Here is a 72,089-nt window from a genome sequence, read left to right on the forward strand (position 1 = left end):
GATGGCTCGGGAGGCCAGCCAAGCAGCCTATGACGCAAGCTCGGCTCTTCAGAGCAACGTCCAGGTCAGTCGACTTTTGTTTTCCTGAAGATCTTTTGTATCTGTATCTGTACACCCACTGGGTGTGTCTGCTAATCCTTGGACGAGTGGGGGCACGCTAAGTGCACCCACTGGGTGTAGTCCCCGAGACTACGGTGGACTGCTGGCAGTCGACTGTAGTCTTTACATTGTGTTGCTGTGTCTGTATTTCTTCACTCGGTTTGGTCGGGCCAGGTCGAGTGGGACTGTATCTTGTCGACTGCGGGCAGTCGACTCTTTTTTTTGGTCGAACCAGTGGGGGCACGCTGAGTGCACCCACTGGGTGTAGTCCCCGAGACTACTGTCGAATGTTTTTGATTCGGCTGTGGTCTTAGAAACGTCACCATTGTCTCTTAGTTACTCGGAAGCAACTTGTCTTGAACGTCTGTCGACTGATTTTCTTTTTACAGAAATCTTGCGAAGTTGTGGCTCGTTATACTGAGTTGGAGAAGCAGAAAATTCAACTGAACCTTGATCTGGAGTTGGCCAGAACAGAGCTGCAGAAGGTCAGGGACGGTGCCGCAGGTAGGACGGCTTTGTCGACTGGTTTGTTTTTGGGCTTGAGAGCTCTTCTGCTGTTTCCGAATCAATCATCGTTTCTTTCGCAGAGACACTGAGCGAAGCTCTGGCGAAGAAGGATCAGGACTTGGCAGCTGCCCGCAAGGAGGCCAACGACAAGATCGCTCTGGATGACCAGAAGCTGGCTTCGGTCGACCAATTAGAAAAAGAGAATACCAGGTTGCAGACCGCTCTGACTGAAGCCAACAGGCTGACAGCAAATTGGAAGAAGGAGAACCTCCTCTTGGGCGAGAAGATGGAAGGCATCGCTCGTAGGAGGGACGACCTGGAGAGCTACTTGAGGAGCCTTGCCAAGAAGTTGTACATCAAGCTCGAAGGTGCCCATTCAGTTCCGACTTTTTTTTGTGTCGACTCAGTCTTATGAAAATTGACTTATCCTTGGATCATGTATGTAGAGCTTTGCCAGAACTTTGAAGAGGAGACTGGGCAGATTGAAACAGGTTTGGATCCGATCAACTCTCCCGTGAAAGATGAAGCTGCCATGAATCTGCTCCGACTAGAATCCCGCATTGACGGCGCCGTGGATTACTTGGCTCGACTGAAGGCTGCCATGTCGCGGATCGACCCGGCTCTTTGGCCAGAGTCTACGCTCCAGAACGATCTCGAGTCTCTGATGACTCGACTCAACGGAATCCCTGACCGAGTGCAGGAGTGGAAGAAGTCTTCTGCTCGGTGCGGCGTTGATGTGGCTCTGTCCCTGGTTCGCGTCCATTGCAAGGAGGCACGGGAGGAGAATCTGGCCACCATCCAAGTTGCTAACACGAGGAAGCACAATTTCCAGGACTTCATGGAGACCTTCATCGCTGCTGCCACCCGTATCGCAGACAGGATTGATCTGGACGAATTCGTCGCCCCTTCCAGTCCTCCTCCTCCTGAGGAATGAAAAAACTTCTATGCTTCACTTTGAATTTGCCTCGGAATGCCAAGTGTATTTTGTAATCTGTTAAACTCTGCCTTAAATTTGCCTCGGAATGCCAAGTGGAAGTGTAACAGTTAAACTCTGCCGAGCCGAGGGCTCGAATACTTTGATCTGAGGTCTGGGACCTTTTAGGCTTTATCTGAACTTGATTTTTGTTGAACATCTTCGTGGATGATTCGTCGAGTGGAACTTGGTCTCCGCTCGAAGGAAAAGGTGACGGCCGACCCACACCCTGTTACTGTAGAGTGGGACGGAGCACACATTGTATTTGTAGCGAAGCTCTCCAAGAGAAGGTGGCGGTCGACCCACACCCTGTCACTGCAGAGTGGGACGGAGCGCACATTGTATTTGTGGCAAAGCTCTCCAGGAGAAGATGGCAGTCGATCTGCCCCTCGTCGTTCTTAAGGAATGAGATGTGTTTCATACTTAGGCGAGCACTGGGCTGCAGCTAAGCCCCCGAGTGGGAGGTTTGCTCTCACTCAGTGGGATTTTGTTAACACTTAGGCGAGCACTGGGCTGCAGCTAAGCCCTCGAGTGGGAGGTTTGCTCTCCACTCGGTAGGATTTTACAAACTTAGGCGAGTATCGGACTGCAGCTAAGTCTCTTCGTGAGAGAACTTAGGCGAGTGCTGAACTGCGGCTAAGCCCCCGAGTGGGAGGTTTGCTCTCCACTCGGTAGGATTTTTTAAACTTAGGCGAGTGTCTGACTGCAGCTAAGTCTCTTCATGGGAGAACTTAGGCGAGTGCTGGACTGCAGCTAAGCCCCCGAGTGGGAGGTTTGCTCTCCACTCGGTAGGATTTTTCAAACTTAGGTGAGTGTCTGACTGCAGCTAGGTCTCTTCGTGAGAGAACTTAGGCGAGTGCTGAACTGCAGCTAAGCCCCCGAGTGGGAGGTTTGCTCTCCACTCGGTAGGATTTTTTAAACTTAGGCGAGTGTCTGACTGCAGCTAAGTCTCTTCATGGGAGAACTTAGGCGAGTGCTGGACTGCAGCTAAGCCCCCGAGTGAGAGGTTTGCTCTCCACTCGGTAGGATTTTTTAAACTTAGGCGAGTGTCTGACTGCAGCTAAGTCTCTTCGTGGGAGAACTTAGGCGAGTGCTGAACTACAACTAAGCCCCCGAGTGGGAGGTTTGCTCTCCACTCGGCAGGATTTTTGAACTCTTAGGCAAGCACTGGGCTGCAGCTAAGCCCCCGAGTGGGAGTCTGGCTCTCCACTCGGTAGGATTTTCCAAACTTAGGCGAGACGGATTCGCAGCTAAGTCACCCACTGGGGGATTTCGGATGTAAACAAAAGTGGCAGTAATTATTGGAACACTCTTATTTCTGATAAAAATGAACTTCAGGAGTTTTTCTTATTACATGTGGTCTAAAGGAGCACTCAAGTGTAAAAGGGGCGGAGCAGTTCCGCATTCCAAGCTCGTGGCTCGTCGATCCGGCGATCAACATTGTAAAGGTGATATGCTCCATTGTGGAGGACTCTGGTGACGATGAAGGGGCCTTCCCAAGTAGGAGCAAGCTTGTGAGGTTTTTGTTGATCCACTCGGAGGACCAAATCTCCTTCTTGGAAGGCTCCACTCTTCACGTTCCGGGCATGGAATCGACGCAAGTCTTGCTGATATATGGTCGATCTGATCATGGCCATCTCTCTTTCTTCTTCCAGGAGGTCGACTGCATCTTGCCGAGCCTGTTCTGCTTCATCTTCGGTGTAAAGCTTGACTCGGGGCGCATTGTGAAGGAGATCACTTGGCAGAACTGCTTCAGCTCCATAAACCAGAAAGAATGGGGTTCTTCCAGTCGACCGGTTAGGGGTGGTCCTTAATCCCCACAGAACTGACGGAAGCTCATCGACCCAAGCACCTGCCGCGTGCTTGAGATCACGCATCAGTCGAGGCTTTAGTCCTTTGAGGATCAGACCATTTGCTCTTTCGGCTTGTCCATTCGACTGGGGATGGGCGACTGATGCATAGTCGACTCGAGTGCCTTGAGAGGCGCAAAAAGCTCTGAACTTGTCTGAATCGAAGTTTGACCCATTGTCAGTGATGATGCTATGCGGGACTCCATATCTGAATGTTAGCCCTTTGACGAAACTGATGGCGGTGCGAGCATCGAGATCTTTGATGGGCTTAGCTTCAATCCATTTGGTAAACTTGTCGACTGCCACAAGCACATGAGTGAAACCACTCCTGCCCGTTCTCAGTGGACCAACCATGTCCAGGCCCCAGACAGCAAAGGGCCAGACGAGTGGAATGGTCTTCAGGGCTGATGCAGGCTTGTGTGACATGTTGGAGTAGAACTGGCACCCTCCACACTTGTCGACTATCTCTTTTGCCATCTCATTTGCTCTTGGACAGTAAAAACCCGCTCGGTATGCTTTAGCCACAATGGTCCGAGAGGACGCATGGTGACCACAGGTCCCCGAGTGGATATCATCAAGGATTATCTGACCCTCTTCTGGAGTTATGCACTTCTGCCCGATTCCAGTCGCGCTTTCTCTATACAACTATCCCTTTATGACTGTGAAGGCCTTGGATCGGCGGACGATCTGTCGAGCTTCTTCCTCGTCCTCTGGGAGTTCTTTCCTTAGGATATACGCGATGTACGGTACCGTCCAGTCGGGAGTGATCGCCAAGACTTCCGTGATTAGGTCGACCACCGCAGGAACTTCAACTTCAGTCGGATCTGTGGCGCTTTTCGGCTGCGGGGCTTCTTCTGTGAAAGGATCTTCTTGGACTGATGGCGAGTGAATGTGTTCCAGAAACACGTTGCTGGGAATGGCTTCTCTCTTGGAGCCTATCTTTGCCAAATTGTCAGCTGCCTGATTTTTCAGTCGGGGGATGTGATGAAGCTCCAACCCCTCGAATTTCTTTTCTAACTTTCGCACTGCATTGCAATAACCAGTCATTGCCGGACTTCTGATGTCCCACTCCTTCATCACTTGATTAACCACCAAATCTGAGTCGCCATAGACCATGAGGCGACGGACGCCGAGTGAAATGGCCATGCGCAACCCATACAAAAGTGCTTCATATTCTGCTTCATTATTGGAGGAATCGAAGTGAATCTGGAGAACATATCTGAGCTTATCTCCTCGGGGGGAGACTAGGACTACCCCAGCGCCGGAACCATTAAGCATTTTAGACCCATCGAAGAACATGGTCCAGTGCTCTGAGTGAAGTTGAGTCAGAAGTTCCTGTTCAATCCACTCGGCGATGAAATCTGCGATTGCTTGGGACTTGATAACCTTCTTTGCCTCAAACTTGATATCTAAGAGAAGGAGTTCAATCGCCCACTTGGCCACTCGACCAGTTGCATCTCTGTTGTGCAGAATCTCTGACAGTGGGGCGTCGCTGATGGCTGTAATGGAGTGGTCAGAGAAGTAATGTGCAACCTTCTTTGTGGTCATGTAAATCCCATATACAAGCTTCTGGTAATGGGGGTATCTTTGTTTTGAAGGGGTTAAAACTTCAGACACGTAATAGACTGGGCGTTGAACTCTGAAGGCCTTTCCTTCCTCTTCCCGCTCGACCGTAAGTACTGTGCTGACAACTTGTCCCGTGGCTGCAATGTAAAGCAGCAAAGGCTCTTTGCTGATTGGGGCAGCAAGCACCGGCTGGGTGGAGAGCAGAGCTTTGAGCTCTGCAAACGCTGCGTCAGCTTATGGAGTCCACTCGAACTTGTCAGACTTCTTCATCAGTCGGTAAAGAGGCAACGCCTTTTCACCGAGGCGAGAAATGAATCGACTTAAAGCGGCCAAGCAGCCTGTAAGCTTTTGGACATCGTGCACGCGTACAGGACGCTTCATCCGGAGTATGGTGCCAATTTTCTCAGGATTGGCGTCGATCCCTCGTTCGGAAATGAGAAAACCGAGTAACTTTCCACCTGGAACTCCGAATGTGCATTTTGATGGATTGAGCTTGATATCATACCTCCTCAGGTTGGCAAAGGTTTCAACAAGGTCAGCCCGCAGGTCGGAACCTTTCCGGGACTTGACCACAATATCATCCATGTATGCCTCCACATTCCGACTGATTTGAGTGAGTAAACACTTCTGAATCATTCTCATGAACGTGGCTCCGGCGTTCTTGAGGCCGAACGGCATGGTGACGTAACAAAAGCATCCGAATGGAGTGATGAAAGCTGTTTTGATCTCGTCGGGCCCATACAGACGGATCTGATGGTACCCGGAATAGGCGTCTAGGAAAGACAGTCTCTCGCACCCCGCAGTCGAATCAACTATTTGGTCGATGCGAGGGAGAGGAAAATGATCTTTTGGGCAGGCCCGATTGACATGCTTGAAGTCAATGCACATGCGGAGTGACTTGTCCTTTTTGGGGACCATGACGACATTGGCGAGCCACTCGGAGTGGTAAATCTCTCGGATGAACTCTGCTGCTAAGAGCCGAGCCACTTCCTCGCCAATGGCTTGCTTCTTCTGGACGGCGGACCGTCGAAGATGTTCCTTCACAGGCTTGAATTTTGGGTCGACTCATAGACGGTGCTCAGCCAGCTCTCTGGGAACTCCAGGCATGTCAGAGGGTTTCCATGCGAAGATATCCCAGTTCTCACGGAGGAGATGGATGAGCGCTTCTTCCTATTTGGAGTCGAGCGTCGTCGAGATGTGAGTTGGAGCAGCGTCGGGGTCGGTCGGGTGAATGTGGACTGTCTTTGTTTCACCGGCCGACTGGAAAGCCGATTCTGAAGTAGGCTTCTTGGCTCACAGCAATTCACTCGGATCGGCAGTCTTTTGATACTCTTTCAGCTCGACCACTGCCATCTGAGCGTCAGCGATCTTTGAGCCTTTCTGAAAGCATTCTTCCGCTTTCTTTCGGTTGCCAGTAACAGTGATCACACCTTTGGGGCCAGGCATCTTCAGTTTGAGATACACGTAACATGGTCGAGCCATGAAGCGTGCGTAAGCTGGCCTGCCCAAAATGGCATGATAAGCACTCTGGAAATCCACAACCTCGAATGTCAACCTTCCCTTGCGGTAATTCTTTGAATCACCGAAAACCACATCAAGAGCAATCTGGCCGAGTGACTCGGCTTTCTTCCCAGGAATGACTCCATGGAAGCTCATGTTGCTGGTACTGAGTCTGGACATCGGAATGCCCATTCCTTTCAAAGTCTCAGCGTACAGTATGTTCAGGCCACTGCCGCCGTCCATCAATACCTTAGTCAGTCGAGTGCCTTCGACAACTGGGTCGACCACCAAAGCTTGCCTCCCAGGGGTGGCAATGTGCGTCGGGTGATCAGACTGGTCGAATGTGATGGCAGTCTGCGACCACTTCAGGTAATTGGGTGTTGCCGGGGCAACCATGTTCACCTCACGGTTAATGACTTTCAGTCGACTCTTGCTTTCAACATCGGCAAAAATCATCAGGGTGGAATTGACTTGAGGGTACCCACCGTCACTGTCTTCCTTGTCCTCAATCCTGTCAGGCTCTTTTTCCTTATCTTTGGGCTGCTTGCCCTGGAACTGCTGGATCAGGAGCCGGCACTGTCGAGTGGTATGCTTTGGGTAAATAAAATTACCCTCTTCATCTTTCTTGGTGTGGATGTGACATGGTAAGTCCAAAACATCATTCCCATCTTGATCTTTGACTTTCTTGGGCTTCCAAGTGCCCTTGGGTTTCCCCTTGAAGTTTCCCTGGGCAACGGCCAGGGCCTCCCCAGGAGCGACGGGCTCGGCCTTCCGCTTCTGCTTCCGAGTGGAGTTTCCTCCGGCTTCTTGGGCGACTGCCTTGAGCTTGCCGCTTCGGAGTCGGTCTTCGTCTTCACCATTAGCGTACTTTGTGGCGATCTCCATCATCCGATTCAGAGACATCTCTCCAGTTCGACCGAACTTCAGATTCAACTCTCTGTATTTAACGCCTTCTTTGAAAGCGCAAACTGCTTGATGGTCTGGCACATTCTCAACTGTGTGGTGCAGCGTGATCCATCTCTGGATGTAATCCCTCAGTGTTTCATTCGGCTTCTGCACGCACGACCGCAACTCTGTGAGGCCTGCAGGTCATTTGCATGTTCCTTCAAAGGTCGTGACAAACACTCGGGAGAGGTCTTCCCAGGTGTAAATGCTGCTGGGTGCCAACTGATTCAGCCACGCCCTGGCTGAGCCCTCCAACATGAGAGGCAAATGCTTCATGGCTACCTCATCATTGCCACCGCCAATCTGTACAGCCACTCGGTAATCTTCGAGCCAAGTGTCGGGCTTGGACTCACCGATGAACTTGCTGACTCCAGTCGCCAGCCTGAAATTGGGAGGAATCACTGCGGCCCTGATGGCTCGACTGAAACATTCTGGTCCTGAAGCATGTACTCTGCTGCTGGCGGGCGCATCTCCGTTGTGGCCTCCTCTATGAGCCCTGTTCCTGTCAACCAAACCTTGAACGAGGATAGATCTCGCATCAAAGCCTGGGTCTCTGGGGTCGACTGGAAACCTCTGCCCAACACTATGAGGGCGTCTATCATCTTGTCGTCGAGGCGCATACGACCCACTCCTCGGGGGAGGGGTTGGCACTCGACGTCAATCATCTCGATCGAACCGGTGGTCATACTGTTCATTTCTCCTATACTGATCACGTGGATCGTCACGTCCCTCACGCCTCGGGGGCGATCTCGGGCTGTGAGCCGACTGGACCGTTTCTGATGCAACGGATCGACTGTGGATCCTGTTCCACGACTGTGAGACGGCGGAATTCTGATTTCCCGCCGCCCGGAGCAACGCTCTGATCTGCAACAAGCCTCTGCCAGCTTCTGACTGGGAGGGCTGAATTGATTCCGCTATACGAGCCGCAGCAGCCAAATTCTGAACTGGGGTTCGGTATACCTGCGGTGGCGGGAAGAGCTGGCGTCGACTGGACTCGGGAGCTTGCTGACGCCGACTGGACTCGGGAGCCCGCTGACGCGCTTTCTCGTCGAGTATTCGCGGGAGATTCTCCAGTCGAGTGCGCTCGGCCAGGTTAGCCAAGCGCGCGTCCTCCAAGGCCCGGGCCTCAGGGGTTTCCCCAACAATAGGAGTGTGGAGCGCATCCATGTTCCAGTGGCGAAGCTCCTCTCGCTGCAATGACGTGAGGGGTTCGGGACGGTACTCATCATGGGGATGCGACGGGTCGCCTCCACCCGCGCCTCCGTCAGCGCGAGGGAATCCGGGAGGACTGTGTGTCCCCTCGACCGCCAGGACCTCAGCCGCTGGGTCGCTGCTGTCGCACTCGGATGCTGTCTCCGCGGAGCCAGTCGACAGGTCGAACAGGCCGTAGAGAGATTCGTCGGGCTCGATTGCCGCGACTTGCGGGGCTGCCGACTGGCGGGCCACGGCATGCCTCACCCACCGCTGAAGCCTCGACCGACCTGAGCGCTTGCGCTGGTGGGAGGCGAGGCGGGGAGATGAAACAGGAGCCGATTGGTACTGAGTCGACGGCTGCCGCAGGAGGACGCCATGAACACATGCGCGAAAGTGCGTCGCGCCGCGGACGGGGAGCGCGTCGACGTCGAGCGGCGCCTCCTGAAGCCAGGCGGAGTCGTCGGCGATGAAGGTGAGCGCGCCGAGACGGATCTCGCAGCCCTCTACCAAACCTCCGCAGGAAAACATGATCAAATGGATCGGAAAAAATGCAACTTCACCAATTTAGGCGCTAAGACTCCTGCCCCAAGGTGGGCGCCAACTGTCATGGTTCTAAGTCTGACAGTAATGTAGGGGGGGGTGTATGAAGAGGCTAGATCTTAGCTATTGGGAAGTTGTAAGCACACAAGGTTTACGAGTTCAGGCCCTTCTCGGAGGAAGTAATAGCCCTACGTCTCGGTGCCCGGAGGCGGTCGATTGGATTATGAGTGTGCAGATAACAGGGGTGTGAACCCTTCATACTGAGGAGGGGGGTGGCTTATATAGAGTTCGCCGGCCCCCTCCTGCCCTCAGTAATACAGGGTTTAAGGTACATTTAAGGTGGGCGTTATTGGTAACACCCCTAATAAAGTGCTATAATGACCATAAAGACTGCTAAATAGCCGACCGTTTGCCTGCGGAGTGACTTTAGGTCTTCTGGCAGTCGAGTGATAGCTTCTTGATAGCTTCTTGGTCGAGTGATAGCTTCTTGGTCGATTGTCTTGAATCCGTCGAGTGGGATACCTTCAAGTCGATTGAAAGGTGACCTCTTCTAGGGACGTCCTCGGGTAGGGCTTCTTGGACAGGTCCGTGCCCCTACCCTAGGTACGTAGATTCATCAACCACCCATGGCGAGTGGTAGCGTTGACGGGGGGAGGGCTGCAGGCGAAGCAGATACTGAACCGCAAGCTTCTGAACAATCTATTGGACAGATTGATCCGAAGACACCAGGCTGGACTCACGTAACTTACATGCCATTGTTGATTGCAGTGCAGGCTCGTGGATTGATTTTTGTGTGTGTTGTAGATGGTATATAAGTTATGCTTAATTTTCAGATATTTGTGGGGAGAGGTTGTCCTTGAAAAATGAAATGTAGTGCTAGAATTGTTGTTGCATCAATTGGTAGCAGCGCTTTTTGGTAAGAACAAATGAAAAGAACCATTTGCTTGTGGGAGATGTCTTTTGTGCATACTGGAATATGAAGGTATGGATAAATAGATATGAGAATTCACCTAAAAAAATAATGTAGTGGAAATAATTCATCGATTACGGATGTATGGATATAAGATACAAATAGGCACACAGAAGATGTAAAATGTAATGAATTAATTCCTAGGACAGATGAACTTGCATACTTGACTTCTGTAAATGGTTGGGGTGCTGCTGCACTGGCTGTAGATGTCTGTGCATTGCATTATCTTTGCTGATGTTTAGGGTGATAGTCCATGCTGAAAACATGTAACCGTTCTGATGGGAATTAGAGAAAAAGAAGACAAAGGTTTAGTTATAAATGGGGGTTGTTCTGAGATAATCTTTGCTGATGTTTAGCCGTTTAGGGTGATAGTCCATGCTGAAAACATGTATAACCGTTCCGATGGGAATTAGAGAAAGAGAAGACAAAGGTTTTGTTGGGGAATGTAGTAATTTCAAAAAAATTCCTACGCACACGCAAGATCATGGTGATGCATAGCAACGAGAGGGGAGAGTGTTGTCTACGTACCCTCATAGACCGAAGCGGAAGCATTGACGCAACATAGAGGAAGTAGTCGTACGTATTCCCGACCCGACCGATTCAAGCGCCGTTACTCCGGCACCTCCGAGTTCTTAGCACACGTACAGCTCGATGACGCTCCCCGGGCTCAGATCCAGCAAAGCTTCGGGGATGAGTTCCGTCAGCACAACGGCCTGGTGACGATGATGATGTACTACCGACGCAGGGCTTCGCCTAAGCACTACAACGATATGACCGAGGTGGAATATGGTGGAAGGGGGCACCGCACACGGCTAAGGAACGATCACGTTGATCAATTGTGTGTACTAGGGTTCCCCCTTGCCTCCTTATATAAAGTATCCAAGGGGGGGTTCGGCCGGCCCTATGGAGGCATGCAGGAGGAGTCCTACTCCTACCGGGAGTAGGACTCCCCCCTTTTCCTTGTCCAAGTAGGATTGGTGGGAGAAGAGAGGGAAAGAGGGGGGCGCCGCCCCTCCCTCCTTGTCCAATTTGGACTAGGGGGAGAGGGGGCGCGCGGCCTGCCCTGGCTGCCCCTTCCTCTTCTCCACTTTAGGCCCATGAGGCCCGTTAACCCCCCGGGGGGTTCCGGCAACCCCCCGGTGATTCGGTTTTATCCGAAAATTCTCCGGAACGCTTCTGGTGTTCGAATATAGTCATCCAATATATCAATCTTTATGTCTCGACCATTTCGAGACTCCTCGTCATGTCCGTGATCACATCCGGGACTCCGAACTAACTTCGGTACATCAAAATGTATAAACTCATAATAACTGTCATCGTAACGTTAAGCGTGCGGACCCTACGGTTCCAGAACAATGTAGACATGACCGAGACACGTCTCCGGTCAATAACCAATAGCGGGACCTGGATGCCCATATTGGCTCCTACATATTCTACGAAGATCTTTATCGGTCAGACCGCATAACAACATACGTTGTTCCCTTTGTCATCGGTATGTTACTTGTCCGAGATTCGATCGTCGGTATCCAATACCTAGTTCAATCTCGTTACCGGCAAGTCTCTTTACTCGTTCCGTAATACATCATCTCTCAACTAACTCATTAGTTATAATGCTTGCAAGGCTTATGTGATGTGCATTACCGAGAGGGCCCAGAGATACCTCTCCGACAATTGGAGTGACAAATCCTAATCTCGAAATACGCCAACCCAACATCTACCTTTGGAGACACCTGTAGAGCACCTTTATAATCACCCATTTACGTTGTGACGTTTGGTAGCACACAAAGTGTTCCTCCGGCAAACTGGAGTTGCATAATCTCATAGTCATAGGAACATGTATAAGTCATGAAGAAAGCAATAGCAACATACTAAACGATCGGGTGCTAAGCTAATGGAATGGGTCATGTCAATCAGATCATTCACCTAATGATGTGATCCCATTAATCAAATAACAACTCTTTGTTCATGGTTAGGAAACATAACCATCTTTGATTAACGAGCTAGTCAAGTAGAGGCATACTAGTGACACTCTGTTTGTCTATGTATTCACACATGTATTATGTTTCCGGTTAATACAATTCTAGCATGAATAATAAACATTTATCATGATATAAGGAAATAAATAATAACTTTATTATTGCCTCTAGGGCATATTTCCTTCAAGTCTCCCACTTGCACTAGAGTCAATAATCTAGATTACACAGTAATGATTCTAACACCCATGGAGCCTTGGTGCTGATCATGTTTTGCTCATGGAAGAGGCTTAGTCAACGGGTCTGCAACATTCAGATCCGTATGTATCTTGCAAATCTCTATGTCTCCCACATGGACTAGATCCCGGATGGAATTGAAGCGTCTCTTGATGTGCTTGGTACTCTTGTGAAATCTGGATTCCTTTGGCAAGGCAATTGCACCAGTATTGTCACAAAAGATTTTCATTGGACCCGATGCACTAGGTATGACACCTAGATCGGATATGAACTCCTTCATCCAGACTCCTTCGTTCGCTGCTTCTGAAGCAGCTATGTACTCCGCTTCACATGTAGATCCCGCCACAACGCTTTGTTTAGAACTGCACCAACTGACAGCTCCACCGTTTAATGTAAACACGTATCCGGTTTGCGATTTAGAATCGTCCGGATCAGTGTCAAAGCTTGCATCAACGCAACCGTTTACGATGAGCTCTTTGTCACCTCCATATACGAGAAACATATCCTTAGTCCTTTTCAGGTACTTCAGGATGTTCTTGACCGATGTCCAGTGATCCACTCCTGGATTACTTTGGTACCTCCCTGCTAGACTTATAGCAAGGCACACATCAGGTCTGGTACACAGCATTGCATACATGATAGAGCCTATGGCTGAAGCATAGGGAACATCTTTCATTTTCTCTCTATCTTCTGCAGTGGTCGGGCATTGAGTCTGACTCAACTTCACACCTTGTAACACAGGCAAGAACCCTTTCTTTGCTTGATCCATTTTGAACTTCTTCAAAATCTTGTCAAGGTATGTGCTTTGTGAAAGTCCAATTAAGCGTCTTGATCTATCTCTATAGATCTTTATGCCTAATATGTAAGCAGCTTCACCGAGGTCTTTCATTGAAAAACTCTTATTCAAGTATCCCTTTATGCTATCCAGAAATTCTATATCATTTCCAATCAGTAATATGTCATCCACATATAATATCAGAAATGCTACAGAGCTCCCACTCACTTTCTTGTAAATATAGGCTTCTCCGAAAGTCTGTATAAAACCAAATGCTTTGATCACACTATCAAAGCGTTTATTCCAACTCCGAGAGGCTTGCACCAGTCCATAAATGGATTGCTGGAGCTTGCACACTTTGTTAGCTCCCTTTGGATCGACAAAACCTTCTGGTTGCATCATATACAACTCTTCTTCCAGAAATCCATTCAGAAATGCAGTTTTGACATCCATCTGCCAAATTTCATAATCATAAAATGCGACAATTGCTAACATTATTCGGACAGACTTAAGCATTGCTACGGGTGAGAAGGTCTCATCGTAGTCAACCCCTTGAACTTGTCGAAAACCTTTTGCGACAAGTCGAGCTTTGTAGACAGTAACATTACCATCAGCGTCAGTCTTCTTCTCGAAGATCCATTTATTCTCAATTGCTTGCCGATCATCGGGCAAGTCAACCAAAGTCCATACTTTGTTCTCATACATGGATCCCATCTCAGATTTCATGGCTTCAAGCCATTTTGCGGAATCTGGGCTCACCATTGCTTCTTCATAGTTCGTAGGTTCATCATGATCGAGTAGCATGATTTCCAGAACAGGATTACCGTACCACTCTAGCGCGGATCTCACTCTGGTTGATCTACGAGGTTCAGTAGTATCTTGTCCTGAAGTTTCATGATCATTATCATTAGCTTCCTCACTTATTGGTGTAGGTCTCATAGAAACAGTTTTCTGTGATGTACTACTTTCCAATAAGGGAGCAGGTACAGTTACCTCGTCAAGTTCTACTTTCCTCACACTCACTTCTTTCGAGAGAAACTCCTTCTCTAGAAAGGATCCATTCTTAGCAACGAATGTCTTGCCTTCGGATCTGTGATAGAAGGTGTACCCAACAGTTTCCTTTGGGTATCCTATGAAGACACATTTCTCCGATTTGGGTTCGAGCTTATCAGGTTGAAGCTTTTTCACATAAGCATCGCAGCCCCAAACTTTAAGAAACGACAACTTTGGTTTCTTGCCAAACCATAGTTCATAAGGCGTCGTCTCAACGGATTTTGATGGTGCCCTATTTAACGTGAATGCGGACGTCTCTAAAGCATAACCCCAAAACGATAGCGGTAAATCAGTAAGAGACATCATAGATCGCACCATATCTAGTAAAGTACGATTACGACGTTCGGACACACCATTACGCTGTGGTGTTTTGGGTGGCGTGAGTTGCGAAACTATTCCGCATTGTTTCAAATGTACACCAAACTCGTAACTCAAATATTCTCCTCCACGATCAGATCGTAGAAACTTTATTTTCTTGTTACGATGATTTTCAACTTCACTCTGAAATTCTTTGAACTTTTCAAATGTTTTAGACTTGTGTTTCATTAAGTAGATATACCCATATCTGCTTAAATCATCTTTGAAGGTGAGAAAATAACGATATCCGCCACGAGCCTCAATATTCATCGGACCACATACATCGGTATGTATGATTTCCAACAAATCTGTTGCTCTCTCCATAGTACCGGAGAACGGTGTTTTAGTCATCTTGCCCATGAGGCACGGTTCGCAAGTACCAAGTGATTCATAATCAAGTGGTTCCAAAAGTCCATCAGTATGGAGTTTCTTCATGCGCTTTATACCGATATGACCTAAACGGCAATGCCACAAATAAGTTGCGCTATCATTATCAACTCTGCATCTTTTGGCTTCAACATTATGAATATGTGTATCACCACTATTGAGATTCATCATAAATAGACCACTCTTCAAGGGTGCATGACCATAAAAGATATTACTCATATAAATAGAACAACCATTATTCTCTGATTTAAATGAATAACCGTCTCGCATCAAACAAGATCCAGATATAATGTTCATGCTCAACGCTGGCACCAAATAACAATTATTTAGGTCTAATACTAATCCCGAAGGTAGATGTAGAGGTAGCGTGCCGACCGCGATCACATCGACTTTGGAACCATTTCCCACGCGCATCGTCACCTCGTCCTTCGCCAGTGTTCGCTTAATCCGTAGTCCCTGTTTCGAGTTGCAAATATTAGCAACAGAACCAGTATCAAATACCCAGGTGCTACTGCGAGCTCTAGTAAGGTACACATCAATAACATGTATATCACATATACCTTTGTTCACCTTGCCATCCTTTTTATCCGCCAAATACTTGGGGCAGTTCCGCTCCCAGTGACCAGTCTGCTTGCAGTAGAAGCACTCAGTTTCAGGCTTAGGTCCAGACTTGGGTTTCTTCTCCTGAGCAGCAACTTGCTTGCCATTCTTCTTGAAGTTTCCCTTCTTCTTCCCTTTGCCCTTTTTCTTGAAACTAGTAGTCTTGTTGACCATCAACACTTGATGCTCCTTCTTGATTTCTACCTCCGCAGCTTTCAGCATTGCGAAGAGCTCGGGAATAGTCTTATTCATCCCTTGCATATTATAGTTCATCACGAAGCTCTTGTAGCTTGGTGGCAGTGATTGGAGAATTCTGTCAATGACGCAATCATCTGGAAGATTAACTCCCATCTGAATCAAGTGATTATTATACCCAGACATTTTGAGTATATGCTCACTGACAGAACTGTTCTCCTCCATCTTGCAGCTATAGAACTTATTGGAGACTTCATATCTCTCAATCCGAGCATTTGCTTGAAATATTAACTTCAACTCCTGGAACATCTCATATGCTCCATGACGTTCAAAACGTCGTTGAAGTCCCGATTCTAAGCCGTAAAGCATGGCACACTGAACTATCGAGTAGTCATCAGCTTTGCTCTGCCAGACGTTCATAACATCTGGTGTTGCTCCAGCAGCAGGCCTGGCACCCAGCGGTGCTTCCAGGACGTAATTCTTCTGAGCAGCAATGAGGATAATCCTCAAGTTACGGACCCAGTCCGTGTAATTGCTACCATCATCTTTCAACTTTGCTTTCTCAGGAACGCATTAAAATTCAACGGAACAACAGCCAGCCATCTATCTACAATCACATAAACAAGCAAGATACTATCAGGTACTAAGTTCATGATAAGTTTAAGTTCAATTAATCAATTACTTAAGAACTCCCACTTAGATAGACATCCCTCTAATCTTCTAAGTGATCACGTGATCCAAATCAACTAAACCATAACCGATCATCACGTGAGATGGAGTAGTTTTCAATGGTGAACATTGTTATGTTGATCATATCTACTATATGATTCACGCTCGATCTTTCGATCTCAGGTGTTCCGAGGCCATATCTGCATATGCTAGGCTCGTCAAGTTTAACCTGAGTATTCTGCGTGTGCAAAACTGGCTTGCACCCGTTGTAGATGAACGTAGAGCTTATCACACCCGATCATCATGTGGTGTCTGGGCACGACGAACTTTGGCAACGGTGCATACTCAGGGGGAACACTTCTTGATAATTTAGTGAGAGATCATCTTATAATGCTACCGTCAATCAAAGCAAGATAAGATGCATAAAAGATAAACATCACATGCAATCAATATAAGTGATATGACATGGCCATCATCATCTTGTGCTTGTGATCTCCATCTCCGAAGCACCGTCATGATCACCATCGTCACCGGCGCGACACCTTGATCTCCATCGTAGCATCGTTGTCGTCTCGCCAATCTTATACTTCCACGACTATCGCTACCGCTTAGTGATAAAGTAAAGCATTACAGTGCGATTGTATTGCATACAATAAAGCGACAACCATATGGCTCCTGCCAGTTGCCGATAACTTGGTTACAAAACATGATCATCTCATACAATAAAATTTAGCATCATGTCTTGACAATATCACATCACAACATGCCCTGCAAAAACAAGTTAGACGTCCTCTACTTTGTTGTTGCATGTTTTACGTGGCTGCTACGGGCTTAAGCAAGAACCAATCTTACTTACGCATCAAAACCACAACGATAGTTTGTCAAGTTGATGCCGTTTTAACCTTCGCAAGGACCAGGCGTAGCCACACTCGGTTTAACTAAAGTTGGAGAAACAGACACCCGCAAGCCACCTTTGTGCAAAGCACGTCGGGAGAACCGGTCTCACGTAAGCGTACGCGTAATGTCGGTCCGGGCCGCTTCATCCAACAATACCGCCGAACCAAAGTATGACATGCTGGTAGGCAGTATGACTTATATCGCCCACAACTCACTTGTGTTCTACTCGTGCAAATAACATCAAACCATAAAACCTAGGCTCTGATACCACTGTTGGGGAGCGTAGTAATTTCAAAAAATTGCCTACGCACACGCAAGATCATGGTGATGCATAGCAACGAGAGGGGAGAGTGTTGTCTACGTACCCTCATAGACCGAAGCGGAAGCATTGACGCAACATAGAGGAAGTAGTCGTACGTATTCCCGACCCGACCGATCCAAGCGCCGTTACTCCGGCACCTCCGAGTTCTTAGCACACGTATAGCTCGATGACGCTCCCCGGGCTCAGATCCAGCAAAGCTTCGGGGATGAGTTCCGTCAGCACAACGGCGTGGTGACGATGATGATGTACTACCGACGCAGGGCTTCGCCTAAGCACTACAACGATATGACCGAGGTGGAATATGGTGGAAGGGGGCACCGCACACGGCTAAGGAACGATCACGTTGATCAATTGTGTGTACTAGGGTTCCCCCTTGCCTCCGTATATAAAGGATCCAAGGGGGGGGGGGGTTCGGCCGGCCCTATGGAGGCGTGCAGGAGGAGTCCTACTCCTACCGGGAGTAGGACTCCCCCCTTTTCCTTGTCCAAGTAGGATTGGTGGGAGAAGAGAGGGAAAGAGGGGGGCGCCGCCCCTCCCTCCTTGTCCAATTTGGACTAGGGGGAGAGGGGGCGCGCGGCCTGCCCTGGCAGCCCCTTCCTCTTCTCCACTTTAGGCCCATGAGGCCCGTTAACCCCCCGGGGGGTTCCGGCAACCCCCCGGTGATTCGGTTTTATCCGAAAATTCTCCGGAACGCTTCTGGTGTTCGAATATAGTCATCCAATATATCAATCTTTATGTCTCGACCATTTCGAGACTCCTCGTCATGTCCGTGATCACATCCGGGACTCCGAACTAACTTCGGTACATCAAAATGTATAAACTCATAATAACTGTCATCGTAACGTTAAGCGTGCGGACCCTACGGTTCCAGAACAATGTAGACATGACCGGCAAGTCTCTTTACTCGTTCCGTAATACATCATATCTCAACTAACTCATTAGTTATAATGCTTGCAAGGCTTATGTGATGTGCATTACCGAGAGGGCCCAGAGATACCTCTCCGACAATCGGAGTGACAAATCCTAATCTCGAAATACGCCAACCCAACATCTACCTTTGGAGACACCTGTAGAGCACCTTTATAATCACCCATTTACGTTGTGACATTTGGTAGCACACAAAGTGTTCCTCCGGCAAACGGGAGTTGCATAATCTCATAGTCATAGGAACATGTATAAGTCATGAAGAAAGCAATAGCAACATACTAAACGATCGGGTGCTAAGCTAATGGAATGGGTCATGTCAATCAGATCATTCACCTAATGATGTGATCCCATTAATCAAATAACAACTCTTTGTTCATGGTTAGGAAACATAACCATCTTTGATTAACGAGCTAGTCAAGTAGAGGCATACTAGTGACACTCTGTTTGTCTATGTATTCACACATGTATTATGTTTCCGGTTAATACAATTCTAGCATGAATAATAAACATTTATCATGATATAAGGAAATAAATAATAACTTTATTATTGCCTCTAGGGCATATTTCCTTCAGGTTTCAGGTGTTCATTAGTTATAAAGGGTGGTTGTTCTGGAATAATCAAAATGAAGGAACAGAGAATTCAGTCTTGGAGTTTCTGCTTTAGAGCTGCAATTTGAAATAGAAACACATGGGTAGTGCCATGCGACTGATCTTAACTAGCTGAGTTTGAGAATACTGGTTTTGTATCAATGCAGCCATATGTAAGGAATCTGGGATGTATTGAATTAGTATGAAACCGTGCACTCACGCATTAGTTTTTAGAAAATGACATTAGTGAAATATGTTCAGAAAAATGCTTATAAGTTTCTGAAAGACATCAGGTTGCATTTTGTAATTTGTAGGAAAGCTACAAACTGTTGAAATAGAAATGCCAGGGCTCAAGTTGCAGCATTGCTTGTATGATGTATGCTCCTTCCATGTCAGAACTGAAGTAGCAATAACCTTCAGAAAGAAGTGCTATGTGATTTGGTGATTACCAAAAACCAAATGTAGTGGTACTGTACATTGATTAAGGTATTTAGGAAACGTTAGGTGCATTGAGTACATTTATTTTTTGAAGTACACTGACTCGTTCGTGCGCTTGAAGCTGGACTTGAAACATCAATGTGGAAGCTATATGGTGTGATCTTATTAAACTGGGGTGTAATTTATGAGCAGGATCAGGATGTGCATTGGATCAGCAGGACCATCTAGGGGTACTAGCTCTTGAAAAGGAAATTAGGGGATTCGCTGAGAACTCATCTGAGAGTGTGATCATGCCTAAATCAGGAAAAAGTGCTGGCTCATTGAGGGGAGGCCTACGATTTTTACAACCTTTATTCTTGGGAGAAAGGTTTTTGTATTAGGTATGGCCAGATCAGGTTGAATGTAGAAATGACGAGATGTATGCAGCAGATAGTATTTGGTCGCGAAGTGAGTACCCATTTAACTGAATTCTTTTATTTCTTTTTGACTTGATTGTTACATTCTTATGCCAGGAGCTTATGTATTAAGATTGTGTTTTGCTGTTGATACAGGGAAAAGCAGGAATCGAGAACACGAGGTCATTTCCAGAGTGTGGTTTTAGCCGGGGTCCTTGTCCGCGATGAAACAGTTCAAAGTTTCAACTGCGTATTCTCTGAGTTCCTTTATTTCATGGGAGGGGTTGCGCCTAAAACATACTAAGCAATGGATGTGCTTCTTCATTTTCAGGCCAAAACTAAGAAATGGATGTCGTGATCCAGAGTGTGATGCCAAGCACTGGTTGTGTAAATGGCATGTGTTGAAGAAGTTGTAGGAGACGTTTGGACCACTATACACGAAGAAGAATAAATTCCATGCAGAGTTCCCACAAGGTAGTCAACCATATGTTAACTATCGATGAGTTTGAAGAAGGTGCCAGTGGCATTTTTTGCTTTTGTTGTTTGAAAACTGCCAAGCGTTTGAATTTTCAGTTGTGTATTGGCCTAACAAGACCTGCACTTTGTTGTTAATTACAGGTGCTTGACTCATCCGTGTGAATGAAATTCTAGCGAAGCATCTAGTGAAGCGGTGGACGAAATATGCTACATCCTGCCAGCAAACCATTCCCATTATCAGAGGAATAACATGGATCATAAACTCTTTCTCTTATAGACACTTCAACATGTATATGCATGCAATGGAGTTGGTTCGACTCAGCAACACTGGTATTATTGCTTACAATTGGCCCATCGCCTTATTCAAATAATATGGCAGAAATTGCAACCATATGCCGAGAGGGGAGATGTGCTAGGACTGGAAGATCGTCTCGCAGAAAATGGAGCAATGGTGCAGGTGGATTGAGAAGTAGTACAACGCTGGACTAAAGATTAACCAGCAGCTGCAGTTAGTAGAGACAACACTGGTATTATTGTTCACAAAGCATTGATATCTAATATGATTTGTGTTGTTGTGCAGATCAGAACCGCGCGATGGAGGTTGCCATACAAAATGTTATGCCTCAGAGAGTGCATCGATGGTGCAAGTGGCACGTAAAAGCAATCGCACGGTTCATTGTACACCAAGAGCGAGTTTAGGGCGGAGTTCCACAAGGTAGTGAAAACATGCTTACAATCGATGTATTTGAGGATGCTTGGAAGATATTCGTGGAGAAATATAACTTGAAGACTCATGCATACATGACGCAACTGTATGAAATAAGGCACAGGCGGGTGAAGCCATATTTCAGAGGTGGGTGGCACCAAAGAAGCAGAAAGAGATGGGGCGCCCAACAACTACCAGGTGAAGGCACCGTACGAGGGGCTCAACAAAAAGTGGTTCTGCACGATATGTCGTCAGCAGGGACACAAGAGAACAACCTGCCCGGACCGGGGTGATATTCTGAAGCCTATTTGCAAACCAGCAAGGTGCAAAAACTGTGGCATTGAAGGGCACATGCGAAACAATTGCCATGGAGTGGGTGATCTACGGATGAACGCCCTCTGAGCAGTGAATGCAAATCTATCTGTTTGTTTATTGTTTTTCTAAAGACTATAATTCTGTGGAACAAAATATGTGGCAGTTATTCAGTTGGTAGAACTTTTCTTGTTTCATGCATACTTGAATGTACCGCCTGATGTTAGGTGTGGCAATAGCAATATGGCTTGTTTCAAAATAAAAAAGAAACCCCTCTGCATGTATATTTGAACTGATTTCAAGTTAGTATGTATGATGTATGTCTACCCGCAGAATGTTGTATTGTTTTCTGAATTTTTTAACAATACGGTCATGCATTCTGAATTTTTCGACAGTACGCTCGTCCAGTATGAATTTTCCGGTTGTATGGTAAAGCATTCTGAATTTTTTTTACAGAATCAACATGCCTATAGACTGGTGTACATATTGTTGGCTGGATTGCGTTAGAGAATCTGAGAACTGCATTTTGCCCATTGCAAACATGGTTTCTGTTGACTGATGTAAATTTGAGGTAACCTGACTATGTTTGCCTCTTGGGTGGGCCATACAATGGAATGCTGGACAAGTAGCAGTGTACAGTGTTAACAAGTGAATGCCTTTGTCAGGCCGCCTGCCCAGTGCTCTGTTGTTCCCATTCGAATTTCAAACTACATGAGCGGTAAAAACAGGGGAGCAATTACATAAGCAGATCCCTCCGCCTATGCATTCACCAGTTGAGCCATTCGTCCATTTGGTAAAAAGAAGTCCGAATCTTCAGGGCAGTTCTCTCCATGGCTCATATAGTTCTATCTCTGTCAAAATAGACACGACATCACATTTGATCGTTACTACCACATGTCACCGCATTGCTTAATTATCCAAATAGTGCTTGATTTAACACACGGACATCACATTACAAGCAAGGCACAACCGACAACACTCTTGATCTTTACTACGACGGGACACCACATGACTTAACTATACACACGGACATGTGATTTGACCAGCCAAATCACTGCTAACGCTAAAACAGTCATACAAACTGAGAGACCAACTCATCAACGTGACGGGCTGAGCTTCTAGCCGAAGATACGCACGAGGATTAGCAATTTAGCAGCAGCATCCCCAGCCCGATCAGCTGCGAGTAGATTGGCCCCCGCTAGGAAAACAGCTATCCGCTGCATCTTCGAGCAGCAAGGAGACTAGGAGAGTGATTAGCAGGCGACGCCGGCATGAGTTGATTCTTCTGCATCTGGGATGGAGCGCTAGCCTCGCCGCCTCCAACAGTGACCTCGTCGGCTACTTTCTGTGTCCAAGCCCTGTTGCAAATCTGTGCTGGATGGCGACGAGCAGCTGGAACTAGATACTGCTGGGCCCTGAGATGAGTCCTGCAGCAGAATATGCAGATCTGGGGCTAGTGAGTCCGATTGGACCATGAACCTGTATAATTGCTCTTGCATGTTTCTTGATGCACTTGTAGAAGCGGTCCCCGACGTTCTCGCCGCCGCGAGCAATCCAGGTGATAATCTCCCAGCCGAAGTCAGGGCAAGGGATGAGCGGCAGCATGTCATCGTCGACGCCATTGGACGGGAAGTCGACATCCCGCAAGGTTCACTAGACTCGCTGGCGACGAGAGGCCGAGGTCGGTGAAGAAAAAAATTAGCGAGGAGGAAGGAGGAAGAGTGAATCGTGGTGGGCACCGGCGACCGTGGGCAGCAATAATTGAGGCAGATGCCGGCGTTGGCTCAGAATCCACGCCAGAACGGCCCACTCAGTTGTCGCCGCCCCGAGCCGGAGCCCAGGTAGCTGACGACGTACCACACGCCATTTAACAGAAGTGGGCCAGCGGAACTGTTCATTAAATCATACACTGGAGTAATACCTGGGCCTATACGCTTCAGATTGTGCATCCCGATGACCACAGGCGGGAGGGATACCGTGATCACCTATGCTCGCGCTCAGAAGAGCACATTCGATATAGATAAGGAAATGAATTTCATGCACATCTCATCCAATTAGAGACTTTGTGGAGTTTCCCTTATATATTGGGTCAAAGAAGGAAAGCATTCCCAAGAAACTACATGAAGTTAATATGCATGCTCAAGACTTTCAAGAACCGATACCAAATGACAAAGAAATACCAAGTGAAGAAAGGATGCCAAAAGAATAAATCATCACTTGGAGGATATCAATAAAAGATACATCAAGAAATGAGATATCCATTGATACCCACTAAATAAAGGATATCAAACCCCCAAAAGAGAGGATGGTTCCAAACAAACCAAGCTCTCTACAAAGTTTCATGATGGCAAAAAGTACCCAAAAGAAACGACTTGTCTTCCACCGACACACACTTGATAAGGATCACAAGATGAGTGTTTTATAGAAAATAGGATAGCTCCCCCAAGACTAGTGCATTATAGAGAATTTGCATTTGAATACAAAATGCACAAGGTGGGATCACCACTTTCACTATATCTAGAAAACACTAAACAAGATCAAGAAATAAACAAGATCCACAAGTGGTATGGAAGACAAAGGGAGATGATACAATCCTTGGCAAGATAAAAGGCAAATAAAGGCACAAGCCAATGTAAAGATGATCAATAAATTCTACCACACAAGTGAGTACCAATTGTCAAAAGACAAGAAGTAAATGGAAATAATTCCCGGTGGTAGATAGCAAGGATATCCAACATCATCTTTACACCAAACACAACCAAATTGCAACTTGTAGAGCCAACATGCCACCTAGGAACAAGATAATTTACAATATCAATTCTAGGTGACAATATCTCAAATGTACACATTTTCTAGGCTTGTAATATGCACGTAGCATATTATTCCCCCATAATGTGATACCAATAAAAACTTAACAAGAGGCAATAAGAGTATCCAACAAGAGATAATTAATGGACTATTTAGAATTTGAATTTCTCATGAGAAGATCTACCACATAGCGACTAGATAATCTTGTAATATCAATACTAGATGGTATTACTCATGTAAAAACATTTATAGGATTGTGAGGTGCACAAAGCACATCACTCCCCCATAATGGGATATTCCATTAATCTCTCACAAGAGCCAACTAAGAAATAAACAAGATGCAAAAGGCTCAACGCAAGACACACACGTACATGATGTGCAAACCAACACACACATACTTGATTGCTCAAGATAATCAAGTTGGAAGCACAACATATACAAACACATGCAAGGTACGAAACAAAACATGCAAAGGGGCAAGTAACTATCAATGTAGACACTTTAAGCACGAGTTACCGCAAGGAGGAACATTGGATATAAGATAGAAACTTGATAATCTGAATGACTTGGCTTGAGACAATGAGAATGATGAAGTCCCCTTAATTCTTCATAATGTAGCCAAGTCTCCAATGACCTCCATTATCACCTATTGATCAAGTTTGAGCTTGTTGGTCCCCAACCAAGTTGGGTCCTAAGAGGTTAGTCACAATAGGCTTGGCTACCCAAATGGTTCTTTTCTTGACACCACTTTGAGCACCAACAAATTTGGCAAACACATTGCCAACATTATCCTTCCCAAGAGAATAGATATCATCAATAACAATTGGGTTGGATAAGTTACCACTAGTGCATGAAGAGGCGAGGTGACCTTTCTCGCGACATAGGTAGCAACGTCTACTCTTCACTTTCTTCTCACTTGATTTCTCAACTTGAGAAGCATAAGCTTGAGTCTTCTTGGGAAGAGGCTTTTCTTCAACTTGAGGTTGAGCATGAGAATGTACTTGTGGCCGCTTCCCTTGTTGCTTGTCACCAATGGGTTTCTTCTTCAATGGGCAAGATCTAACATGATGCCCTTCAATTTTGCACTTGAAGCAAATAATCTTGGTCGAATTCTTGACTTGTTCTTGGCCCTTCTTCTTGATCATCTTGGGCCTATTCTTCTTATTGGAGTTGAATCCAAGTCCACCTTTGTCATTGGGGGATTTTTGCACACTCAAGATATTGTTGAGTGTGCATTTCCCTTCATGACTCTTTTCCAAGTCTTTCTCCAAAGAAGTGACTTGGGCCTTGAGCTCTTTGATTTCCTCTACATGGTTAGTCTCAACACAAGTACTATAGGAAGTATAAGCTTCATTGTTAGAGCAACAAGGCAAGGAAAGCAATTCATCACAAGATGTACCAACATTGTGAGTAGATGAATTACAAGGACTAGCACATGGCAATGTAGCATTTTGACTAGAATTAGTGCTAGTATCCACATGAGGCTCACTAGATGTAACCTTAGAAATCATGGCCTCATGTGATATCTTTAGCTCATTATGGGATACTAGAATATCATCATGAGAGCTTGAGAGCTTTTCATGGTTTTCTTCCAATTTCCCATAATTGCTAGATAGCAACTCAAGTTGAGCCCGAAGCTCAACATTCTCCTTCAAAATGGATGCTTCACAAGTAATAGAGTTAGTATCCGAAGCATCATCATTAACAACAATTGGAGAGGACACCTTGGCAAGCTCTTTTAAGTAAGAAGCTTCAAGTTGAGCATGAGACTCGGTGAGTTTGATGAGCTCACCCTTGATGACCCTTGAGCCATTTTCGAGGTGCTCAAAATCCTCAAGGAGCCTAGCATGAGCAACTTCAAGCTTAGCATTTTTAGTTTTGAAATCATTGGCCACCTCGAGTGCTCTATCGTGAGATTCCTTTATTCTAGATAATTCCATAGCAAAGGTCTCCTCAAGAGATTCGGATGAGGATTGTTCATGTTCAAGAGCTTGAGATAGCTCCGTGATCTCATTTGTGTAATCACGCTCATGAGCTTCCATTTTCTCAATGGTGACCTCATGCTCCTCTAGATGAGATTCCAACTCCTTAATGTATTTCTTGCCTTCAATGGCAATAGACATGATTTCCATGAAGTTGGAACGAGCAAGTTTATTTTTGTGAAGAGCTTTAAAAATCATTTCCACCTTAGTTTTTAAGGAGGCAACATTATCATTCTCTTCATCATAATCAACATCATCATCACTCTTGCCATCATCACAAGATATATTGGGATTCAAAGTGGGAGATACCTTTGAAGCCTTGGCCATAAGGAAAAATGCAATAGATGATGATGTAGGATCCATTGAAGCACCATTCAAGACCACATCTTGTTCCATGGGATGTTGGGTTTCCGCTACATTGTTAGCACAACAATTCGAGGACATATATGCATTTTTATCATGGCAACAAGACATAGTAAACATATCATCATGAGATTTAGTCAAGCAATTTCTACATGATATGCAAGGACTATCAACACAAGCATGTGAAACATTTGGAGTGCTCGAAGTGTTAAAGCCCAAAGAAGGAGCATTGCAATAAGATAGTGATGAAGGATCATCCACAATAAACATACTATCATCATTGCAATGACCAACACTACTCACCATATCATTACCTTGTGGCAAACCACATGTAGGTGAAGTAGAGGAAGTTGAGAAGACTATACGGCCGGATGTGGAGGGAGAACAATAATCCCCACAAAACTTGGACACGCCATATTTATCTTGAAGCTTTGTCCACAACTCATGAGCATCCCGGAACGGCATGAGTTGAAATATAACTACATTGCTCAAAGCATCGAAAAGCACATTAGAAGCTTGAGCATTGAGATAAGAGTTTTGCTCATCCTCTAAAGATAATCTTTCGGGATCCTTTGGAGGAGAAAAACCCATATCTACAATTCGCTCTAAATTTGGGTCCATGGCCCTAAAGAGATTAAGCATGCGAATTACCCAAACATCAAAATTTGTGCCCTCGAAACTAAGAGTGTCAGAGAATCCTAATCCCCTAGTCGACATCTTTACTCTCTAGGCGGTAAAGCCTAATAAAGAGAGACGAGGCTCTGATACCAATTGAAAGATCGAGGATTTCGCCTAGAGGGGGGGTGAATAGGCGTTTTAAAATAATTACGATTTAGGCTTGAACAAATGCGGAATAAACCTAGCGGTTAATTTGTCAAGCACAAAACCTAAAACAACTAGGCTCACCTGTGTGTACCAACAACTTATGCTAAGAAAGATAAGCAACTAAGTGATAGCAAGACATATGACAAGAAACAATATGGCTATCACAAAGTAAAGTGCATGAGTAAAGGGGCTCGGGTAAGAGATAACCGAGGCACGCAGAGATGACGATGTATCCCGAAGTTCACACCCTTGCGGATGCTAATCTCCGTTTGGAGCGGTGTGGAGGCACAATGCTCCCCAAGAAGCCACTAGGGCCACCATAATCTCCTCGCGCCCTCGCACAATGCAAGATGTCGTGATTCCACTAAGGGACCCTTGAGGGCAGTCACCGAACCCGTACAAATGGCAACCCTTGGGGGCGGTCACCGAGCCCGTACACTTTGGCAACCCTTGGGGGCGGTCACCGGTACCCGTCAAATTGCTCGGGGCGATCTCCACAACCTAATTGGAGACCCCGACGCTTGCCCGGAGCTTTACACCACAATGATTGAGCTTCGAACACCACCAACCGTCTAGGGCACCCAAGAGGAACAAGCTCAAGGGTACCAAGCACCCAAGAGTAATAAGCTCCCAACTTGTAACTTCCACGTATCACCGTGAAGAACTCAAACCGATGCACAAATGCAGTGGCAGGGCACACGGAGTGCCCAAGTCCTTCCCTCCCAAATCCCACCAAAGCAACTAATGCTAGGGAGGAAAATGAGAGGAAGAACAAGAAGGAGAACTCCAAGATCTAGATCCAAGGGGTTCCCCTCACATGGAGGAGAAAGTGATTGGTGGAAATGTGGATCTAGATCTCCTCTCTCTTTTCCCTCAAAAACTAGCAAGAATCCATGGAGGGATTGAGAGTTAGCAAGCTCAAAGAAGGTCAACAATGGGGGCAAAAACGAGCTCAAGAGTTAGGGAACCATTGGGGAAGAAGACCCCCTCAAATAGGTCCCCACGAATCTGCCCGTTATGTACAGAACAACATAGGAGCGGTACAACCTCTATGAGCACCGGTACAACTAGTAACAGGCAATAAGCGGTACAACCGACCCACAACCGCCCAACAACCGCACCACAACAGAGACCAGTCCGGTGGTAGAGCGGTACATGACCGGTACAACCTCCGAACCAATTCTGGAGCGGTACAACCGCTCCAAACACCGGTTGTATCGGTCAAGTGGTACAACCTCTCCATGGGGCAGTGCAACCTCTCTATGTAAAACAGGCAATATCAAAATAGCCACAACTTTCGCATACGAGCTCCGAATTCAACGAAACCAAGTTTGTTGGAAAGCTAACGACAAGGGCTAACACAATATTGAGAGAAATATCAATAAGAAGAAAATGAGAAAAGGACCATAATAAAATGGTGATAACCCTTCCTCAGATAAGATCGGTAAAACCTCCAACACCGAAAACATCATAGAAGATGCATGCGAACTCCGTTTTCGATGAACTCAAGCTTGTCATCAAGATGACCATAAGCTCTAAGACTCACAAATGGAACCAAACAAGAACTAAGAAAGATTATGCAAGGATGCAATGGTTTGAGCTCTCGACGAATGATATGATCAAGCTACTCCCTAGAGAGCCCCCTTGATAGTACGGTAATCGATCCTACAACCCGGTCTCCCAACTACCACTATGAGACCGGTAAAATAGAAAACCTATGAAGGGAAAATCTTTGTCTTGCACATAGTCCACTTGAGATAGATGATGACGATCTTGACTTTCTCAAGTTGGACCACCTTTCTTGATTGTGTTGGCTCGATGAAGACTAGTTGATTGCTCCCCCATACTCCAGTATGGGTGAGCCACTCTTTGGCACATCTTCACAATTACATTGACACCACAATGGATGGAAAGCTTCAAGCTTGATTGCTCCCCCATACTTCATTATGGGTGAGTCACTCTTCGAGTTGCTCCACTTGAACTTGCACACTGCAAACTTGATGACGATCACCACTTGATGTCATCCTCCATGGGTTGTATGAGATCTTCCTCTTGACGCAAGACCATGGAAACATACCTAACCCCATAAAGAACTCTCACGTAGACCATGGGTAGTACACAAAGCGTAATGGACAATGCTTACCATACCATGGGATCACTTGATCCCTCTCGGTACTTCTTCTACGCTTTGTGAGTTGATCAACTTGATTCACTCTTGACTTAGTCTTGATCAACATTGAATCTTTCCAACTCTCTTCATTTGGATGATGTCTTGAAGGTAAACATGAATGATCACACAATCTTCTTCTTCAAGACATGCTTGCAATAAGCTCAACTCACACATGACCAATCTTTGGATAATTCCTTGGAAAGCACTTTGGCCATCTCAACTCACACATGACCAATCTTTGGATAATTCCTTGAAAAGCACTTTGGCAATCTCATAAACTCCTTGAAACCAACACATGGACTTCAAGACAATCCTATGGACAAATCATTCAAATATAACTCAAGGCAACCGTTAGTCCATAGAGATTGTCATCAATTACCAAAACCACACATGGGGGCACCGCATGTCCTTTCACTGCGGCTATGGTCGGCACATCAGTTTATATAGCAATGGTGGGCGGCAGAGGGACGGACGGGTGGCGCCGTAGTAGCCTCCTCGGCAACCGTGTATCATTAATGTGGGCGGCAGACGGACGGACGGACGACACTTGTGTTATTTGAACGCGGAGCAATCGCCTGCACCGGCAAGCAGCGCTGGCGACGCTGACCGTTTCGGGCAGGAAGCGCGCGCCGGTGAGGGAGGAGGTCTGTGTGGGCCAGGGCGGTCAGGCTCGTGCTTGGCAGTGGTCCAGGCGTCTAGCAGCCGGACATGCTAGCTCGCGAGCAAGCTCGCCGAGATGAGCGACGGCAATCAGATGATGGACGTGACTTCCGACCAGGAGTCGGCGGCACTGCCCAAGCCGGTTCATGCCGTGTTCACTATAGAGCAGGTGTGGCCGCACTTCGACGCCCTAATGACGGAAGAGCTACCAGCGCAGGAGGACCTGTGCTGCAACCTCCGTCTCCTCAGCAAGCACCGACTCGCGGAAGGACGAATCGCCGGTGAACAAGCGAACGACAATGCCGTCTCGGACATGTGGCCCTATGATCCTGGCTTCCTGAATGAGCAGCAGGCCCTGTATCAGACCATCTGTAGGGCCCGTGAGTCCCTCTCCGTCGTCCTTCGAGTTGTTGTGCTCGCCGTGGCACCGCTGTCTCGCGTTGTTAACATTGTCAACGAACAAGAAATCAGAAGATGACTTTAATTGGAGAGGATGACAGTGGATCTCACCAGGGCCATAGCCGCACGTACGCAAGTGCCTCCTTATTATATACAACTATAAATCTTTTTCTTCCTCCTGGTTTCCTGGCATCATGGTCCCACACCATTGTCAACCTATATAGTCAATAGACGAGAGAATCGCACAAGGAGCGGCCGACAGCTGGGGCCCAGCAGCTCGAGCAGTATTTGTGTTTTTGAGGTGTGAGCAGAGTTTTTCTTGAGTGATGTTTTTGTTGTTGTTCAGAGGAGAAGGTTATGAACTGGGCGGGCTGTGGCCCAGGCTACTATTTTATATCGACCAAATATCCGGCCCAGATATTACTATTTAAATGTGAAAATGGCTAGCCTAGCTATTTTTTTGCGGAATACCCAACCCAGATCAACTTGTTATTCTCCGGGCCGCATTAGACATGCCAATAAAATGGACTTTAAAAATAATAAATGGGTTGTAATTAAAAAATTGGTTGTAAATATAAAAAACGCACCTTACAGGTACATTTTTTAATTCTTATAAAAAAGTTACATTTTTTTATTTCATTACTTGTTGCGCTTGCATAATTTCGTTGGATTTTTACATAATACAAATTTATTTTGAAATTATATTTAATCTGACTCTATATTTCGGGTTAAAAAATATTATGGATCCCATCAAAATGTTGGAAATTTTGTTGAATTTTTTTTAGCAGTTGGCTGAAATTATTAACAGAGTCCTGGCTAGAAAATGGGCTGTAATTTTAACAAACACTAAATGGGCTGAGTAAATTCAATTAGAATTGAAAAATGGGTTGTACATAATAAATCACAAATGGGCCATATGTTCTCTGCCACAGATGTGATGGACAATGTTGGGGAACATAGCATGCAATTTGAAAAAAATTCCTACGATCACGCAAGATCCATCTAGGAGATGCATAGCAGCGAGAGGGGAAAGTGTGTCCACATACCCTAGTAGACCGAAAGCGGAGGCGTTAGCTTAACGCGGTTGATGTAGTCGAACGTCTTCACGACCCAATCGATCAAGCACCGAATGTACGGCATCTCCGAGTTCCGCACACATTCAGCTCAATGACATCCCTCGAACTCTTGATCCAGCAGAGGATCGAGGGAGAGTTTTGTCAGCACGACGGCATGGTGACGGTGATGGTGATGTGTTCCGCGCAGGGCTTCGCCTAAGCACTACAATGCTATGACCGGAGGAGTAAACTGTGGAGAGGGGCAACACACACAGCTAAGAACAATTGATGTGCTCTGAGGTGCCCCCCTGCCCCCGTATATAAAGGAGAAGGGGAGGAGGTGGCCACCAGGTGCACGCCAAGAGAGGGGAGTCCTACTAGGACTCCCAGTCCTAGTAGGATTCCCCCCACCCCTTTCCTTCTCATGGAGGGGGGAAGGGGAAAGGAGAGGGGGGGCAGGAGAGGAAAGGGGGGCGCCGCCCCCTCCCCTAGTCAAATTCAGAATCCCATGGGGGGGTGGCCACCCCTTGTGGGCTGTCCCCTCTCTCTTCCATGGCCCATGAGGCCCATTACCTTTCTCGGGGGGTTCCGGTAACCTCCCGGTACTCCGAAAAATACCTGAAACGATACGGAACTATTCCAGTGTTCGAATACCATCGTCCAATATATCAATCTTTACCTCTCGACCATTTCGAGACTCCTTGTCATGTCCGCCATCTCATCCGGGACTCCAAACAATCTTCGGTCACCAAAAACACATAACTCATAATACAAATCGTCATCGAACGTTAAGCGTGCGGACCATGCGTGTTGGGGATATTACTACTGGACATAAACCAGCCAGGAGTGGCCAGGTTAACTCTATGATGATTACTATTTGAAGCCTAGGAAGACAAAGGATGATGGCGCTTCATGAAGGCCTAAGGCCCTAAGGTGGGTTAAGGCCTGTAGACATAAACCGACATTATCATGTAACTTGTATTGTAAGATAGGAGGAATAGGGACCGAGTTCGGCATGTTGATGATCCGGCATCGGGACTCTATAAACCGACGGGCGTCGACCTATGTATATAAAGGGACGACCCGACGGCGGTTTAGGGACAACAGGCAACAACTCGAAAGCCAAGCAAAGCGGATTCGCTCCCTGGTCATCGAAACCCTACCAATACCATCACAACTGGAGTAGGCTTTTACCTTCATCGTAAGGGGCCGAACCAGTATAAACTCTTGCGTCCTTCGTCCGCTTTAACCCCTTTAAGCTAACCCGTAGCGATGGCTCCACGACTAAGTCCTTTCACGAGGACATCTGTCGTGACAAAACCATGACAGTTGGCGCCCACCGTGGGGCTATCGCACGATGGTTTTGAGTTTTTGAAGGGCAGCTTTGAAGGACTCAAGGGATACGTTGTGGGCCGGATGACTAAAAGTTGTCGCGACAAGCTCTACATCGACGATGCATGATGGGGTCCCCAGGCCGGTTCAGTTGAATACGGGTACCGGGTCCCCTTTGGTAGAATTCACGTCTTCATCGGCAAGACCGGCGAACCGGGCCCTGAGCCAGACATCTGCACCGACATCATCGAGACGGCTCAGCGTGCAAGCTCTGCCCAGGTTTAGCCCATCATAAAGCATGTCTTCGTAGGTGTCATCCATGGAGCGGAATATGAGGATAGATCGGCATCTGGTGGTGAAACCATTGTCTACTCTGATGACGAGTGTTCAACCGGAGAGACCGAATCGCTGTACCAGCTGCAGGACGGCCGGATTAGTGGAGGTTCCGATGGCAACAGTATTACGGACCCCCTCGATCTGCCAAACCGGGTCGCAATCTTCATGGCCGATACACAATCAGCGCAGCACTCTTCTACCGCCGCGGCAATCATCTCTGGTTCAGCAACAGCAACACCAGCGGGAGCAGGGGGCTCTGCGCCGCCTCCGACTTAGGTTTTGTTCGACCTATTCGACGCTTTAGCGACGTTACTGGCAGCGAAAGTGGACGCGGCAAACCGGGATCAGCACAACGCAGAGATTGCAAAGGTGAAGGATCAGATAACTCAGGCTAAAGCGGACCTAGCAGCAGAAAACGCCAGGATGGCTACAGAGCGGGCTGGATTGGAGGCTCAGGCGTACCGGCTTATGCTGGATCAGAGTGCGTTAGATGACGTCATGAGGAGAAGATACCAGTCACACCTTATGTCGGTCTTGGAGGCGAGGAATCTCTTTAACACGCCAGCGGCGGGCACCAGCAACCAACATGTGGTAAACCGGGCGGAGGCACCTGGGACCGAGGCACTGGTTCAGCCTCGTGCAACAGATCCGCCGCCTCCACCTCGTCAGAATGATATTCCATCACAACATGTCCCAACACCTTCGGGTCATTACCCTAACCCGTTGGATAACATCATTGCTGCCGCTTCACGATTGGCAGCTCTCCCGATTGAGGGCGAGTCCCCAGTAGCGGTTGAGACACGGAGGGCTAGGGAGCTTCTTTAGACGGCCTTGGCTCAGCAGCAGGCCTATTCATATAGCCGCAAAAGGATTCATTCTACTCCCCGCCCAAGCCGGAGCTACAGCAGGCATATCGATGAACCGGACGTATCAAGCAGTGCGAGGAATCATTTGTCCAGTCACCAGATCATGGGACGAGTAGCTTGTAGGCATAGCTTCTAGCCGGATGATGCTCGACACATTCTGCAGATTCCCTTGTGAGAAGGAGATGATGACTTCGTGGTGTGGCATTTTGATAGGAAAGGGAACCATGCGGTGAAAGAGTGTTTATAAGTTGTATGTACGGCTCGAGAAGCAAACAAATAATGGGCCTCCTGAAAGTAGCACAATGACAGCGGGCAACCTTGATAAGTGGGAGGACCAACCATGGCAGCATATCTGGAAATTGCCATGCCCACGCAAAATTCAGATGTTTGCTTGGCGGGTTAAACATGAGTCTATGGCTTTGCGCACCAACTTGGTCAAAAGAGGCGTCAAACTTAAAAGTACCATGGTAATAACCCGACGGGTGGCGGAGGCAATGCCCAGGATGTAGTGGATCGCGCTAGGGCACGTCGAGAAGCCGAATTAGCGGCGCAGCACGAAGCTCCGGTTCGTCAGCTCACGCCGGTTCGTCCAACAACATCGGTGGAACCAGGGGTTACCTCCAGTTCTTTGGGAGTGCCATGTCTTGTCCCAGCACTGCGCAATGTACGGTTACCCAAGGATTTCAAGGGCCTGCGCAAGGTGCCGATTTATCCCCTGAGTCATGGGTGGAGAGTTATGAGATGGCAATGGAGATGCTGGATGTGGATGAAGCGGCGTGTGCCAAATACTTCACCATGATGTTGGAGGGGACAGCTCGCACGTGGTTGAAAAATCTGCCAGCCAACTCTGTTGGATCATGGGCCGAGTTAAGGGCCCGGTTTATCTAGAACTTTAAGGATGCGTGCAAACAGCTCATGTCAATCGTGGATTTAGCTGCTTGTGTCCAGGAGGAAGGAGAATCAACAACCCACTGGGTGCGCCGAGTTTCGGAGATTTTGCATTCGTCAGACTGCATCAACGCTGACACAGCCGTTTTAACATTGGAAGGCAATTGCCGGTTTGCACCTTTGAAGCTGAAATTGGGATGGCTCAAACGCCATTGTAATGACATGGGAATTCTTATGGCGGCTCTGGTAAAATATGTCGACTCTGATAGTACCAAGGACCCCGAGTCTGATGATGACAAGACAGGGAAGGGAAAGAAGAGCGGCAACGCCAAAGGGCAGCAGCATAATCCGGCAGGTCATGGGAACAATGGTAAACGCAAGGCAGATAACAGCTTGGACTTTATGACTAACACCAACGCTCAGGACAACGGTCAGCGGCGTAAGGGTAAACCGCCCCATCGGGGGGGGAGGTTCAGGCCCCAATCTGGAGTGCCTGTTAAACCAGCCCTGCCCTAAGCACGGATCAAAGGAGATGCCAGCTACGCATCTTTGGAAGGATTGCTTCATCATGCGGGAATTCAAAAATTCAAATCTCTTTCAATATGACAATGGACCGCCTGGCGGTTCAGGAGGCGGTTTCCATGGGCCGGGTTATGGTGGAGGCAATTCCGGCTCAGGATTCCAGGGCAACCAAATCGGACATGGCAATCAGAATAGCTAGGGCAATCAGGGAGGTTACAACCATCAGGGGAATCAACAGCAGCAGCAGTCAGGTTATCAGAGCAATCCAAAGCAGTTGAATAGTGGGCAGTATCATGTTTTCACCACTAACTTGTGTAAGCGCAATCAGAAGTTTCATAAAAGAGTTGTGAACTCTGTTGAACCGGCGGTACCTCATTATCTACGCACGGACTAGTGCCATACCGCAGCACATACCTCGCTGGATTCTGCTGGAGGTCGGATGTGCAAAGCTGAACATGGATGCGACGGTGTCACGCCGTGGTTTCGGGACGATTGGAGTTATCTACAGGGACCAACAAGGTGGCTATATGGGCGCTTCTGCCATTGTTTTCAGATATATTTCGGACCCAACAATGCTTGAAGCATTGGCAGTTAGAGAAGCTATGGATCTAGCCGATGATCTCTATGCCCAAAGAATTCATGTGGCATCGGACTGCAAGGTGGTGGTTGACGACATTCAGAAGAAAAACTTGTCGAGTTATGGGACTATAGTTCAAGAGATTATAAGCCATTCTCTTTCCTTTACTTTATGTAATATAGTTCATGAACGTAGGAGCTCAAACTTTGAAGCTCATAATTTAGTGAAGCATGCACTTACCCTGGGAGCTGGCCGCCATGTTTGGCTGGGGCATCCAGGGAATCCTATGTCTGTCCCTGTAAACATTGTGATGAATTAATAAAACTTCATGGAATTGTCTCAAAAAAATAGACGCTCGAACCGGTATGAGTTATTTCACTTGACGGTGGCACAACAATGTAAATTCTGTTAACTCCAGCTTCTCAGAGAAACAGAAGCGCGGAAAACCCAGCTCCACAAATCCTCCTTTTTTGTACTATGTTGCGCGCCAGCTTCTCGCCTTAAACTCCTGGAGTTGGAGCGTTCAGCCCAACTCCGTAAGTGGAGCTGGGGCAGCGAGGAGCTGGAGGGCTCCCGAACACGCCCACGCCCTTAATGAGTTGCAAGCTACAAAAAAGAAAAACCAGTCTACGCTGCATGTGGATTTATTAAGTCTCTGATTTTTCCAAAAAGATATTTCAAAAGAAGCACAATAAAGTTCCAAATATTAGGGTCGAGACCTCGGCTGCATCCCAGATGAGGTTCAGACAAGGAGGGAACCTGGTCCAACCACATTTACGTTGCAGCAGGGCACATACGGAAAATATGGGCAGAATCCTCCAAATGGGTACCTTGGAGGACCAAGCTGGTGGTTGATTCTTTTTATATATATAAATTTTATTAATTCAAAATCATTACAAACACTTAACAATGGGTCGAGTTTAGTCAGGAAGTAGAGATAATTTGGGGGCTAAACCTTGTGCGTCAATCAAGATGCAGATGGCCCTTCATTATTTTTCTCCGTCAATGTATGTAATTCTCTTATAAAGTTTATTATCAATGCGATGATGCCAAAATCTCCCTTAGTTGAGTGATGTATCTAATCTAATCGATGCTAAAGTTTATTAGTATTGCAATGATGAAACATCGATTTATACTGCATGGTTTTTTCACGACTTGAATTTATTTATTTTATGGGAAAACTTACAATCTATTCATCTTCAATCATGGCAGTACAACAAACACCAGAAATAAAAATTACATTCAGATTCATAAACCACCTAGCAACGATTACAAGCACCGAAGCAAGCTGAAGGCGCGCCGCCGTCATCGCCCCTCCATCGCGCCGCCGTCATCGCCCCTCCATCGCTAGAGCCAGACACAACTTGTTGTAGTAGACAGTCGGGAAGTCGTCGTGCTAAGGCCCCATAGGACCAGCATCCCAGAACAGCAACCGCCGCCGATGAAAAATAACATAGATCGAAAAGATCCAAACCGAAGACACAAGAACGTAGACGAACAACGACGAGATCCGAGCAAATCCACCAAAGATAGATCTGCCGGAGACACGCCTCCACACGCCCACCAACGATACTAGATGCAACGTCAGAACGGGGGCTAGACGGGGAGACCTTTATTGTTTGAATTAGAAAAACAATTAGCATTGGAATTACATATGGCCTCTTTAACCCTGTGGGATATCACTAGGATTACAAAACCACCGAAATTTGGATTTGACAGCACAGGAAAACAATTGATTTGTAAAGAGATTTGGGTGGGTGGCAATTTTCTTTTGAAATAAAGTGCAAATCCTAGGAATTCATGGAGCCAGATCCTCTAAAAAAACCTGTAAATTTCTTGGAACTGAGCCCTATGAAGAAGTGAACAAGAATCATATTCATGTGAAAAAAACTTCAAAAATCATACGAAATTGCTATGGGTCGAGCGTCGGAATAAGGGAACATGAAAAGAAAAGAAAAAATAGATAACTACTGGACTAATTTAGTCAACTCAAAACCCTCAATATACAGTTCCTCGAGTTTAATCCAAGACCTGAACTTGGCGACAATGACAGAATACAACCACAACTAAAAACATACAGCAGAAACGATATATAGGCCATATAGAAGAAGACGGTGATGATCTACTGCGACTCGACGGACGGCGTCGTGTTGGCGGCTGAGCCGTGGTCCTTGGCGCCTCCGCCGAAGATTGGCTCGGCGAACATGGAGCTGACCTTGTTCTTGATGCACTCCCAGTGCTCGCTCGCCTGCGCCTCCGTGAACTGCCTGTACTGGTCCTTGGCCCGCTCCATCAGCGACGCCCCCTCCCCCACCGTCCGCTTGAAGCACGTCGACGCCGGCGCCGCCGCTCCCGCTGCTGCTCCCTGGTTCTCCATCAAGCCCGAAAACTGAGATTGAAAACTTGTCTACGTCGATCGAGAGAATAAGACGATGTCGCCGGTTGTGGTTGTGGTTGTGTTGCTTTGGTGGCCATGGGGCTGCGGGGGCGTGGCTACTTATGCAGGGGGTGTCGGGGCGTCTTGAGGAGGAAGCCGGGTCCGTCACGGGCTTGGAGTTAGAACACAAGTTGGCCACACGAGAAACTACGTACTGAGTCCGGATCATCATCATGGAAGAAAACAAGTAAACACGGATTCTCACAAGTGCAAACGGGAACGGGAACTACTCCTTCTCCCTGTTCCCCTAATCCCCTTCTTTAATAATGTGCCAAGTGTAGTCTAGGAAGTAGAGATAGATTTGGGGGGTAAAAGGCCAGATGGCCCTTTATTCTTTTTCTCCAGTCAGTTCAGTGATGTATGTAATCACCTTGATAAAGCTTATCGATGCAATGATGCCGAAATCTCCCTTAGCAACTCCGGCGATCCCCTGCACCCCCCACCCCTAGGATAGATGGTGGGGCTAGTTCTTCTCCGGCGAGGTCCGGCCAAGAGGGGAGGAAGAGGAAAAAGGAAGGAAGAAGAAAAAATGTGACTGACGCGAGGAAGCGCCAAATCCGTAAGTTTTGTGGTTTCTTTGTGCTTTTCATTTAGTTCATCATGTATTCACAAATTAAGGTTGACCCGGTCTCTTACATTTTCAGCTGCTATCATTAAACATACTCCCTCCAATCCAAAATAAGTTTTGTGGTGTTAGTTCAAATTTGGACTAAAACCATGTCACTTGTTTTGGATCGGAGGGAGTAGTTGAATATGTAAACTTGGTCGTGCATTGTAATTTGTCAACGCACTTTTAAATACCATTTTTGTCTTACTATTTCTGGTTCTTTTGACTCAAAACATGATGCACTAATCTGATCCTAATATTCATGCAAGTCTCTACATGATCTACTTTGTCTATTTGTTATGGGCAGTAGTGCCTTCTATACAATAACAATACACCTTCAGTGGTGATTAGTAATTGAAGTAGTTAGCTTATTTTGAAATAAGAGTTCTAAAACTGGGGAAAACCACTGTCAAATGAGTCTGACCTTTTTCTTTGAATACGGCTGGTTCAAGGGTTAGTTGACTTACTGGTACTTTTTTTTTCAATTTGATGTAAAATTTCCTTTCTTTGAGTTGACTTATTATGAGATTTTATATGTTATTTCACTGTTTCACATCTTATTTATGTGGCAGTGTCTAATGTTATTTATAGGTTTTCAAGCTCCTCTTTTGCACCATCTACTACATGTTGGGGAAATGTATCCAATAACACAGCGGCATATACAGCTCCTGCAGATACATCTTCTGCTGTAAGTATTCCTATAGAAGATTATTCTTTCATGATGCATTTCATTCATAGGAGTTGGTATGTGTTCTCATTGATTAACTGTTCTGATGGAAGCAGCAAGGCCATATGTTTAGCTGAAATTTGTTCCCTTCAAAATCTACTCAGTCTGGAGGAAGTTTACTCAGCTCTTCGGTCGCCCATTCAGCACCAGCTCCATCGCCAAACGGTCATTCCACTACTGTAGGTGTCACTGAATGACTATATTTCCTGGATTTTTGTTTCTTTTTCTGATTTATTATTGTCGTCCTTTCAAGATAAGTATTGGTTAAGCTGAGAAAACTGTGGAGTTGGTGATACAGGCAGTCCTGCTACAGAGGTATGGCAATAAATCTCCATAGCCCAGAATTGTGTTGCAGGTAAAATGAAATCTTGTGGACCTCTTCATTTTTCAAGCCATATATGCTCACACGTTTGGGTTCATGAATATTCAGATAAAAATGCTCCCAGTTGCTTTTTGTTGCATCCAAAAAAGTTGAATCTGTCCATTTTGATTACCCCATAAATGAAATCCGCATGTCATTTTGCATAGGGTCATCATAATGTTGAAGCTTCAGTAACACCAGTGTCTTTCTGTATCTATCCTGGAGAGAACCAAGAGCTAACTATCCGATCAGTGGAACAGCATGAGGGGAAACCATCTAGTTCAACAGGTAGATACTCCAGAAACTATCAGTGGTATTGTATCAGTTTCTTAGCTTCTGGTACTAGTTTGTTCTGTAGACTTCTGATAGGTTGATGCTACATTATTATTTTTGAGACTTTTGATACAGCAATGTTTTCGTAGCAGTAATTTTCATTGTATGGCTCGGATTTTCTTGAGACTTTTGATAAGCTTGATGTGTTTTTGCCTTTTCTGTTTCACATTGCATCACAAACTTAAGTAGATGCAGGTTCAAGCAGAGTGAACAATATTTTGTTTTCCACATTAACTAGATACTCCCTCCGTCCGGAAATACTTGTCGAAGAAATGGATGTACCTAGATGTATTTTAGAGCATAATTGGTTTGATGCCAAAAGTTGGCATGCCAATATTTGGCAAATGCCAAATGTTGGCTAGTGATTTGTTGGCTACCAATTTTTTTGTTGGCTACCAAAATTTGGCAACTTTTGATTTTGTCAAATGTTGGCCTGCTAAATATTGGCAATGCCAAATGTTGGCATCAAACCAGTTATACTCTTAGTTCTAGATACATCCATTTTTATCCATTTTAGCGACAAGTAATTCCGGACGAAGGGAGTACATTTCTTTAAAATGGATCCACTGTCATGTTCTACTTGGCTTCTGTTATCCCATGGGAAAACTTATTGAAATAAGCTTTTGTTGCTTCATGCTAATAATTTGAGTAAGCAAAAGAATTTACTAGCATCGTTACAGTGAAGATTCCTAGGAGTATTGTATTCAAATAAGCTTTTACTGTTTCATTCTAGCAAGTACTTTATTCAAGCAATTCACCACTGGCCCAAGTTCTCCATTAGCACTTGTGGAGCCCAAATGTCAAAATATTTGATACTCCCTCTGTCCCATAATATAAGAACGTTTTTGACACTACACTGATATACAAAACGCTCTTATATTTTGGGACGGAGGGAGTATCTTAGAACCGAAGCCACTTCATGCTATGTGTTGAGTTACTGACATCTTGTTCTGCTGGGGAACAAAAAGGGTATATCAATGGTGCAGTCCTGGCTAGGAGGAATCCATTTTGATCCTGTGATAACTCCATTTGGTGGTGCCCCTGTGAGTGAGTGTACAACTTGCAGAGCTTGCTGCAGGAGAAAGCAACAAGCCAGATTGCTCACATGTGAAGGACTTCAGGGTCGGCAGGCATGGCTACGGCAGCGTCAAGTTTGATATCGGCCAAAGTGGGAGCTGTTCAAGAGTTAGGGGGCATATCTTTAGCTCGAGCAGCATCCGCTCCCGAAAATGTGAGTTAAGCTTTAAAAAAAGGGGAAACCGATGTGAGGAAGCTCGACATCGCATCCATCGTGGAGTTCAAGCACCGTCAGATCCATGGGAGCAAGAGACCACCTGTGGCGCAAGCCTGCAGAGCTCACTCCTGATAAGAAGACCGGGTTGCAGTTATAAGGAGATTAGGTTCAATATTAAGATTCCAGTCGCAAGGCTATGTAAAAAAATACTCGTTCCTGAATGACACATCTTTATTTCCTTGAGTTGAGACAAGCTAACTCAGAGATAAGACGCATCGCCAGCCAGCCTCACCACTCTGGCACTGGCCGTCGCCAGCCGCCGCCGTGGATGCAATGACGACGTCGAGATCATCTTGGTTCGTTTCCTTTGCCATTCACGGCCTCTATGTATACGAAGAAAAAGGCTATATTACAGACGAATCCAGAAGTGGCCACACAAAGAGCAAAAGCAACGGAAAACATAAGTACAGCAGATGCAAGCAATAGCACAGAATTATAGAAATATAGCTAACATATAATAGAACCAACAATAACGAACTGTTCCACGAGTACCACAAACAGCTAGCCGCGCTTAATGTTTGGCCAGCCAAAAGACAAAACCGATACAGCTAAACGTGCCAAAACCATCCAACGTCGACACTAAAGATAAAAACAACTAGGCGGTGCAGGGCATGAACATCCGACGACAGGCAGACTTGGCGCTTAGTCGACCTCCTCCATCTTGCTCTCACCAGCGTCGTCCTCCAGGGGCGGCATGTCGGTGTCGTTCTCAGGCGCCTCATCGTCCTCGTCAATGCTCAGGCCAAGCTTGAGCATGCGGTGGATCCTGGTGCCGAAGGTGTTGGGGTCCTCCAGGCTGAAGCCGGAGGTGAGCAGGGAGGTCTCGAAGAGCAGCATCACCAGGTCCTTGACTGACTTGTCATTCTTGTCGGCGTCGGCGCGCTTGCGGAGCTCGTCCATGATGGCGTTCTCAGGGTTGATCTCCATGGTCTTCTTGCTTGACATGTAGCCAGCCATGCTCGAGTCCCTCAAGGCCTGGGCCTTCATGATCCTCTCCATGTTGGCGGTCCACCCATACTCGCCAGTCACCAGACAGCAAGGGGAGTCCACAACACGGTCAGAGACGATGACCTTCTCCACCTTGTCGCCCAGCACCTCCTTGATGACCTTGCACAGCCCCTCGAACTTCTCCTTGAGCTCCTCCTGCTTCTTCTTCTCGTCCTCGCTCTCATCGAGCTTCAGACCCTCCTTGGTGGCAGAGACAAGCTTCTTGCCCTCAAACTCCTTGAGCTGACCAATGGCATACTCATCAATGGCGTCAACCATGTAGATGACCTCATAGCCCTTCTTCTTCAGCTTCTCAAGGAAGGGAGAGTTCTCCACAGCCTTCTTGCTCTCACCGGTGATGTAGTAGATCTCGTTCTGTCCCTCCTTCATCCTGGTCACATAGTCCTTGAGGCTCGTCAGCTCATCACCACTCTTGGTGGAGTGGTACCTCAGAAGCTCAGCAATCTTGGTCCTGTTCTGGGAGTCCTCATGGATGCCAAGCTTGAGGTTCTTGGAGAAGGCCTCGTAGAACTTGTTGTAGTCCTCCTTGTTCTCAGCAATCTCAAAGAAGAGCTCAATGCACTTCTTGACAAGGTTCTTCCTGATGACCTTGAGGATCTTGTTCTGCTGGAGGGTCTCACGGGAGATGTTCAGGGGAAGGTCCTCTGAATCAACAATGCCCTTGACAAAGCTCAGGTACTCAGGGATCAACTCCTCACAGTTGTCCATGATGAAGACACGGCGCACATACAGCTTGATGTTGTTGGCCTTCTTCTTGTTGTCGAAGAGGTCAAAGGGGGCCCTCTTGGGCACAAACAGGACAGCCTTGAACTCAAGCTGGCCCTCAACAGAGAAGTGCTTGACAGCCAAATGCTCCTCCCAGTCATTGGTCAAGCTCTTGTAGAAAGCAGCATACTCTTCCTTGTTGATCTCCTCTGGCTTCCTCATCCAGATAGGCTTCTGCTTGTTGACCAAGTTCCACTCATGAGAGACTTCCTTGATCTTCTTTTTCTTCTTTTCCTTCTCTTCCTTCTCCTCATCAACATCCTCAACCTTGCCCTCCTCAGTATCCTTCTTCTCCTCCTCATCTTCATCGTCAGAAATTTCCTTCTCAGTGGTCTTCTCGGTCCACAGGGAGATGGGGTAGCTGATAAACTCAGAGTGCTTCTTAACTAGATCCTTGATGCGGCGCTCCTCAAGGTATTCCATCTGCAAGCAAATTGTAACAAATCAGATAATGAACAGTAAGCATGTGCAAACAAAGACTGTACACAAAAAAGATTTGAAGAACAGCCAAACATACAGCAATACAGAATCAAAAATAAACTACTAGAATACAGGTAGAAATTCCATGCAGATATGTAATTCCATAATAGAGTATTACAATTCAAACTGACATAATGTTTTATTGCAGGAATACTAAAGATGGAACACAGAATATCCAAAGCAGTAATTAAAAGAAGGTCAATCAATAAAGTTAATCCATGCATTGCTTACATATGAGAGCATTAGAATGCAGTTAACAAAGCTCACCATCAATATAATGATTTCACAGTCAAATTTATAAAGTAATAATATTACCAATCATGGTTAAAATGGTTGGGACGTCACTCATATTTATACTAGGCAGGCTACATATACTACAACAGCACAGATCTTAAACAAGCTGAGACAGGAATGATAAAATTATTGGTATCAAATCAACACAGAACTATCCCAATTCTAACAGCAAGCTGGTTAAGCAGTGAAGCCTCCCACATAAACATACAACTAATCACATTACCATCAATAATAGACAAATCAAACATGCTGATTGGCAACAGAGTTTATCTCATGCAGTGCAGAACTATGGACACAAAAACATACAGTTTAGATCAAGATAAGCCTATCTACCACACCGTTTGAAGCACAAAACATCAACACATGGACAGTAAGCCAATCATCACAGTTTAAAAGGCTCTGCATAGACAAGTAGATCACAGAACTGACAGGTTTAAGCTTATGCAGTGCAGACATAGATGCCACAATCATACAGTTCAGATCAGGAACAAGTCAAACAAGTAACCTACCAATAAAGCTACCCTAAGCACAGAACCTACATGGAAGACATGAAGAGTAAACCAATCACAGTATAGTTGGCTTGGACTGCATACCTGGTCGTCCTTGAGGTAGAGCACCATCTTGGTACCCCTGCCGAGCTGCTCCCCAGACGTATCACGAGTGACGGTGAAGGAGCCACCGGCCTGAGACTCCCACACGTACTGCTCGTCGTCGTTGTGCTTGGTGGTGACGACGACCCTCTCGGCGACGAGGTAGGCGGAGTAGAACCCAACACCGAACTGCCCAATCATGGACACGTCAGCGCCGGCAGCGAGTGCCTCCATGAACTCCTTGGTCCCCGACCTGGCGATGGTCCCGAGGTTGTTGACGAGGTCCGACTTGGTCATGCCAATGCCGCTGTCGACGATCGTGAGCGTGCTGGTCGCCTTGTCGGGGATGATGTGGATGAAGAGCTCGGGCTGCGCATCGAGCTTGCTCTTGTCCGTGAGGCTCTCGAACCTGATCTTGTCCAAGGCCTGCGAAAATCACACACCACGTCAGCCCGGGAACACAGATCTGAAACGCATCTCGCACGCCACGAATCAGACCGCGGGTCAACGGATCTGGCTCGACGTAACCTAAACCCTAGCGACAGCCGCAAATCCACCATGCGCTCGGACGGATTCGTGCTAGCGGATCACGGGGAAAAAACAGAGGACGAGGGAAGGGGATCCGGAGGGGGGCGCTTACATCGGAGGAGTTGGAGATGAGCTCGCGGAGGAAGATCTCCTTGTTGGAGTAGAAGGTGTTGATGATGAGCGAGAGGAGCTGGTTGATCTCGGCCTGGAAGGCGAAGGTCTCGGTCTCCGTCGCCATGGCTGCGCGCGTCCCTGAGCTGCTCGAGGCGGAGGAGAAGCGTGCGGGAGGCGGCTAGGGTTAGGAGGGGTTTTGAGAGGACGAGAGGCCGCGGGGGTGGGAGCCTATTTATGTGTGGTCTCGTGGTTCTCGAAGGTTCTACATGGGCCTGCAAGCCGGGCGAGGCCGGCGCGCGCACGTTGACGAGTCGCTGCCGGTGCTTGCTCGTGGGCTTCGCGGCTAGGGTTGCGGTGAGTTTTGGAATGGTCGTCGGCCTTTTGGTCCTTCGTGGCCCACCGGGACCGGGGTTTTCCATTTTAGCCTGTCGATGACAGAGACCCGTTTGGTATCTTTGGACTTGGTTTTTGGAAGGCAAAAGAGTGGAAGGAAAGACGAGGGTTTAGGTGGATTCCAAACCGGTTGATTGGGTGTCTTCGGCAGAGGAAAGGAACTACAATTCCTTATTACAAATCCATGTGATTCTCCTCAGGTACAGGCAAATAGCTTACGTTACTCTTTTTTATTTATAAACAACCGGTAAAAGTGTTGCTTTTTATGAATTATTATTATTAAAATGGAAGAAATAATTTAAAATTATGTTTAAGTGAAACATGCTGAAACCCTCTTGCATATACAATACAACATACATCACTACTCATGGGCTTGTGCTAAACCCTTTGCTGTCAAGAAAGCTATGTTGCACTCGAAAGTACTCTTATCGTCCCGAGCTCAAATGAGCTCCGTATGAACAGTAAAGTCAAAAAAATGAAAATAAATTCAAAAAAACTGAAAAAAATTGTCATGAATGTTGTCAATGCTTGCAAAGTTTCATCGTGAATTGACATTTGTGCAAGTCGTGGCAGAAAACACAAAATCATCACTCCAAAATGCTTATGAAAATAACATTTCTGGACAATCTTTTTTTTCCACGACTTCTACAAATGGCATTTCACTATGAAAACTTAGCAAGCATAGACAACATTTTTCAATGTTTGTCACAAAAAGAATCATATTTTTTATTTTTTTTCAATTATTTTTTATTTAACTGCTCATACGAGCTCGAGCTAAGAAACTCCATGTCATGTTGCACTCTTCTTTTTCTTTAAGATTTGCATGGGAACCCGCTACTATACAAATAAAAACCCAACAACTCGTACATGGTGACTCGACCACTGATGGTGAGAACTTGAATCAAGATGGTGCGTTAGACATATAACTCCGACTAAGGGCCTGTTCTGAAGTCCTCCAACTTCAGAAAACTCCACAAATCTAGCTTCTTTTCATGGCTTCTTGCTCTACGTAGCGATTTCTTTCCGTTCGGGAGTTAAATCAGCTTCTACTTCGCCATCTTTAGCTAGCAGCGGTTGTTGGGCTGTCCACCACCATATTGGGCCGGCTAGAACCAGCCCAGGATGGCTGCCGAGGGGAGACGTGGTACCTGTTCGTACCGACAGTTGGCTCTCGAGGGGATGAATCGTTTTCTTTCGTGTGGCTGCGCGAAACGTTATACTTGGCGGTGGCATTTCGGCTGTAATATGGGTGAACTCCAGATTCTCGTTTTTGTGAAGCTGGGCTGGCCTCGCTCTAGATTTTTGCACTAGGATCGACCACAACTTCCTGAAGCTAGCTTCTTGTTGTTATTTCGTTCGGCTCAGCTCCGCACGAGGAGTTTGTGAAGTGTGGAGTGGGAGGACTTTAGAACAGGTCCTAAGTGAGCTATGCTCACTCCATTTAGCCCGCGAGTTGATGTCTTTACTTTATGCATTCGGTTTATTTGGTTCACATGGTTCGATGTATGTGTATTTTCGTTTGTACGATATTAACACTTCGGTAAATACAATATGGAATTAGGATACGGTTCGGTGGATATACCGAATTATTTAGTATGGTTTTGGTATGTATACCATAAAAACCAAAGTTGACGCGAATTTAAAAATCACGTGTGATAATTTACAAATGTATGACTCAAAACACATACTTTTTAATACAAATAGTACATAACTATATACAAGCATATATGCATGCATGGATTCAATGGCTATGGACGTGCTTAGCATTCTTTTGAAGAGAACTATGACTATGTTACAAGAAAAATGGATGTTCTTAATAGGGAATCTAGCTCCTGTACAGAAAAAATGACTGCTTGTATGGTTGTTCGCCTAAAGAAATATAAATATATTTTTTACTTAGGTTTATTCAGCTAATCATTCAGGTTTTCGGTATATACCATAAAAAGCGGATTTGAATACGGTATGAAAAGTTCATAACATACCGAAACCAAAACCCATAAAAGTCGTAAAATTGGTTCGGTTCGGTTTCTGTATGGGTTTTCATTCGGTTTTAAAATGTACTTATTGCTCTTTTCAAGCCCCATAGAACATTGCATCCTACAATCCCCATTCGAAGTATAATTTCCTAGCTTAAGCATCGTCCGTTTTGCATCTTCTGACCAGGTGTATTGTAGCATCTAAAAAGACCACAATGTCACCTAGAGGGGGGTGACTAGGCATTTTAAAAACTTATACGGATTTGGCTTTATCCTAATATGGATACTTTTTCAAGCACAAATCAAAAAAATACTAGGGTCAACTAATGGCACCAACAACACACTCTAATCAAGATGCGCACAATGAGGATACTAGCAAGCACGAGTAAGTTGCACAAACTTACATGAGCAAGATCACAAGATATATGGAATTATATGACACAATATAGCTATCCACACTAATCACAAGATATATCAGTAATAACAAGTATGAAATGCAAAATATAAAGTTTAGGTCTAAACAATCTCTACAAAGGGATAGCCAACACAATATAATGAGGACAACAAGATATATTGAATGCAAGGTCAAGTGACCAAAGTAAGCCATAAGTAAGGAGCTAGAGTTAGGGATAACCGAAGACATGGAGATGAAGATGTATCCCAGTGTTCACTTCCTTGAAAGGATGGATGTTAACAGAAAGCATACCAACACCATGAAGGTTCACCGTATTTTCCTTGATATATCACCACGGAGGCAATTCTCAACCACTAGTGGTGGACCTTGAGGTGGTCTCAAAACATTCACAAACCTTCTACGGGGGACAAATCACAAGTTGATTTCTCACCAGAGCACTCCTACCGCCTAGGAGTCTCCAACCTTCAAGAGTAAGAAGATCAATAGGGAATGCTCAATACTTGCTAAATCACAAAATGCTTTGGTCAAAAGAGTGACAAGGAATGGATCTATCAATGGGTGAAATCTCTCTCAATAACTCTAACAAATCTCTTCGAGAACTAAGAGTTGGTGTATGAGAGAGGAGAGGGAGCCTTTTTCATAGTTCTAGGTTAGATTTTTGTATTTGCTCAACTCATCCGCGAAGTGGTGAAGGGGTATAAATAGTCTAGAAGAAAAATAGTCGTTGGGACAACTTTCTATAGGGTTCGGACGTCTAGCCGTTGTAGCTTTGCACCAAGAAGCCTAAAGAACACGGGAAACACAAAGCACTAGGATGGACGTACGGGAACCAACTCAGGCCGTCCGACCTTAGCACAGACGTCCAGGATGGTACCCAAACTGTCTGGCTAGGAGGTCCAACCTTTTGTTGTTTTACACGCTCGACTCGGACGTCCGGGTAGCAACCAAGACCATCCGCCCATAGGCCGACATTCAGCAAGCAACCCAAATGTGTAGCCATTTGCAGATTTCAGTGGAATAAGCTAAAAGAATTTTTTTATCCAGATAATCTTATCTGGCATTATACTTGTGTGAATGATATGAGTGGAATAGTGCATAGGTTGCCGGGTGATACGTCTCCAACGTATCTATAATTTTTGATTGCTCCATGCTATATTATCTACTGTTTTGGGCAATATTGGGCTTTATTATCCACTTTTAGATTACTTTTGGGACTAACCTATTAACCGGAGGCCCAACCCAGATTTGTTGTTTTATGCCAATTTAAGTGTTTTGAAGAAAAGGAATATCAGACGGAGTCGAAACGGAACGAAATCAACTGGAGAAGTTATTTTTGGAAGGAAACACACCCGATGGACTTGGACCCCACGTCAAGGAAGGAACGAGGTGCTCACGAGGGTGGGGGGCGCCCCCCCCCTAGGGCGCGCCCCCCACGTCAAGAAAGTTTACCGCTGTTGCACTCCCCTTCCCCTCGTTCCTAGATTACTCCATAGATTGATCTTGGTGATGCGTAGAAAATTTTAAATTTCTGCTACGATCCCCAACACTCTTTGAGGTCCTTTGTGTTGGTTGAATAGATGAATCTGAGATTGTGTGATGCATATCGTATAATCATACCCATGGATACTTGAGGTGACAATGGAGTATCTAGGTGACATTAGGGTTTTGGTTGATTTGTGTCTTAAGGTGTTATTCTAGTACGAACTCTAGGGCTGTTTGTGACACTTATAGGAATAGCCCAACGGATTGATTGGAAAGAATAACTTTGAGGTGGTTTCGTACCCTACCATAATCTCTTCGTTCGTTCTCCACTATTAGTGACTTTGGAGTGACTCTTTGTTGCATGTTGAGGGATAGTTATGTGATCCAATTATGTTAGTATTGTTGAGGGAATTTACACTAGCGAAAGTATGAACCCTAGGCCTTGTTTCCTAGCATTGCAATACCATTTACGCTCACTTTTATCATTAGTTACCTTGCTGTTTTTATAATTTCAGATTACAAATACCTTTATCTACTATCCATATTGCACTTGTATCACCATCTCTTCGTCAAACTAGTGCACCTATACAATTTACCATTGTATTGGGTGTGTTGGGGACACAAGAGACTCTTTGTTATTTGGTTGCAGGGTTGCTTGAGAGAGACCATCTTCATCCTACACCTCCTACGGATTGATAAACCTTAGGTCATCCACTTGAGGGAAATTTGCTACTGTCCTACAAACCTCTGCACTTGGAGGCCCAACAACGTCTATAAGAAGAAGGTTGTGTAGTAGACATCAAGCTCTTTTCTGGCGCCGTTGCCGGGGAGGTGATGTTGGAAATATGCCCTAGAGGCAATAATAAAAGCATTATTATTATATTTCCTTGTTCATGATAATTGTCTTTATTCATGCTATAATTGTGTTATCCGGAAATCGTAATACATGTGTGAATAATAGACACCAACATGTCCCTAGTAAGCCTCTAGTTGACTAGCTCGTTGATCAACAGATAGTCATGGTTTCCTGACTATGGACATTGGATGTCATTGATAGCGAGATCACATCATTAGGAGAATGATGTGATGGACAAGACCCAATCCTAAACATAGCACAAGATCGTATAGTTCGTTTGCTAGAGTTTTCCAATGTCAAGTATCCTTTCCTTAGACCATGAGATCGTGTAACTCCCGGATACCGTAGGAGTGCTTTGGGTATACCAAACGTCACAACGTAACTGGGTGACTATAAAGGTATACTACGGGTATCTCCGAAAGTGTCTGTTGGGTTGACACGGATCAAGACTGGGATTTGTCACTCCGTATGACGGAGAGGTATCACTGGGCCCACTCGGTAATGCATCATCATTATGAGCTCAAAGTGACCAAGTGTTTGGTCACGGGATCATGCATTACGGTACGAGTAAAGTGACTTGCCGGTAACGAGATTGAACGAGGTATTGGGATACCGACGATCGAATCTCGGGCAAGTAACATACCGATTGACAAAGGGAATTGTATACGGGGTTGCTTGAATCCTCGACATCGTGGTTCATCCGATGAGATCATCGTGGAGCATGTGGGAGCCAACATGGGTATCTAGATCCCGCTGTTGGTTATTGACCGGAGAGCAGTCTCGGTCATGTCTGCATGTCTCCCAAACCCGTAGGGTCTACACACTTAAGGTTCGGTGACGCTAGGGTTGTAGCGATATGTATATGCAGTAACTCGAATGTTGTTCGGAGTCCCGGATGAGATCCCGGACGTCACGAGGAGTTCCGGAATGGTCCGTAGGTAAAGAATTATATATAGGAAGTGCTGTTTCGGCCATCGGGACAAGTTTCGGGGTCACCGGTATTGTACCGGGACCACCGGAAGGGTCCCGGGACCACCGGAAGGGTCCCGGGGGTCCACCGGGTGGGGCCACCTATCCCGGAGGGCCACATGGGATGAGGTGGGAAGGGAACCAGCCCAAAGTGGGCTGGGGCGCCACTTCCCCCTAGGGCCCATGCGCCTAGGGTGGGGAAACCCTAGAGGGGGCGCCCCCTTGCTTGGGGGGCAAGCCCCCCACCCCTTGGCCGCCACCCCCCTAGGAGATTGGATCTCCTAGGGCCGGCATCCCCCCTAGGCCCCCCTATATATAGTGGGGAGATGGAGGACTTCTCACCTTTGCCTTTGGTGCCTCCCTCTCCCTCTCCAACACCCCTCCTCCTCCTCCATAGAGCTTGGCGAAGCCCTACTGCGGTGACTGCTGCATCCACCACCACGCCGTCGTGCTGCTGGGTCTTTCTCAACCTCTCCTTCTCCCTTGTTTGATCAAGAAGAGGAGACATTACGCTGACCGTACATGTGTTGAACGCGGAGGTGCCGTCCGTTCGGCGCTAGGATCTCCGGTGATTTGGATCACGCCGAGTACGCCTTCCTCATCCCTGTTCTTTGAACGCTTCCGCGCGTGATCTACAAAGGTATGTAGATGCAATCCAATCACTCGTTGCTAGATGAACTCCTAGATGGATCTTGGTGAAACCGTAGGAACATTTTTGTTTTCTGCAACGTTCCCCAACAGTGGCATCATGAGCTAGGTTTATGTGTAGTTCTTCTTGCGCGAGTAGAACACAATTTGTTGTGGGCGTAGATGTTGTCAACTTTCTTGCCGCTACTAGTCTTATCTTGCTTCAACGGTATTGTGGGATGAAGCGGCCCGGACCAACCTTACACGTACGCTTACGTAAGACCGGTTCCACCGATTGACATGCACTAGTTGCATAAGGTGGCTGGCGGGTGTCTGTCTCTCTCACTTTAGCTGGAGCGGATTCGATGAACAGGGTCCTTATGAAGGGTAAATAGAAGTTGACAAATCACGTTGTGGCTTTCACGTAGGTAAGAAAACGTTCTTGCTAGAACCCTATTGCAGCCACGTAAAACATGCAACAACAATTAGAGGACGTCTAACTTGTTTTTGCAGCAAGTGCTTTGTGATATGATATGGCCAAAGTTGTGATGAATGATGAATGATATATATGTGATGTATGAGGTGTTCATGCTATTGTAATAGGAATCACAACTTGCATGTCGATGAGTATGACAACCGGCAGGAGCCATAGGAGTTGTCTTTATTTTTTGTATGACCTACGTGTCATTGAGAAACGCCATGTAAATTACTTTACTTTATTGCTAAACGCGTTAGCCTTAGTAGTAGAAGTAATAGTTGGCGAGCAACTTCATGGAGACACGATGATGGAGATCATGGTGTCATGCCGGTGACAAGGTGATCATGGAGCCCCAAGATGGAGATCAAAGGAGCTATGTGATATTAGCCATATCATGTCACTATTATTATTTGATTGCATGTGATGTTTATCATGTTTTGTACATCTTGTTTACTTAGAACGACGGTAGTAAATAAGATGATCCCTCATAATAATTTCAAGAAAGTGTTTCCCCTAACTGTGCACCGTTGCGACAGTTCGTTGTCTCGAAGCACCACGTGATGATCAGGTGTTAGATTCACACGTTCACATACAACGGGTGTAAGACAGATTTACACATGCAAACACTTAGGTTGACTTGACGAGCCTAGCATGTACAGACATGGCCTTGGAACACAGAAGACCGAAAGGTCGAGCATGAGTCGTATAGAAGATACGATCAACATGAAGATGTTCACCGATGTTGACTAGTCCGTCTCACGTGATGATCGGACACGGCTTAGTTAACTTGGATCATGTTATACTTAGATGACTGGAGGGATGTCTATCTAAGTGGGAGTTCATTGAATAATTTGATTAGATGAACTTTATTATCATGAACTTAGTCTAAAGTATTTACAATATGTCTTGTAGATCAAATGTCCAACGTAGTCAACTTCAACGCGTTCCTAGAGAAAACCAAGCTGAAAGACGATGGCAGCAACTATACGGACTGGGTCCGGAACCTGAGGATCATCCTCATAGCTGCCAAGAAAGAATATGTCCCACAAGCACCGCTAGGTGACCTGCCTGTCCCACAGAACCAAGACGTTATGAACGCTTGGCAGACACGTGCTGATGACTACTCCCTCGTTCAGTGCGGCATGCTTTACAGCTTAGAGCCGGGGCTCCAAAAGCGTTTTGAGAGACATGGAGCATATGAGATGTTCGAAGAGCTGAAAATGGTTTTTCAAGCTCATGCCCGGGTCGAGAGATATGAAGTCTCCGACAAATTCTTCAGCTGTAAGATGGAGGAAAATAGTTCTGTCAGTGAGCACATACTCACTATGTCTGGGTTACATAACCGCTTGACTCAGCTGGGAGTTAATCTCCCGGATGACGCGGTCATTGACAGAATCCTCCAGTCGCTTCCACCAAGCTACAAGAGCTTTGTGATGAACTTCAATATGCAGGGGATGGAAAATACCATTCCTGAGTTATTTTCAATGCTAAAATCAGCAGAGGTAGAAGTCAAGAAGGAACATCAAGTGTTGATGGTCAATAAAACCACTAAGTTCAAGAAGGGCAAGGGTAAAAAAACTTCAAGAAGGACGGCAAGGGAGTTGCCGCGCCCGGCAAGCAAGCTGCCGGGAAGAAGCCAAAAAATGGACCCAAGCCCGAGACTGAGTGCTTTTATTGCAAGGGAAGTGGTCACTGGAAGCGGAACTGCCCCAAATACTTAGCAGACAAGAAGGCCGGCAAAACAAAAGGTATATGTGATATACATGTAATTGATGTGTACCTTACCAGTACTCATAGTAGCTCCTGGGTATTTGATACCGGTGCAGTTGCTCACATTTGTAACTCAAAGCAGGGGCTGCGGAATAAGCGGAGACTGTCAAAGGACGAGGTGACAATGCGTGTCGGGAATGGTTCCAAGGTCAATGTGATCGCCGTCGGCACGCTACCTCTACATTTACCTTCGGGATTAGTTTTAAACCTTAATAATTGTTATTTAGTGCCAGCTTTGAGCATGAACATTGTATCGGGATCTCGTTTAATTCGAGATGGCTACTCATTTAAATCCGAGAATAATGGTTGTTCTATTTATATGAGAGATATGTTTTATGGTCATGCTCCGATGGTGAATGGTTTATTCTTAATGAATCTCGAGCGTAATGCTACACATGTTCATAGTGTGAATGCCAAAAGATGTAAGGTTGATAATGATAGTCCCACATACTTGTGGCACTGCCGCCTTGGTCACATAGGTGTCAAACGCATGAAGAAGCTCCATGCAGATGGACTTTTAGAGTCTCTTGATTATGAATCATTTGACACGTGCGAACCATGCCTCATGGGTAAAATGACCAAGACTCCGTTCTCAGAAACAATGGAGCGAGCAACCACTTATTGGAAATCATACATACTGATGTGTGCGGTCCAATGAGTGTTGAGGCTCGCGGTGGCTATCGTTATGTTCTCACCCTCACTGATGACTTGAGTAGATATGGGTATGTCTACTTAATGAAACACAAGTCTGAAACCTTTGAAAAGTTCAAGGAATTTCAGAGTGAAGTTGAGAATCAACGTGACAGGAAAATCAAGTTTCTACGATCAGATCGTGGAGGAGAATACTTGAGTCACGAATTTGGCACACACTTAAGAAAATGTGGAATAGTTTCACAACTCACGCCGCCTGGAACACCTCAGCGTAATGGTGTGTCCGAACGTCGTAATCGCACTCTATTAGATATGGTGCGATCTATGATGTCTCTTACTGATTTACCGCTATCTTTTTGGGGCTATGCTTTAGAGACTACCGCATTCACTTTAAATAGGGCTCCGTCAAAATCCGTTGAGACAACACCGTATGAATTATGGTTTGGAAAGAAACCTAAGTTGTCGTTTCTAAAAGTTTGGGGATGCGATGCTTATGTCAAGAAACTTCAACCTGAAAAGCTCGAACCCAAGTCGGAAAAATGCGTCTTCATAGGATACCCTAAAGAAACTATTGGGTATACCTTCTACCTTAGATCCGAAGGCAAGATCTTTGTTACCAAGAATGGATCCTTTCTAGAGAAAGAGTTTCTCTCGAAAGAAGTAAGTGGGAGGAAAGTAGAACTTGATGAAGTATTACCTCTTGAACCGGAAAATGGCGCAACTCAAGAAAATGTTCCTGAGGTGCCTGCACCGACTAGAGAGGAAGTTCATGATGATGATCAAGATACTTCTGATCAAGCTCCTACTGAAATTCGAAGGTCCACAAGGACACGTTCCGCACCAGAGTGGTACGGCAACCCAGTCTTGGAAACCATGTTGTTAGACAACGGTGAACCTTCGAACTATGAAGAAGCGATGGCGGGCCCGGATTCCGACAAATGGCTAGAAGCCATGAAATCCGAGATAGGATCCATGTATGAAAACGAAGTATGGACTTTGACTGACTTGCCTGTTGAGCGGCGAGCCATAGAAAATAAATGGATCTTTAAGAAGAAGACAGACGCGGATGGTAATGTGACCATCTATAAAGCTCGGCTTGTCGCTAAGGGTTATCGACAAGTTCAAGAGGTTGACTACGATGAGACTTTCTCACCGGTAGCGAAGCTAAAGTCCGTCCAAATCATGTTAGCAATTGCCGCATTCTATGATTATGAGACATGGCAAATGGACATCAAAACGGCATTCCTTAATGGTTTCCTTAAGGAAGAATTGTATATGATGCAGCCGGAAGGTTTTGTCGATCCTAAGAATGCTGACAAGGTATGCAAGCTCCAACGCTCGATTTATGGGCTGGTGCAAGCATCTCGGAGTTGGAACATTCGATTTGATGAGATGATCAAAGCGTTTGGGTTTACGCAGACTTATGGAGAAGCCTGCGTTTACAAGAAAGTGAGTGGGAGCTCTGTAGCATTTCTCATACTATATGTAGATGACATACTTTTGATGGGAAATAATATAGAACTCTTGGACAGCATTAAGGCCTACTTGAATAAGAGTTTTTCAATGAAGGACCTTGGAGAAGCTGCATATATATTAGGCATCAAGATCTATAGAGATAGATCAAGACGCCTCATAGATCTTCCAAAAAGCACATACCTTGATAAGATATTGAAGAAGTTCAATATGGATCAGTCTAAGAAGGGGTTCTTGCCTGTGTTACAAGGTGTGAAATTGAGCTCAGCTCAATGTCCGACCACGGCAGAAGATATAGAAGAGATGAGTGTCATCCCCTATGCCTCAGCCATAGGTTCTATTATGTATGCCATGCTGTGTACCAGACCTAATGTAAACCTTGCCGTAAGTTTGGTAGGAAGGTACCAAAGTAATCCCGGCAAGGAACACTGGACAGCGGTCAAGAATATCCTGAAGTACCTGAAAAGGACTAAGGAAATGTTTCTCGTTTATGGAGGTGACGAAGAGCTCGTCGTAAAGGGTTACGTCGACGCTAGCTTCGACACAGATCTGGATGACTCCAAGTCACAAACCGGATACGTGTATATTTTGAATGGTGGGGCAGTAAGCTGGTGCAGTTGCAAGCAGAGCGTCGTGGCGGGATCTACATGTGAAGCGGAGTACATGGCAGCCTCGGAGGCAGCGCATGAAGCAATTTGGGTGAAGGAGTTCATCACCGACCTAGGAGTCATACCCAATGCGTCGGGGCTAATCAAACTCTTCTGTGACAACACTGGAGCTATTGCACTAGCCAAGGAGCCCAGGTTTCACAAGAAGACCAGGCACATCAAGCGTCGCTTCAACTCCATTTGTGAAAATGTTCAAGATGGAGACATAGATATTTGTAAAGTACATACGAACCTGAATGTAGCAGATCCGTTGACTAAACCTCTCCCTAGAGCAAAACATGATCAACACCAGAATTCCATGGGTGTTCGGTTCATCACAATGTAACTAGATTATTGACTCTAGTGCAAGTGGGAGACTGTTGGAAATATGCCCTAGAGGCAATAATAAAAGCATTATTATTATATTTCCTTGTTCATGATAATTGTCTTTATTCATGCTATAATTGTGTTATCCGGAAATCGTAATACATGTGTGAATAATAGACACCAACATGTCCCTAGTAAGCCTCTAGTTGACTAGCTCGTTGATCAACAGATAGTCATGGTTTCCTGACTATGGACATTGGATGTCATTGATAGCGAGATCACATCATTAGGAGAATGATGTGATGGACAAGACCCAATCCTAAACATAGCACAAGATCGTATAGTTCGTTTGCTAGAGTTTTCCAATGTCAAGTATCCTTTCCTTAGACCATGAGATCGTGTAACTCCCGGATACCGTAGGAGTGCTTTGGGTATACCAAACGTCACAACGTAACTGGGTGACTATAAAGGTATACTACGGGTATCTCCGAAAGTGTCTGTTGGGTTGACACGGATCAAGACTGGGATTTGTCACTCCGTATGACGGAGAGGTATCATTGGGCCCACTCGGTAATGCATCATCATTATGAGCTCAAAGTGACCAAGTGTCTGGTCACGGGATCATGCATTACGGTACAAGTAAAGTGACTTGCCGGTAACGAGATTGAACGAGTTATTGGGATACCGACGATCGAATCTCGGGCAAGTAACATACCGATTGACAAAGGGAATTGTATACGGGGTTGCTTGAATCCTCGACATCGTGGTTCATCCGATGAGATCATCGTGGAGCATGTGTGAGCCAACATGGGTATCCAGATCCCGCTGTTGGTTATTGACCGGAGAGCAGTCTCGGTCATGTCTGCATGTCTCCCGAACCCGTAGGGTCTACACACTTAAGGTTCGGTGATGCTAGGGTTGTAGGGATATGTATATGCAGTAACCCGAATGTTGTTCGGAGTCTCGGATGAGATCCCGGACGTCACGAGGAGTTCCGGAATGGTCCGGAGGTAAAGAATTATATATAGGAAGTGCTGTTTTGGCCATCGGGACAAGTTTCGGGGTCACCGGTATTGTACCGGGACCACCGGAAGGGTCCCGGGGGTCCACCGGGTGGGGCCACCTATCCCGGAGGGCCACATGGGCTGAGGTGGGAAGGGAACCAGCCCAAAGTGGGCTGGGGCGCCACTTCCCCCTAGGGCCCATGCGCCTAGGGTGGGGAAACCCTAGAGGGGGCGCCCCCTTGCTTGGGGGGCAAGCCCCCCACCCCTTGGCCGGTGCCCCCCTAGGAGATTGGATCTCCTAGGGCCGGCGCCCCCCTAGGCCCCCCTATATATAGTGGGGGAGATGGAGGACTTCTCAACTTTGCCTTTGGTGCCTCCCTCTCCCTCTCCAACACCCCTCCTCCTCCATAGAGCTTGGCGAAGCCCTGCTGCGGTGACTGCTGCATCCACCACCACGCCGTCGTGCTGCTGGATCTTCCTCAACCTCTCCTTCTCCCTTGCTGGATCAAGAAGAGGAGACGTTATGCTGACCGTACGTGTGTTGAATGCGGAGGTGCCGTCCGTTCGGCGCTAGGATCTCCGGTGATTTGGATCACGCCGAGTACGCCTTCCTCATCCCCGTTCTTTGAACGCTTCCGCGCGTGATCTACAAAGGTATGTAGATGCAATCCAATCACTCGTTGCTAGATGAACTCCTAGATGGATCTTGGTGAAACCATAGGAAAATTTTTGTTTTCTGCAACGTTCCCCAACAGGTGAGTGCTTGAAGGTATATCTTTAGATCTTGCAATCGAGTCTTTTAGTTTCTTGTTTTATCACTAGTTTAGTTTATAAAAGAAAACTACAAAAATATGGAATTAAGTTTGTCTCATACGCTTCACCTTTTTAATATCTTTCGTGAGCATGATTGAAGGGATAATTGTGCTCAAGTGCTAGAAGAAGAAATCCATAAAATGTTTGGCACTAAATCTTTGAATGATGAGCATGATTACAATGTTGTTAGTATGAACTCCTTGAATATCTATGATGCTAATGATATGCAAAGCCACAAGCTTGGGGAAGCTATGTATGATGAAGATGATATTTTTTGTCCCCCAAGTTTTGATGAGCAAATTTATTATGATGAAAGCATGCCTCCTATTTATGATGATTATATTGATGAAAGTGGACTTGGAGAGGTCATGACTTTATTTTATGATGAACCCACTATTCCGGAAGAGGTTCCAATTAATTATGAGAACAAAGTTGCTATCTATGATGATTATTGTGATGACTTGTATGCTATAAAGAATAATTATATCCATGAAACTTGTCATTATGATTTTAGTTTTCAATTGGATTATGCCTCACATGATAATTATTTTGTTGAGCTTGCTCCCACTACTATTCATGAGAAGAAATTTGCTTATGTGGAGAGTAATAAAATTTCTATGCTTGTAGAGCATGAAAAGAATGCTTTATGTGATAATTATATTGTTGAATTCATTCATGATGCTACTGAAAATTATTATGAGGGAGGAACATATGCTTGTAGGAATTGCAATAATATCAAGTTTCCTCTCTGTGTGCTTAAAATTTTGAAGTTATGCTTGTTTTACCTTCCTATGCAAGTTGATCCTTGTTCCCACAAGTTGTTTGCTCACAAAATTCCTATGCATAGGAAGAATGTTAGATTTAAATGTGTTAGTCATACTCTTCATGATGCTCTATTTATGTTTCAATTCGTATGTTTTATATGAGCATCGTTGAAATCATCATGCCTAGCTAGGGGCGTTAAACGATAACGCTTGTTGGGAGGCAACCCAATTTTATTTTAGTTCCTTCCTTTTTGCTCCTGTTTAGTAATAAATAATTCATCTAGCCTATGCTTAGACGTGGTTTTATGCTTTTAATTAGTGTTTGTGCCAAGTTGAACCTTTGGGAAGACTTGGGGAAAGTCTTGTTGATCATGCTGTCAAAAATAGAAACTTTAGCACTCACGAGAATTGCTGCCATTTTTATTTGGAGAGGGATATTTAGTTAATTCTTTTTGCAGGTGATTAATAGATAAATTCCTCAGGTCCAGCAATTTATTTGAGAATTTTATGAGTTCCAGAAGTATACGTTTGATCCAGATTACTACAGATTGTTCTGTTTTTCATGTGTTGTTTACTTATCTTGATGAATCTATGGCTGGTAAAATAGTTTATAAACCATAGAGAAGTTGGAATACAGTAGGTTTAACACCAATATAAATAAAGAATGAGTTCATTACAGTACCTTGAAGTGGTGATTTATTTTCTTATACTAACGTAGCTTACGAGTTTTCTGTTAAGTTTTGTGTTGTGAAGTTTTCAAGTTTTGGGTAAGGATTCGATGAACTATGGAATAAGGAGTGGCAAGAGCCTAAACTTGGGGATGCCCAAGGCACCCCAAGGTAATATTCAAGGATAGCCAAGAGCCTAAGCTTGGGGATGCCCCGGAAGGCATCCCCTCTTTCGTCTTCGTTCATCGGTAACTTTACTTGGAGCTATATTTTTATTCGCCACATGATATGTGTTTTGCTTGGAGCGTCAATTTATTTCGTTAGGATTTGCTTTCTGTTATTTAGAACAATGTTTTTCATCTTTTATTTCAATAAAAGTGGCATTGATAGCCTTTACTATGCCTATGTTACAAGTATACATGTTGCTGTTTGAAAACAGAAAGTTTACCGCTGTTGCAATAATTCCCTAGAAAATTCAGAATGTGATAAAATGTTGAAACCTTTTGCATATTAAGCTCTGATAAATTTACTACAGTGGGAATTTTCTTTCATAATTTTTGGAGCTAAGGAAGTATGGATGTTGCTGCATTCTTTACAGACTATCCTGTTTAGGCAGATTGCTGTTATGTTTGCATTGTTTGCATATGTTTGCTTCTTTAATGATTCTATTTGAGGATATGAATATTAAATATGCAGAGGCATTTAGTATGAAATGTTGAATAATAATTTTAGTGATTTGATACAATAGAGTATAATAAGGTTTTGGCAATGGTTTATACTAACTTATCTCACGAGTCCTTATTGAGTTTTGTGTGGATGAAGCTTTTGAGATTTAGGGAGACCGTGATATGAGAGGAATTAAGAAGACACAAAAGCTCAAGCTTGGGGATGCCCAAGGCACCCCAAGATAATATTTCAAGAATTCTCATGCGTCTAAGCTTGGGGATGCCCCGGTTGGCATCCCACTTTTCTTTTTCAACAACTATCGGTTAGTATCGGTTGATCCTAAGTTTTTGCTTCTTCACATGATGTTTGCTATTCTTAGAATGTCATTTTATTTTTCTTTGCTTGATGTTTGAATAGAGTGCCAAGATCTGAAATTATTAAATGTTAGAGAGTCTTCACATAGTTGCATAATTATTCGACTACTCATTGATCTTCACTTATATCTTTAGGAGTAGTTTGTCATTTGCTCTAGTGCTTCACTTATATCTTTTAGAGCATGGTTGTAGTTTTATTTTGAAGAAATAAATGAACTCTCATGCTTCACTTAGATTATTTTGAGAGTCTTAAATAGCATGGTAATTTGCTTAAAATCCTAATATGCTAGGTATTCAAGAATAATAAAAATTCTCTTATGAGTGTGTTGAATACTAAGAGAAGTTTGATGCTTGATGATTGTTTTGAGATATGAAGATGGTGATATTAGAGTCATGTTAGTTGAGTGGTTATGAATTTGAGAGATACTTGTGTTGAAGTTTGTGATTCCCGTAGCATGCACGTATGGTGAACCGTTATGTAACGAAGTCGGAGCATGAGGTGTTTATTGATTGTCCTCCTTATGAGTGGCGGTCGGGGACGAGCGATGGTCTTTTCCTACCAATCTATCCCCCTAGGAGCATGCGCGTAGTACTTTGTTTCGATAACTAATAGATTTTTGCAATAAGTATGTGAGTTCTTTATGACTAATGTTGAGTCCATGGATTATACGCACTCTCACCCTTCCACCCTTGCTAGCCTCTCTAGTACCGCGCAACTTTCGCCGGTACCATAAACCCACCATATACCTTTCTCAAAATAGCCACCATACCTACCTATTATGGCATTTCCATAGCCATTCCGAGATATATTGCCATGCAACTTTCCACCGTTCCGTTATTATGACAGACTTCATCATTGTCATATTACTTTGCATGATCATGTAGCTGACATTGTATTTGTGGCAAAGCCACCGTTCATAATTCTTTCATACATGTCACTCATGAGTCATTGCATATCCCGTACACCGCCGGAGGCATTCATATAGAGTCATATTTGTTCTAAGTATTGAGTTGTAATTCTTGAGTTGTAAGTAAATAAAAGTGTGATGATCATCATTATTAGAGCATTGTCCCACTGAGAAAAGGATGATGGAGACTATGATTCCCCCATAAGTCGGGATGAGACTCCGGACGAAAATAAATAAATAAAAGAGGCCAAAGAAGCCCAAATAAAAAAAGAAGAGAAAAGAGGCCATAAAAAAAGAAAAGGCCCAAATAAAAAAAATATAAAAACATAAGAGAAAAAGAGAGAAGGGACAATGCTACTATCCCTTTTCCACACTTGTGCTTCAAAGTAGCACCATGTTCTTCATATAGAGAGTCTCCTATGTTGTCACTTTCATATACTAGTGGGGATCTTTCATTATAGAACTTGGCTTGTATATTCCAATAATGGCTTCCTCAAAATGCCCTAGGTCTTCATAAGCAAGCAAGTTGGATGCACACCCACTAGTTTCTTTTGTTGAGCTTTCATACATTTATAGCTCTAGTGCATCCGTTGCATGGCAATCCCTACTCACTCACATTGATATCTATTGACGGGCATCTCCATAGCCCGTTGATACGCCTAGTCGATGTGAGACTATCTTCTCCCTTTTTGTCTTCTCCACAAACCACCACTCTATTCCACCTATAGTGCTATGTCCATGGCTCACGCTCATGTATTGCGTGAAGATTGAAAAAGTTTGAGAACATCAAAAGTATGAAACAATTGCTTGGCTTGTCATCGGGGGTGTGTATGATTTAAATACTTTGTGTGGTGAAGATGGAGCATAGCCAGACTATATGATTTTGTAGGGATAGCTTTCTTTGGCCACGTTATTTTGAGAAGATATAATTGCTTAGTTAGTATGCTTGAAGTATTATTATTTTTATGTCAATATGAACTTTTGTCTTGAATCTTTTGGATCTGAATATTCATACCACAATTAATAAGAGTTACATTAAAATTATGCCAAGTAGCACTCCGCATCAAAAATTCTGTTTTTATCATTTACCTACTCGAGGACGAGCAGGAATTAAGCTCGGGGATGCTTGATACGTCTCCAACGTATCTATAATTTTTGATTGCTCCATGCTATATTATCTACTGTTTTGGGCAGTATTGAGCTTTATTATCCACTTTTATATTACTTTCGGGACTAACCTATTAACCGGAGGCCCAACCCAGATTTGCTGTTTTATGCCTATTTCAGTGTTTTGAAGAAAAGGAATATCAGACGGAGTCGAAACGGAACGAAATCAACTGGAGAAGTTATTTTTTGGAAGGAAACACATCCGATGGACTTGGACCCCACGTCAAGGAAGGAACGAGGTGCTCATGAGGGTGGGGGGCGCGCCCCCCTAGGGCGCGCCCCCTGTCTCATGGGCCCCTCATGGTTCCCCTGACATACCTCCTGCACCCATATATACCTACGTGACCTAAAACTTCCAGAACGCACAATAGATCGGGAGTTCCGCCGCCAGAAGCCTCCGTAGCCACCGAAAGCCAATCTAGACCCGTTCCGGCACCCTGCCGGATGGGGGAACCCTCACCGGTGGCCATCTTCATCATTCCGGTGCTCTCCATGACGAGGAGGGAGTAGTTCTCCCTCGGGGCTGAGGGTATGTACCAGTAGCTATGTGTTTGATCTCTCTCTCTCTCTCGTGTTCTTGAGATGATACGATCTTGATGTATCGCGAGCTTTGCTATTATATTTGGATCCTATGATGTTTCTTCCCCCCTTTTCTCTCTTGTAATGAATCGAGTTTCCCCTTTGAAGTAATATTTTCGGATTGAATCTTTAAAGATTTGAGAACACTTGATGTATGTCTTGCCGTGGATATCTGTGGTGACAATGGGATACCGCGTGCCACTTGATGTATGTTTTGGTGACCAACTTGCGGGTTCCGCCCATGAACCTATGCATAGGGTTTGGCACACGTTTTCGTCGTGATTCTCCGGTAGAACTTTGGGGCACTCTTTGAGGTCCTTTGTGTTGGTTGAATAGATGAATCTGAGATTGTGTGATGCATATCGTATAATCATACCCATGGATACTTGAGGTGACAATGGAGTATCTAGGTGACATTAGGGTTTTGGTTGATTTGTGTTTTAAGGTGTTATTCTAGTACAAACTCTAGGGCTGTTTGTGACACTTATAGGAATAGCCCAACGGATTGATTGGAAAGAATAACTTTGAGGTGGTTTCGTACCCTACCATAATCTCTTTGTTCGTTCTCCGCTATTAGTGACTTTGGAGTGACTCTTTGTTGCATGTTGAGGGATTGTTTTATGATCCAATTATGTTAGTATTGTTGAGGGAACTTACACTAGCGAAAGTATGAACCCTAGGCCTTGTTTCAACACATTGCAATACCGTTTACACTCACTTTTATCATTAGTTACCTTGCTGTTTTTTTAATTTCAGATTACAAATACCTTTATCTACCATCCATATTGCACTTGTATCACCATCTCTTCGCCGAACTAGTGCACCTATACAATTTACCATTGTATTGGGTGTGTTGGGGACACAAGAGACTCTTTGTTATTTGGTTGCAGGGTTGCTTGAGAGAGACCATCTTCATCCTACGCCTCCTACGGATTGATAAACCTTAGGTCATCCACTTGAGAGAAATTTGCTACTGTCCTACAAACCTCTGCACTTGGAGGCCCAACAACATCTACAAGAAGAAGGTTGTGTAGTAGACATCACCGGGGTCCAAGGTCGTCCGGACACCGGACGGGCCGAGCGCTTCCTACACCAACAGTTCTTTGATCGCGGGTTGGGATTTTCGTTGCACAACTTCGTGCACAACCTCCCTTCTTCTATGATGTCAGTCGCATCATCTGACGCCCAACGCCACTATGCACATTACCAACTTCATCACTTTTGTGTGGGTGCTACCTCGGAACAGCTCTGCGCTTCGAGTTGTTCCAGTGCTACTTTCGGGCCAAGGTCGAGAAGAATGGGAACGACATCTGCGACCTCGAAGGTGCGGACCTGCAGCTCTGGCCCTCCATAAAACTCTTCGAACCCCCTATGCCGAGGTCGGTCCTAGAGTGGCACAAGGGTTGGTTGTACTCTTCCGGCCTTGGGGACGAATCTTCGACCGTCGTCAACGAGCCGCTCAAGCACATGGGGTCCTGGAAGCCGATGGACAAGCCGTCGGAGATTAGTAAGATGCTTATCGACACGGTCAGCAATCTAAAGGACCGCGGGCTGGAGCGGGTGCACATCGTGCCGACCTAGCTGGAGCGGTGAGTTCTTCCACCGAGCCACTCTTACACGGGGCCCGAGGACTCGACGCGGGACGTCACGGAGGAGGTCAACGAACACGAGGTGCGGGCCCACATCCACACTTTGACTGATCTGATGTTGGACAAAATCCCCGTCGTCGTCGTCTCGGAGCCATTCTGCATGAGGCCGCCTTCCTTTTAGCTCGTGAGCATTTTTACTTCTTGCCTTGTTCCGACTTCTTCGAGATTTCTTAGGAATTCGTAGGCTCCGTGTCTTTCATGTCAGAGCCGCTGCAGCCCAGGCAGGTCCTGGACCCGACGATGGCCAAGTTGCTGGGGCTGGAGCTGAAGAAGGCTCCGGCGGGTTGCCATGCTCCCCAAAGAAGGAAAATATCGTCACGCTCCCTGAGGAGGAGTAGAGCAACAAAGACGACAACGACAAAGAGGAGGAAGACGACAACGATGGCAACCAGCCATTTGAAGGTGAGGGCAACAAAAAAGCTCAATGGCATTTGACCAAACACCTGTCGGGCATGGTGTTCGCCATGAAAGTCGTCGGCGGGGGGCGGATGGTACGTGGTTGTGAAGGGATCCTGGGTGGACGGCGACATAGTCCAAGGATGGCAGGCACGTTGGTGGGGGTTGCGGACGTCCTACGATGCCTGGGCAATGGTTGGAGGGTACAACAACAGCGTTGGACGAGGAGGATGCAAAAGCAAAGCAAGGGAGAAGTGGAAGGTTTGCGGGAAAATCGACGTCCGGACCATCCGCGGACTGATGGGTAATACGTTGGATGACAAAATATGTCCGGATAGCTCGATCGAGACGGATGCGTGCGATTTAAAGGTTGGAGATACCCTAAGCATATTCTAAACTTCAGCTCAGAAATACTTCCTCCGTTCCAAAATAGATAGTATAAAGTTGGGTCATCTATTTTAAAACGAAGGGAGTAGCATATTAATGCAACGGTAACTAACTCGCTTTGTGGATCATGCAAGAAAGAACCTTCCAGTAGTAAAAGATTTGGCATCTTGTGTGACCGTATCTTCCCTCCTCCGTCATTGGCTACTTTTTGACATAAAAGCAAATTCTGCAACACGTAAGTCTTCTATTTTTTTTCAGACTCGCTTACTTGTGAACGAAGCATCACCCAGATCCTCATTGCCGGCAAAAGGTTCGTGTCAACCGCCAGCGGGAGCAAGCAGCAAGCGGCGTGACCAACAGGGACACACAAGACTAGTACTTCCTCCAAAAGTTGAGTCATCTTATTTTGAAACGGAGGAAGTACTAGATAGCAGAGCTGAAATAAACTCAGAAGTCAACATCGCAGCCGAACCGTTTACAGTTGAGAGAGTATAGATCAAGAGCAATGATGCCACCTCTTCTGCCACAGTACGAATCAACATCTTCAGTACGAGCCAACATCAGCAGTACTGACGAGTATTAACTGAAAGATGGCAACGTTCGTTCTGCTTCCTACAACCATACGGTACGAAGACAGAAGAGTTTCTCTCAACGCAGACAGAAAACAGCCACAGAAAATGCAGCCGCCGACGCCTCAAACCTTCACGCATCAGAAGACGAGAAGAGCTTCTCTCAACGCAGACAGACAAGTTTTTGTCAAAACTCCGATGAACCCACAACTGGTGCTGTTACATAGGAAGGCAAAATGCTACTCGTACGTACTTGCATATTCTCAACTGGAAGAACAAAATTCCGTGCCTCCTCGGTCCCTAGAAAAAGAAAGCCTAGCAAGTTTCTGCTTCTTTGGGATTTCGCAAGAATTCGCAGGCTTCGCAGCTTTCATGTTGGAGCCGCCACACCCCGAGCATGTCTTGGACCCGGTGATGGCCAAGTTGCTGGGACCAAAGCCAAAGAAGCACCGCAATCGAACGGGTTTACATACAGTTGGGAGAGTGTAGATCAAGGGCATTGATGCCACCTCTTCCGCTACAGTACGAATCATCTTCAGTACGAACCAGCATCAGCAGTACTGACGAGTATTAACTGAAAGATGGCAACGTTCCTTCTGCTTCGTACAACCGTTTCTCTCTCAACACAAGAGTTTCTCTCAATTCAAACAGCGAGATGAGACTCCGGTGAACCCAACAACTGGCGCTGTTAAATGAAGAAGGCAAAAATGCTACGTGCAGGAAAAATAAAAATTTCAAGCCTCCTCAGTCCTCACAAAAGGAAGCAGGATACCTAGTAATTAAATTTCCGCGTGTGACGATACTCTTTCCTACCACACATGCTGAACTATCCTAATGTCCCTATACACTGAACTATCTGGCAGCCTGACACCAACTTTGATAAATCCGCTGAAAACTAGTCACTTCGTGCTTGCAGTCGTTAGCTATAGCCTTCCCAACATCTAGGCGCTGGGCCTGGGTATCCCCAACACTTCACCTGCTGTTCATCCAGAACAATAGTCAATCAGCAAGGAATACTCGAGTTATAAAGAGCATAACCTTAATATGCGCAAGGAATTAAGATAATGTGAGCCAGTTGTCATGCTTTGCCTCTGCGGGAGGGGAAGCATCTTTGCTTTGAGCTGACTATAACTCATTCGTGCAGAGAAAAAAGACAAATACTTACTGAACAATGAATAGTACAATCCATATCAATACCGAGCATTTTACTTTTTCGTGTCTTGCGGATGAGATTGAATTTGCTCCTTAAATTGCATGGATGTAGAACAAAACCTTCCACAATACTACAAATTATTTGCACATTTTTTAAAAACTTCTATGACCGAATTTTACGCAATTCAAATTTTGGCTCATTTTCACTTGATGTTTTCCCTATACACAGTAAGGAATGGAAACTTAGATATGTTCTTACAAGAATCATCGTCGTTGTCGTCATCATCATCATCGTCCTCGTGTTGAGAGGTAAAAATGGGAGTGAGATAATTCCTGTCCAATAAAGCAAAAGAGGAAGTGCTGCAAGACAAAAATAACCTGATCAGAAAGCTCCTGCTCCCTTGCTGCAGCAAGAAACAATAGAGAATGCTATCGACACAAATACACAATTCTAATAAAACGGAACTCCTTGAAGAAGAATTCAAGTCGAACAAGCAGCATAGTTTCTAGGGCAGGTGTTAAGTAGTGCACCTTCTCCGGAGATCTCTGAGTTTCAATTGGAATTTGCTCTTACTAGGTGTCCCTTCCTCACTGCTTCCCTCAAAATTCTCCTGCATTCAGCAAGTGAGCTGTTCATAAACATAATTAACCAGTATTTTCTCAAAAAATAATGATTATAAACCGCCGGTAATACTATGGCTTTTTACTTGAGCAGTGAAATGTACAAGGACGAATGAAGTCAAACAGTGAACAAAAAGCAGGGTATGCACTGACCTAATAGGGAGCATACATTTTATATTTTTCCTTTTAGCACCATTTGACTCTAAGGTTGTGAACATTCTTCAAGGAACTAAATTGCCATATATATGGAGAAACATAATGATTGTTTTTTAAAATAGGGACATTAAATCCAGCACATTTGAATAACATATGAGGCACTCAGCATCCAACATCCAACTGCCCCTTTTCACCCCTAAAATGGGGCAGACAAGCTTCGAAACCGGGCAGGTGGCCTGTCCACCTACAAGACCCTCTACGCCAGTTCCTACCATTGTATTTTAGATATAAAAGTATATATGCATTGCTATTCAACACTGCAAAAGCACTTGCCTCGTACGGGTGCCGATAACGGTTACTATCCCCGACTACTTGTAGGGCTTCGAGCATTGTTCCAGTTGAACCTCCGATCAGAAGTACCTGGGATGTTGCAGTGAGAAAGTTATTTAAGTTGTTTTAGAGAATTACTAAAAGAACTACATGCAGCAACTTACAGTTAGAACAACAATAGATGTCGTAGCGGTGAAAATTGTCTCCCCATGCCCGTCAGGAAGATCATGAACTGACTGAAGAGCAAGGGCAAAAGCCATAGCTCCTCTAAGTCCTGAACAGGAAACACCAAGTTCTAGTAGCTTAAACTTGAATGTATTTATTTGATGATCCGATGAGCATGTTTGATGACAATACATACCGCTATACCAGAGGGCCAGCTGATATTCCCTAGGTATTTGGGAATTTGGTGGTCGTGCCAAATTCAATATGTATGCACAAGAGAAGACATTTGCAGCCCTTCAAGACGAGACATGAGAAACCTAGTAAGGCGCCTAACAGACTAAACAAGTTTGACAAATGGAACATATTCTCCAAACGTTCAGCAACCAAGTCTGACACATCACATGCCCATCAAATAAGGAAACAATAAAGATCAGTTCAACGAATGATACCTTGCAACTAATATGAAAACCTGCATTAGTTGACAAAAGAAATAAACTAAGGAAACAACAAAAATTGCAACATATTTATTAAGTAGAAGAATCACAAGTTGGTGCAGAATCAAAGGATACAATTGAGAAAAATATGAATCCAATATGAGACCAGCTTTGACGTTCCATTGCAATATCGAACCCCATGTATATGAATCTGTTTAGAAGAATAACCAACTTATTAACTAAATTTGTCTAGTTATACATGCTGCAAGTAGAATCTGACTTACATGAATGCTTCTGCTAGTGATGAAAGCAAATGGAAAAAACGAGCAGTAAAACGCTGAGAATCTTCTGACAAGTTATAAAATGTGTATCTCTTCATCACCTGAAATAAAAATTTAACATCATGTAAGTATCTTTGCCTGAGAGTTTATGATCCCAGTAAGTTAAACTTGGTTACTGGTCAATTTTGGGTGTTACAATCCCATTAGAAATTCAGTAACTAAGTATAACTTCCAGTGTACAGAAGAAATACAAGGCAGAGTTCTCAAAACTGAAACTTACAATCCCGGTAAAGAGAATAGAAACAATGCCAGACAGGCCAAGGCCTTCAGCTAACATGTACCTAACACAAAAGACAGTTACTGATATCAACCTATAAATGAAACATAGTGCAAAGTAGATAGGCTTACGACTTACGAGAAGTAAGGGAAAAGCACAAACAAGCAGCTCTCCAGATTATGTAAGCTGTAGATGAAAATCAAGAAATTTAGTTGCTCATATGATATACTCTAGTTTTGGAAAAATTAGATGTGTTAGATCTTACTTCTCTACGCCAAGTTCTGCATACTTGAAGAGGTTCGACAGAATTAAGGAGCACAAACATGCATGTCTACACAACAGAAATGAGAACAACACAGTTTTACCAGTGTGCAATTCATATCCCTTCTGGAACCATACAAATTATCATCATGGCTATATCAATACAAAGTGTTCTAATTGACGATCCTACAGAAATACACTTTACTCTCGACAGTTAAGGAAGTTATACACTTGTACTTAACCGCCATAATCCAAGTTCTGGTTTTCGTATCATTTCGAACCATTTTCCCCCTTTTTGTTCACTATAACCACGCCATTTGAGGGTAATCTTGGATCACCCCGAGTTACACTCAGAAACCAGAGAAAAACCGTGCAGATGCCTGCAGAGTGGCATGCTAGACTGCTATATCTATAATAATAAACTACAGTTTCAGCTATATGCTGTTATAGACAGGTTACCAACGGAAACCACCATACTTGCATAAATAGCATTAACAAAGTGAAAATTAGGCTCCTATTAATTGAACAAAAGGCAAAGTAGAGGATATGAGAGCAGAAATAAGCCCAACTCCAACGCCTGCACAACAAAAAGGTAGTTGAAATATCAAATGTGGAATGATAGATACAGGTT

General features: G+C 45.3%; 2 protein-coding genes and 1 long non-coding RNA gene across 3 annotated transcripts in view; 1 reads left to right on the forward strand and 2 right to left on the reverse strand.

Annotated features, from left to right (window-relative positions):
• Nucleotides 1–10,450: 10,450 nt before the first annotated feature.
• Nucleotides 10,451–20,461, forward strand: LOC125556223. Its single transcript, XR_007305036.1, has 3 exons — nt 10,451–10,574; nt 19,110–20,009; nt 20,114–20,461. It is a non-coding gene; the product is annotated as an uncharacterized LOC125556223 (long non-coding RNA).
• A 21,966-nt stretch (nt 20,462–42,427) lies between these two features.
• On the reverse strand, nt 42,428–45,997 carry LOC125509721 (heat shock protein 81-3). The gene is made up of 3 exons (XM_048674745.1): nt 45,772–45,997; nt 45,135–45,557; nt 42,428–44,190 (listed from the first exon to the last, which is right to left on the reverse strand). Exons 1-3 carry the CDS (start codon nt 45,895–45,897, stop codon nt 42,637–42,639), a joined length of 2,103 nt encoding a protein of 700 aa, XP_048530702.1. The 5' UTR covers nt 45,898–45,997; the 3' UTR covers nt 42,428–42,636.
• Nucleotides 45,998–68,448: 22,451 nt separating this feature from the next.
• Nucleotides 68,449–72,089, reverse strand: part of LOC125509722 (sodium/hydrogen exchanger 6-like) — a 7,409-nt gene continuing 3,768 nt past the window's right edge. The window contains exons 10-22 of the mRNA XM_048674746.1: nt 72,007–72,035; nt 71,463–71,494; nt 71,336–71,383; nt 71,201–71,261; nt 70,924–71,021; nt 70,775–70,850; nt 70,655–70,674; nt 70,402–70,499; nt 70,205–70,314; nt 70,044–70,130; nt 69,465–69,544; nt 69,193–69,293; nt 68,449–68,760 (exon numbers count right to left, since the gene is read on the reverse strand). Coding sequence (XP_048530703.1) covers nt 68,723–68,760; nt 69,193–69,293; nt 69,465–69,544; nt 70,044–70,130; nt 70,205–70,314; nt 70,402–70,499; nt 70,655–70,674; nt 70,775–70,850; nt 70,924–71,021; nt 71,201–71,261; nt 71,336–71,383; nt 71,463–71,494; nt 72,007–72,035 — 878 coding nt within the window. The 3' untranslated portion in view covers nt 68,449–68,722. The remainder of the gene's footprint in view (nt 68,761–69,192; nt 69,294–69,464; nt 69,545–70,043; nt 70,131–70,204; nt 70,315–70,401; nt 70,500–70,654; nt 70,675–70,774; nt 70,851–70,923; nt 71,022–71,200; nt 71,262–71,335; nt 71,384–71,462; nt 71,495–72,006; nt 72,036–72,089) is intronic.

Source organism: Triticum urartu, chromosome 5, assembly GCF_003073215.2.
Source record: "Triticum urartu cultivar G1812 chromosome 5, Tu2.1, whole genome shotgun sequence".
NCBI classification, from domain to species: domain Eukaryota; kingdom Viridiplantae; phylum Streptophyta; class Magnoliopsida; order Poales; family Poaceae; genus Triticum; species Triticum urartu.

Coding starts and splice junctions, on each gene's coding strand:
- LOC125509721 (XM_048674745.1), bottom strand. CDS start 45,897: ATGGCGACGGAGACCGAGACCTTCGCCTTCCAGGCCGAGATCAACCAG. Junction 45,558..45,771: donor TCATCTCCAACTCCTCCGAT/GTAAGCGCCCCC, acceptor TGATTTTCGCAG/GCCTTGGACAAGATCAGGTT. Junction 44,191..45,134: donor TCTACCTCAAGGACGACCAG/GTATGCAGTCCA, acceptor ATTTGCTTGCAG/ATGGAATACCTTGAGGAGCG.